Here is a 72,089-nt window from a genome sequence, read left to right as displayed (position 1 = left end):
TCAGATAAATTTGCTGCCAATTTTTGATAAAATTACTTGCTGTGCCAAATATTGTACCATTTCTTTGACATCACTAAACGTTATTGTCTACAGTAGGTATGTTTCTACTTGGTGCACATCTAATTTTGAATGATACTACCATCATCATAATACTTGAGCTGCGTCATGTGAAAACCAGCCTTATGGCGACTGCGATCAGTACGAATCCACATCAGTTTGCACATCCATGCAATCTGATGGATGTGCAGGCGGATCTGGATCCATACTGGTCGCAATATCGCCATATTATAAGTCTGGTTTTCGCATGATTCGGCTCATATTTTTAACAATTCATTACATAGAGGATCTACTACATCAGAATATTGTATCATTATACATGTGTCATTAAACAATGCATATATTATCTTTAATATTTTCTATGTTAGATATTTTCAAATTTGTTTCAAACAAGTTTAAATTAAAAGAGCATGTGTAATAAAAAATCTAGCCTATAACACTTGGCTGTATCTGGCTGATGGTTAATATAAGATATATGACCATAAAAATTCCGGGAGTACAGCCAAAATTCTCCCAGTCAATGTATTTTTGCATTCTTGGAAAAGCCACTCGTCATGATCGATTTGAATTAGAACACTTAAGTAAAATCATGCCACAAAGTCAAAGTTGCGTGAGGACTTACATTGTCTTTGAATCTTGGAATCGTTGTTGGCAAAAAATAAAAATATGAAATATAGCTTTTCTGTCAACTTTTGGATACTTTGATATTATGTAATTATTTGCAAAATTAATTAAATTATGGTCTAGAGATACTGTCTTTTTAGGGATACTTTTTGTAGATTTAATATGCTTTATTGAATATTAAACAATCACCGCCACTTTTTCTTTTGTCCGCTAAAACATTGCGGGTAGAAAAGAATGTCAAAACATCCCAATTCACACTGTTTCAATTCATGTTTTAATCAAAAACATGATTGAGCCACGTCACGTGAAAACCAGCTTGATGGCAATTGTGACCAGAATTAATTCAGATCAGCCTGCTCATTTGTTTAATTTGATCAGGATCCATACTGTTCACTATAAGGCTGGTTTTCGCATGAGGCGGCTTAAGGATACTTTAAGTAACAGTTATTGTACAAATAATCGGACAGGCCTAGTGCAGCGATAGGTCTTGTTGCTTTTATTGTTGAAAAAGTTCGCGAAAATAACATACTAAAATAGTTCCAGCTGAATTAGTAAATATATTTAATAGACATTAAAAGTTTTTAACTAATTTTTCGGATACAAATCTGTCAATATTTCTTACCAATATCTGGTGTGCCCTAAATGTCACACAAATGTTAAAGTTTGCGTACCACCCCAAATATTTTCAAAGTCCATTGAGATATTGCTTTCATATTTTGTACTTGTTTACCATCATGACCCAAGTCTGTGAAAAGGAGGAGGCAATTCTGTCAAGCATTTTGACTGAATTAAGGCCCCTTTTCCACTTAGAATAAATGTTAAAGTTTGCGTACTACCCCAAATATTTTCAAAGTCCATTGAGATATTGATTTCATATTTTGCATACTTGTTTACCATCATGACCCCAGTCTGTGAAAAGGAGGAGGCAGCTCTATGAAGAATTTTGTCTGAAGTATGGCCCCTTTTCGACTTAGAATAAATGTTAAAGTTTGCGTTTCACCACAAATATTTTCAAAATCCATTGAGATATTGCTTTCATATTTTGTGTACTTGTTTACCATCTTGACCCCAGTCTGTAAAAAGGAGGAGGCAACTCTATCAAGCATTTTGACTGAATTTTGGCCCCTTTTCGACTTAGAATATATGAATATGCTTACTGTAATGTTAAAATTTTACTCATTGCTTATTTTATACTATCAAGCACTGAGAATAGACAGCTCTTGTTTGGTTAAAGTTTTTTAAAGTTTTTAATGACAAAGCTGTAATTCAGAGTCAAGCACTGAGAAAAGTCGAGCGCGGTGTCTTACGGACAGCTCTTGTTGGACTTGGAAATCAGTTAAATTTTGTCTAACCTGTTTGTCATATGGCTTTGAAACTTTGACCACTTGTTTACTATCACAGTCTACATTATATAGGAAAGATTTCTTCTTCTTTGAATACTTCATTACCATTATGGTCACACATTGTTATTTAGTGCAAGACTTATCAAATCCACAAATACAGGAACAGTGTTTGTCTTATCTATTTTTTTCTTTTGTCTCAAATCTGTGGTAATATTTTGACCCCATTCTTCCATCAATTAGCGCAGTCATCTGACAGCTGAGACTTGTTTCACTTAGTTATGTGTGTTAGACTAAGTACAGACAGACCATACCAAAGAACAATAATCTTTTCATAAAACATTGTTGTGGATAGAAATACAAGGGCACCATTCTTAAGGTAATCTCAGTATTCTTGTATGCTTTTAAGTTGTGTCTTTTTGCATATATCAACAACAAATGTCCTCAGTGCTTTTACACAATAACTCACTGTTATATTGCTGTTGTTTTGGTTAAGTAGGCTGTACACCAACTTACTTGTTTTGCAATATATTCTGGCACTGCTATGCCTACCTGTATCTTTAGGTTCAGAACCTGATGGCTGTTGAGATTAGATACCGCTTCCCTTATACTCCTTGGGCAGAGTGTTGGAGCTTTCCCTAATAGGGTAGGGAAAGCTGCCGATGATGGTACTGCTACCTCGGCTTTAAGTCTGGGTCCGTCCCCACAGTGGACTACGATTCAGGAGTAGTACCGGGTATCTGTAAAGATCAACATAAATTACAGTAACTCGTGTATACCTGGTAATTTTGTCCCAAGGTTTTCTTTAAGCTTTAGCCTGCTGGTCGTAAGTGATATTGCCTTTGTAACCAATGCAGACCAAGATCAGCCTGCACATCCGTGCAGTCTGATCTTGATCTGCACTGTTTGCTATTCAGTCAGTAAATTCTAATAGGTGAACACACCTTTGATGAACAAGTGGTACTGCCCAGATTGAAAGACGGACAAATTCATTATAAGATTTAGTAGGGTAAGGGTAAATTTCCTGTAAGTATTTATGCTAGACTGACAAAAGTGGGTTTCCTATTTCTTCTTTTTAGTTCAAAAGGCTGGGGCCTTAACATGATTTTCACAAGCATGGTTTACAATATGATGTCAAAAATGGGTTGGACTTGAATTTACATTAAAGTGCTGAAGAATAGTTCTTCAATTTCGATTTACTTCCTGAGAGTAGGGAGGGGACAGGGGAAATATATCACCCCATACCTCATGCATATTTATCCCCCCTCCCCCTTTGAAGAAGGAGGGGTATATTGTTTTGCAGATGTTGGTCTGTCTGTCTGTTGGTCGGTCAGTCGGTCTGTTGGTCAGTATGTAGACCAATCTGTTTCCGATGATATCTTAAGAACGCTTGGGCCTAGGATCATGAAAGTTGGTAGGGAGGTTGGTCATCACCGGCAGATGACCCCTGTAGATTTTGAGGTCTGTATGTCAAAGGTCAATGTCACAGTGATCCTGAACAGTTTAACGGTTTCCAGATGATAACTCAAGAACGCTTGGGCCTAGGATCATGAAAGTTGATAGGGAGGTTTGTCATCAGCAGCAGATTACCCCTATTGTTTTTGAGGTCAGTATGCCAAAGGTCATGGTCACAGTGACAAAGAACAGTTTAACGGTTTCCGGATGATAACTCAAGATTGCTTGGGCTTAGGATCGTGAAAGTTGATAGGGAGGTTGGTCATGCCCAGCAGATGACCCCTATTGATATCGAGATCAGTAGGTCCAAGGTCAAGGTCACAGTGACCAGGAACAGTTAAACGGATTTTGGGCGATAACTCAAGATTGCTTTGGCCTAGGATCAGGAAAATTGATAAGAAGATTGGTAATGCCAGCAGATGATCCTTATTGATTTTGAGGTCATTAGGTTAAAACTCAAAGTCACATTGGCCAGGAACAGTTCAACGGTTTCTGGATGATAACTTCAGAACTCTTTGGCCAAGGGTCATGAAAGATGCTAGAGTGGCGAAGCCTTGAAAATTTCCATTAGATTTCAATTTAACAAGTGAAACATCAAGTTTATTGGAAGGTTTTCTAATTATACAGCGTTTTCTCTCAGTCTGTACCTTTTAGTATTTCTATAATCTATCAAATTTCATACAATAACTTGAAGTCACATGACTTACACATTTTTGTTATAACAGTTTGTTATTAATAGTCTGTATTCTCATTATCATGTTTGTCCTATTTGAATATTCCATTAACATAATAGAAAGTATTTATGAATTCATAGTTTTGATTACCTCCCTTTATGGCTGTGACTGTATAAGGTAATGGATGTTACAACCTCAAATTTCTCATGAATCTTATTTCTAGAGAGCTCAAATACATGATAGTATTCTATATTTAATTTATCTATCCAGTTGGGAACGTTCATTTGCAACAAACCTTTCGTCTGATTCATGTGGGGAAGTTGGCAGTTACTTGCGGAGTACAGGTTTGTACAGGTTTAGAATCCAGGAACACTGGTTAAGTTAACTGCTTGCCATTACATGACTGAAATACTGTCGAAAAATGGCGTTAAACCCAAACGAACAAACAAACAAATCATTTGCAACAAGTGATCAATGGTTGCATATGTGTACAAAAACTTATTATCCCCCGACGAAAGTCGGAGGGATATAGTTTTGGCGTTGTCCGTCCGTCCGTCCTTCCGTCCGTCTTTCCGTCCGTCCGTCCTTCCGTCTTTCCGTCCGTCCGTCCGGAGCCATATCTAGGAAATGGTTGGGAATATTTATTTAAAACTTCATATACATGTTCACCACAATGAGTTCTTGCGGCCCGTCAAGTTTCAGTCAGATTGCCCAGGTAACACCAGAGTTATGGCCCTTAGAAGTTTCTAGTGTTAACTATATAGGGTACTATAAATATGGCAATTTCTGCATCATAACTTTTGATATATTTGACCTAGAACTATGAAACTTAAACAGAATTTAGATCACCATAATGTGGTTGTGTACACACAATTTCATTTGGATTTATTTGTAAATTAAGAGTTATTGCCCTTTAATTGTATAAAAATCCACATATTTGTACATAACAAACTTACCATTTTGTAGAATTTCATTAAATTTCTTTCATTCTTTTCCATGAACATTTATTGTAAACATGTGAAGTTGTGTACCCACACCTGGTCACCCCCTTACCTTGATCACACACCTCCCCCCCCCCCCCCCCCCCCCCCCCCCCCCCCCCCCCCCCCCAAAAAAAAAAATTCATTCCTTATTTTAGATTTTTTTCAAACAAACTTCATATACATGTTCACCACTATGAGGTTATGGGGCCCATCAAGTTTCAGACAGATTGCCCAAGTAACACCAGAGTTATGGCCCTTAGAAGTTTCTAGTGTTAACTATATAGGGTACTATAGATCTATAGATATGCCAATTTCTGCATCATAACTTTTGATATATTTGACCTAGAACTATGAAACTTTAACAGAATTTAGAGCACTATAATGTGGTTGTGCACAGACAATTTTGTACGGATTTCTTTTTGTAACTTCAGAGTTATTGCCCTTTAATTGTCTAAAAATCCACATATTTGTACATAACAAACTTACCATTTGGCAGAATTTCATTAAATTTCTTTCATTCTTTTCTGTGAACATTTATTATAAACATGTGAAGTTGCGCACCCACACCTGGTCACCCACTTGCCTTGGTCACACCCCCTCCCTCTCCCAACCCCACTCCCCCCCCTCCCAATTTTTTTTTTTTTCATTTCTTATTTTAGATTTTTTTCAAACCTTCCAAGTTGTACTATTCCCCCACCTCACTTCTCCACCCAGTCATGCCCACCACTGATCATGCATCCTCTGCCCCCACCCCCACTCCAACTTCACCCTTTTACCTTTTTTTTTTTTTTTCATTTTTAATTTTCAATCAATATTTGTAATCAGCATGTGAAATTTTGTTTCCTCTCCCATTCCCCTGCACCCCCACCCCCTAAAAAAATAAATATATACATATATCTATATATAGATATATATATTTCCATTCCTTTTTTTTTTTTTTTTTTAAATGTTCAAACCTTCAACATGTTAAGTTGTGACTGCACAAACCTTGCCCTCAGCCATGTTCAAGATATCTTATCTGTGTTCTCTTAAGGACATCTGATCTTTTATGTCAAATGTACATGTAAAACAGCAACACCTGGTGCCAAACCACTCAAAGACAATATTTCATTCCAGTTAAACTTCAAGCTCACATTTCAATTAACTGCATTTAATTTTAAAAGCTAAGCTTATTACAGTAAGCATATCCCATTCAAAATAAATTCTTTAGTCCGGATCAAAGTATCATACATTTATTGTGTACTCTTTAATTAAACATTTGTTTTCTGTTAAATTGATTTTGACTAATGAAATTATTTGCTTCTTATTAACATCCTTAACTTTTTGCCGGATATATCTTTTTGCCATTCCTCACCACAAACCCTTTCGGCGGGGGATACCAATTCATCGAATTTGCTTGTTTTTTCTGTATTTGGACGGTTCAAAAAGTCCCATGTTAAACATACAATAAATGAAAATGTTCCAAATATAAATCGGGTGAAGTAGGCACTCAGGGTACAGAGTTTGATTATGTGTCTTGAAATCAGAAAGGCAAAAATACAATATTCAGTGAATCATTTTTAATTTAGACTAAAATAGAATAGGTATAGAATAAAAAGGTTATTTAACATTTAACTGTACAATACGATATTTGGACTCAAGATATTTGTCTATTTGTCTTTTTGAATATCTAGAACCACGCAGGTTCAATTTCTCAGATATATTCTATACAGTAAAGATGACCTGTAGATATATGCTACAAAAATGGAATAATTACTTGCTGCATTTCAAATGGCGTTTGTTTATATATATTTGAAAAATGGCAGTAAAGTGAAAGTAAGTAATTGATGGGTTATGACAATCACGTGTTAGAGGTAGTAAAGAAGGGTAATATCTCTAAACTACGGAATACTGGACTTAACTTCTAGCTTACAATGACATACGACCAAACTACATCAAACACTACTGATAGACAGCTAGAGTATACTAGAATAGACACGGAATAATTGCAGTGTAAGGGGGAATAAGAAAATAAGTGAACACTCGTACTATTTAATATGAAGTACGATTTATTACTTATTTATAATGAATATACACCCTATGACATATTTCCCTCTGTTTGAAAACGGTGTCTCGACATTCTATAAAGTGAAAGTAAATATAGTCTACTGCAAACATACACTCAAATAAGCGCCAATACATTCACAAGTGTGCACGTACATAGATAGGCATGCATACGCATACATGTCCACAACTATGCATAATATTCGTATCTTCGTATTAACTGGTCCAGCTGGAAAATTCATATAAACATATACAATATGTCATGGCACTAAATCAATGAAAACTAATACATGTATAAGGAATGTTACTTCATGTAAAATGATGTACAGGTTATAACAATTGTTACAAGTGGGAGCCTAAGACTTCTCTATGAATCCATTTGTATCAGTGTACAAAATTGTCACAATATGGTCTCTAATGCATAGCAATTGGCTACTGATGTGTTGTAATGTTTAGGTGTTCAATACAAACAAGTCAATATATATACAAGTTTATTTACATAATTTACAAGTAGTCGTTTAGCACAAACTGTACTGAGATATTGCCACAAGAGTGGTCTCTGGGCTACTGCTGATCATCCAAATTGCAGACAGTAATATTCACAGAGACTATAGTCTGTTCTAAGTATCATATTACAACACCTCCCTTGTTTGGTCAAAAAGAGAGCAATACTTTATTTCAAGAAGAACATATTTTTCTGTGACGCTGTCCATAAAAAACAACACATTGATAAGCTCCGTAAATGATTAAAGATATAAATTACTTATGATAAATGGACATAATATAGTGCAATATTTTTTTTTACACCAACGTATTTGTATTGAGGAGAATAAATGAACCTAATATCTAATGAAAATGTCAACTCGTACTGTTATCAAATTGTCCGTGAGTCAATAAATTATCATAATCATTTAACCCATTCACTGCCTGAGGATCATTTCCCATGACGGGTGGGGGTCGGTGGGGGGGGGGGGGGGGGGGGGGGGGGGGGGGGGGGGGAACAGGGGTTTTGCATTGTTTTCGTAATATTCCTGTTGAGTTGCATGTGAGTACAGAGCCTTTTTACTAGTGAGACAGTGCTTGGTTGTATTTTTAGCTTACCTGATCGCTCGATGTCCGTTGTCTGTCTGTCTGTCAACATTTAGCTTGTGTATGCGATAGAGGCTGTATTTTTAAACTGATCTTCATGAAATTTGGTCAGAATGATTGCATTGATAAAATCTAGGTAGAGTTTGAAAATGGGTCATCTAGGGTCAAAAACTAGGTCACTAGGTCAAATCAAGGGAACACCTTGTGTATGCGATAGTGGCTGTATTTTTTCAACTGATTTTTATGAAATTTGGTCAGAATGATTGAATTGATGAAATCTAGCCTGGATTCGAAAATAGGTCATCTGGGTTCAAAACCTGTGTCACTAGGTCAAATCAAAGAAAAACATTGTGTATGTGATAGAGGCTGTATTTTTCAATTAATCTTCATGAATTTTAGTCAGACTGATTACCTTGTTGAAATTTAGGACGAGTTTGAAAATGGGTCACCTGGACTCAAAAACTAGGTCACTAGGTCAGATCAAAGAAAAACTTTGTGTATGCAGTAGAGGCTGTATTTTTCAATTAATCTGCATGAATTTTGGTCAGAATGATTACATTGATGAAATCTAGGCTGAGTTCGAAAATGGGTCATCTTGGGGCAAAAACTAGGTCACTAGGTCAAATCAAAGGAAAACCTTGTTAAGGCTGTATTTTTTAATCGATGTTACTGAAATTAAGTCAGAATGATAACCTAAATGAAATTTAGGCCAAGTTTGAAAATGGGACATATGGGGTCAAAAAGTAGGTCACTAGGTCAGATCAAAGAAAAACCTTGTGTTTGCGATACAGGCTGTATTTTTCAATTGATCTTCATGAAATTTGGTCAGAATGATTGCATTGATGAAATCTAGGTCAAATGCAAATATGGATCATCTGGGGTCAAAAAGTAGTTCCCTAGGTCAAATCAAAGGAAAACCTGTATATGCATTAGTCAGAATGATTGCCTTGATAAAATCTAGATAGAATTTTAATATGTGTCATCTGGTGTCAAAAAGTAGGTCACTAGGTAAAATAAAAAAAAAACCGTGTATGCATTAGAGGCTGTATTTTTCAACTGATCTTCATGGATTTTTTTCAGAATGATAGCCTTGATTAAATCTAGGTCAAAGTTGAATATAGGTCTTCTGGCTTTAAAAACTAGGTCACTAGGTCAAATCAAGGGAAAAAAAACCTTGTGTATGCAATAGGGTCTGCATTTTACACTGGATTTTCATAAAATTTGGTCAGAATGGTTGCCTTGATGAAATATAGGTCAAGTACGAATATGTGTAGTCTGGGGTCAAAAACTATGTCACTAGGTCAAATCAAAGAAAAACACTGTGTATGCGATAGAGGCTGTTTTTAATTGATCTTCATGAAATTTAGTCAGAATGATAGCCTTGATAAAATCTAGGCCAAGTTCGAATATGGGTCATCTGGGGTAAAAAACTAGGTCACTAGGTCAAATAAAAATACTTTTAAGAATTTTGCTCCAAATTTAATGATTATTGGTCAGAATATTTTTTTCCATGAAATTACTAGGTCAAACATGTTTACACTGATATGGTGTGATATGGTTTTTCTGAGGTGATCGACCTAGGGTCATCTTGGCCCTCTTGTTTTCTGTAATGGGAAGAATTGATTTTGTTCTTCTGACCATTTACAGGTGTGAAATTACAGTCTAATGTTTCTGTATTCAAGCAAGAAAATGTATGGGTCTTGACAGCTTTCTCTAGCTTTTGTTTCCGACAATTTAGCAATGGAGACGCCCTTTTCTGCAAGACCATTTGTCCTCGGGTAGTAAGGGGAGAAAGAAACATGCTTAAAGTTCCATTTATGGGCAAAATCTTTGAACTCATGGGATGAAAACTGGGGCCTGTTATCACTAATGCATATATCACAAATGCCGTAACGTGACACACGTGATTTTAACTTTTGAATGGCTTTTGTCGCATGAGTGTCCGGTAACAGAACAGTTTCAAAGAAACGGCGATAGTAGTCTATTGTTGCCATGTAACACTTTCCGTCCAATTGGAAAGTATCAGTGGACAGATTTTCCGGTCTTCATATTGTGTTTTTTTCCCGCATTTTTTGCAAGGTTTGAAGGTACCTTCTCTTTTCTGAAAGCTGTTTTTTGAGGTTTCCTGGTTTTCTTAACCAATTCAATGGTCTTTGGCTGCTCTCTGTATGTCAATGTCATTGATACTAATTAATGTTCTGTGTACTCTTCATTCTGTGCAACTGAAATTGCCTTGTCTAGCGTTAGGTTTTCACCAACAGTTATCAGTTTTTCCCTTATTTTGACGTTATTTGTGCCGAAAACAATCCTGTCTCTAACCATTTCATTCTCTTTGTTCCATATCGGCAGTTTCTAGCACTCAGCCTTGTAACAAATTTATCTATCGTGTCTGACCCGTGTTCCTCATGATGAAACTTATACTTGGCGAATATTGGTTTTAAAGTGAGTTGTACATGCTCGCTGACGTTTTCATGTTTAACGATTTTTTGTTATCTCCTGTCAAGTTCCATGTTTGTTGTAGGGCCGGACCTTTATCTCCAACCAAAATCAATAGGTACGCTATTTTCTCATTCTGCTTTCGTCTTTAGTGGTCCATTGAATATTAAATCAACATGCATCTGGAATTTCTTCCATGTTTCCGGCAGGTTGCTGCTTTCCCAGTCCATGGTGAGCGGAACGATGCCAGACATATCCAGAGCTTATAATTACTCGCACATTTTTACTATTAGAATCGTAGTTGTTTTCACAATAATCCTATTTTATTATTTATCACTTTTTGATAGCTTTACTCAATATTGTTTTTTGACACCACGTTGTGTTGTTATCACGGGGGAGGAAGTGTTACACGAAGGACGGAGTTCTTCTGATAACTTGTCATGTTTTCTTCTGATAACGGTTACGGAACTCTTGGAAAATGTTAAATATTTGATTTTTAAATAACTGATTCGGGAAAGGAGTCTGCTGATAAATACCATGTTCCATGGCGAAATCCCAGTAAAATTATAGTATGTGAGGATTGCATGGCAGGTACTATCGAAGCAAGAAAGCAAAACTATGCAACTTTTGTGCCCTCAAACCAACAGCTAATCAGTCAGTATGGTCAAACAGGAGGCTGTACCTAGGTTTAAAACCCCAATCAGAAAGGCCAAAAGTGTAATGCAAAGTACCATAGCAAAATGGGTTGATTGCATACCTCTATGAGGAAACTGCTTAGCATGTTGTTAAATGTTTTACTTGAAACATTCTACTGTTTGAAACAATTAGGTACTAAGCTAGTCTAATGTTGTCTAGTAATAGGACACTAATGACAGTGCAGGTTGCATTTACATTATATAAATGACAGCTAACTATGTTTCCCTCCTATGCAAATTTAAGATCAGATTAGTGCATTTCGGGACCTCCGTGGCCGAGTGGTTAAGGTCGCTGACTTCGAATCACTTGACCCTCATCGATGTTCGTTCGAGCCTCACTTTGGGCGTTGAATTCTTCTTGTGAGGAAGCCATCCAGCTGGCTTACGGAAGGTCGGTGGTTCTACCCAGGTGCCCGCTCGTGATGAAATAATGCACGGAGGGGCACCTGGGTCTTCCTCCACCATTAAAAAGCTGGAAAGTCGCCATATGACCTATCATGTGACGGTGCGACGTAAAATCCAACAAAAAAAAAAAGAGTTGTGCATTTCATCGACTATAAAATGAGCATAGAAGGCAGATTTGTACAGGGCTACTGGTTTAGGGTGGAGAGGCTAAACGAGATATGCAATCGCAAGCTTTAATGTATATTTGACTTGTGTGAAGTATACCATTGAAAGTGACATTTCTATATTAAGTCTCACTCAACTGATGTCACCTTTCTATGGTATAATTCAGTCAAACCCAAAGTCATCAAAAGAGCAATGGTTTCTCTGTTACTTACTACCTCTGGTGTGTCTACATCCATCTGATGTTCCTTATTTCATCTGCAGTGATCATCTACTGAAAATAATTACTGGATACTATTTCATTACCGTACAGATTTTCCTTAAATGGTGTGACAAACTCATCTTCCAACAGCATTTAAATAAAAAATTTCCCGCAACACCCCCATAATTTCTTTTACAAACAGTAGATATAAAGCTTAGAACTTAAATTATTTAAGAAAGTTCAGTTTATCTGTAACAGTATAAACAGAAGTGTTCAGGTAGGCTTATGTACTTCACATGATATAACATGATATCAATTTCTTTCTCACACTTTTTGAAAAGGTGAAGGGTCACGCACACACAAAAATTAAATAAATAAATAAATAATGTGTTAATTCAACACAATTACATCTTGAGCATTTTTCTTTGGGTATGTATACACCCTCAGTATTTTCAAATTCAGATTCTTTGTATATCTTTTCCACTGTCTTACTCATATTCAGTTGCATTCCTTGAAAGCCTTTCATTTCAACATGAAACTCATCCAAGTTTCCTTTTTTGTGAAATCCCTTCTGTGTCCAAGGCATGAACCAGCAACCGACTGAGCTGAATGGTCTTTTCCCACGCTTGGGTGACGAACGCCACCGCAACACTTTAGTCACACCTGCTTGTAGGTCTTTGTCTCCATGTTGAAATCCACCCAGGCCATTTCCACTCTTCGAGTGGTCTTTTGTGCGAATGAATTGCCACGCCTAAAGCCCCTGCGAGCAGATTGATGACCTTTTCATTTGAGCCTTATTTCTTGTAATGAATTTTCAGCACTTACGTGTGTACGTAGGCCTAGTTCGCACGTGCTAAAATCACATAAAAAGTGTTTTTTTTATCCTATCTTCATGAAACTTGGTCAGAATATTTGTTTTGATGATCTCTAGGTCAAGTTTGAAACTAGGTCATGTGGGATCAAAAATTAGGTCACTATGCCAGATCAACTCAGGAGGGCAATATAGGGCCATCATGGGCCTCTTGTTATGAAATCCTGACGAGGTAGACTGGAAACGTCCAAACTGACATCTGGTCTCCTCTTTTCCTGGTCTCGTTTATCTTTGTTCTTTTCCTCTATTGATTCCTTCACCTATAGTAATAATACAGTTATAAGCAAGAGTCAAGTTTGGCAGTTGACAGACATTTAAATAATCGAAAAAAATACATTAACAGAAAGCGAGTAACCGAACACATAGTTTGACAGTGAGGTCATGATACTGTGAGTCAAACAAAGGTGTCCTGAAAATTCAACTTAGAAATCGCTACATTTGAATTTCAACCATATTCTGGCCCTTGTATAAACCATAATAGATGCCTAAGAGCAACATATCGAGACCGTCAATTGTCAATGTGTATCATAAAAATTATCAAAACAGGCTGCTAAGGAAAAGCTGTGTTATGGAAGTATTTGACCTTTAAATTGCCAATGTGACATTTCACCTTTTTGATGTTGACACAGATTTTGCGAACCACATACCATCTCTTTGATGAGCAAATGTTCCAGGCCATTTGAAAATCCCCAAGTGAATGAAAAAAGTAAACTTTTAAACTCTAAGTGTGACCTTAATCTATGAGATAATGACACATGTTTTGCATGCGACATGCCGCCTTGTGGTAGTGAACAATTGTGAGACATTGTTTTATAATCGAACATTCAATGACAACGTTATAGTCAGGACATGATCCAATATGGCCATATTTGACCTTTAAATTCCAAATGTGACCTTAACGTTTGAGATATTGACACTCAGGTGTTGCTCGCGACAGGCCATCTTATTGTGGTGAACAATTGTGGCAGGTTATTTTGAAATACCACAATCAGTGACAAAGTTAAGTCCGAACAAGCTTTCCAGACGCACTAACTTACTCACACACTAACGAATATCTATGCAGCTCTTGGATTCCAGAAGGTGGGGATGATTTTGATCGCAGATGTCATAGCTTTTGGCCGGACAATACGAAGTATATGGAGAGCTATCCTACTCGACTAGCGTCCACAACTTACGAACTTCATCTTTTTTCTCTTTATCTCTGTAATTACTTGATGGATTTTCTCATCATTACCCACATTATCTTGCACAAGAGCTATAACTCCTGCACCAATATTTTATGAATTATCCTTTTTACTTAGAATTTTAGCTTAACGTTTATGTGCACTTTCACCCTATCTCAGGTTTCACCAAATGGGTTTGATTCAAACTTAAAGTAGTTGTTCCAAATCATCACCCACATTATATGACACAAGGTACTGTGAAATCATTATTATTCGTGGGGGATTAATTTTCGTGGATTTCGTGGTTAAGCTCAACGACGAATTTAAGTCCCAACGAACAAATTATGCCCAGATAATTTTTAATTGTACGCAAAGTCGCCAAAAAAGACACTATAGCCGTTCGATCTGATCCGCAGTTGTATGCATGCGACAGTACTAACCTGCGGCTTTCGTGTAGTTTATGGAGACTCCATCAACGATAAACATAAGTATGCGTGGAAACAAAACCGACTATTTCATTTAGAAATGCATCCGTGGTTTGTTTATGACAAGTTTGTCAAAGTGAAAGTAGATACGAAGTATAGAAGTTTGACATAGCGTCACGTGCCACCTGCACTATAATACGGCTGTTATATGATTTTTTCGGCCCCGCTGTGCAATGTTTATACACTAGCCTTTATTTTTACTGACATGTAGTAAAATACTACGACTTTGGAACTATTGAATATTACAAATTAATTGTAAGATTCGTATCCGATGCATTAATACCTAATTCACATTACACGTTTCTCGGCAGGAAATAACACATGCACAAGTTCAACAGCAGACGCGCATTCATTTTGAACAAATGTCGGACCAGTTTATAATAGTTTATGTAAGAATTATTATGGTTATACAAGCACTATTTAAATGTATAATAGTGTGTTTTAATTTGCAGTACAATAATTAGTTCTTGTTTTTAACACGATCAAATGATCAACTTTTATTTGTTTCGATTATGAATGCTAATTTTGCAAGGTGCTACGGTTTTGACACTTTTAATTGGCGCCGACTTTTCTCATTGAATATTTCACAGTTTTTAAAAAAATTGTAAATTAGGGGTCGTATTATTATAGATAACGCAGTCGTTAATTGACACATGATCACTCGCTAATCTCCCGCGGCGTTGATTGCAAATTCGGTAACCATAGTAGCGCTGTTTGACACGTGTAGGTTTCACATGTAAGGACAAAAGTACTGGTAGATTTATTCCTGTGAAAATAAAGATTTTTTGGATTTTTTTTTTTCAAAAATTGAAAATCCACGAATTTACGTCCCCACGAAACAGCCGTTTTGGTCAAAACCACGAAATTTCGTGCCGACGAAATTAAATGATTTCACAGTATGTATCTCTGGCAGCAATCTTTCTTGAATTATGCCCCCTTTTACAAAGAAGTTTAGGTTAATTTTTATGCATTTTTACTATATCTCTGTTATTACAGAAGGGATTGATTCAAACTTAAAACCATTTTTCAGCCTCTTCAGTCAACACATATGCAAAAGGGTCATAACTCTGGCACCAATATTTCATTAATTATACCCCCTTTTCCCTTAAAATTTCAGGTTGAAAGTTTTCACTCTTAAGTCTGTTATTACCATACAGATTTGATTCAAACTTAATATAGTTGTAGCACATTATCACTCACATCACGACACAAGAGCCATAGCCCTAGCACCAATATTTCGTGTATTATGCGCGCTCTTTAATTAGAATTTCAGGTGAATGTTGGTGCACTTTCACTTTATCTTAGGTACTACTTAATAAATTTGATTGCAAGTTAAGAGAGTTCTTCCACATCATCGTCCTCATCATGACTCAAGATCCCTAATGCTGGTACAAATATTTAGTGACTTACGTCTCCGTTTACTTAAATTTTCAGTTTAGCTACGTTTATGAAACTTAGTTTATGATTATATATAGTAGACAATAATACTGATATATGAACCGCGCCATAAGAAAACCAACATGGTGCATTTGCGACCAGCATGGATCCAGACCAGCCTGCGCATATGCGCAGCCTGGTCAGGATCCATGCTGTTCGCTAACAGATCCTCTAATTCCAACAGGCTTTGAAAGCGAACAGCATGGTTCCTGACCAGACTGCGCGGAAGCACAGGCTGTTCTGGATCCGTGCTGGTCGCAAATGCACTATGTTGCTTTTCTTGTGGCATGGCTCATATATAGATTATGCCTGCTATTCTATATTTTTTTCGACAAGAATTGTGGTTGCTATGGTAACAGAAATAGTGTAAAGGTCTATTCGAAAAAAAAACTGGATCCTGCGAGAACTTGGAAATGTTTTTGAGCTTTATTCATGAAATTTGTTTTTTAGCTCACCTGAGCACTGCTCAGGGTGAGCTGTTGTGATCACACTGTGTCCATCGTGCGTCTGTGCGTGCGTCCGTCGTCAACAATTATGTTTAAAAGACATCTCCTCCATAACCACTGAATGGATTTTGATGAAACTTGGCAGGGATGTTCCTTGGATGGTCCTCTACCAAAGTTGTTCAAACGGTTCCCGCCAGAGCTAAAAATAGAAAAATATTCAAACGACATCTCCTAAACCGATGGTCCGATTTTAAATTAATAATTTCACACAAATGGTCCTTATGTCACCCACTACCAAGATTGTTCAAATCATATTGATTCGTCAAAACACTTGGCCGCCAGAGCTAACAATAGAAAAACCTTCAAACGACATCTCCTAAACCAATGGTCCGATTTTAAAATAATTTTGCACAAATGTATGAAGATTGTTCAGATTATTTTGATTCGTCAAAACACATGGCCGCAAGAGGGTGTGGACACTTTTCCCTTTATGTATATAGTGAAAAATTTAAAAGTCTTCTTGTGTGAAACAACTGGTCCGATTTTAGAATAATTTTACGCAAATGGTCCTTGTGTGAACCTCTACCAAGATTATTGAAATTATTTTGATTTGTCAAAATACACAGGGAGTCAGAGGTCGTGGTCACCTTTCCTTTTATGTATATAGTGGAAACTTTAAAAATCTTCTTGTGTGAAACTGCTAGCCTGGTTTTAGAATAATTTTACACAAATGGGCCTTACCACACCCTCTACCAAGATTGTTCAAATTATTTTAATTCATCAAAAAAAAACATGGCCGCCAGAGGGCGTGGTCACTTTTCCCTATATGTATATAGTGGAAATTTCAAAAATCTTCTTGTATGAAACTGCTAGCCCGATTTTAAAATAATTTTACACAAATGCTTCTTGTGTGACCCTATACCAAAATTATTCAGATTATTCCGATTTGTCCAAAAACATCGCTGCCAAGGGGCGTGGTCACTTTTACCTTTATGTATACCATACATGTCCAGATTATTGCTCTAAGGTCAAAAGATGGCCACACCTCTGTGTACTGTACTTACTATAGGCTTTTATTTTAGAAACTTTGAAAATCTTCTTGTCTGAATCAATAATAGCTAGAGTCTTGACATTTTACATGTGATATCAGATTTGTAATATATACCCTAATTTTTCAACTTATTGCCCTAGGTTCAAAAGTGTGTGTGACATGTATGTTATATAGGTTAACATAGAAGAAACCTAACTCTGTACTCCGACAAGCACACTTGAAACCTTGTTCACAGGTGAGCGCTTTAGGGTCAGTGACCCTCTTGTTATTAGTAGACAATGAGTACATTATGCACACCATTTTTATTTTTGTGTTTCAACTTTCACACTGTTTTGCAATTATTTACAACGTTACCGTGTGTTGTTTTTGAAAATTTGTCTTATTTGTGACATTTCCTGTAAGCTTATACACAGACAAATTTCAAAGTGATATACACTGTAGAAAAACTTCTGCAGAAAATTCAATAAACTTAATATTTTGATAAAAGAAACATAAAAGTACTGGTGAACAATTACAAAGAACAAAATTTACATATCAATTACATTTTTTTTCAAGGGGCGCCGGGGTTAAAAAGATTAATTGGACAGAAATCTAAATCCAACATGGAAAAGTTGTGGTCTAGTCCTGTGAGACTGTTTCAATATTGCTCACTACTTAAAAAAATAACCAAGAACAAGACAAAAAGAATACTTAAAAAAATAACCAAGAACAAGACAAAAAGAAAGCTGCCTATATTTCTTCCATAATATATGTTAACTCAACCAGACATTGCTTTTTAAATGAAAAAAAAATCCCTTATATGAGATGATTTATTCGTCAGTCACAACAACAACTTTAAACAGCTAGAGTAAAAAGGAATATAAAGAAAAAACATTGCTCCCTTTGGAGCTTGAACCTACGCCCTCTGGAAAAATGTAGGCCGAGGTAGGCGTAGCGTAGAAAATGAGTGCTCTTCAAAAGAAGGTGCACTAGCTATGATGAGTCTAATGCCTTGATTATATAATCAAAGAAGAAACCCAGCTCTTTTATATGTTATATGATATATGACTTTAATTAAATGTGCAGATCCAGTGAGAGACCAATAATAATAATAACTTTATTTAACAAGAATGCGCAATTGATCCGATGCCGTATTTGTATTTTGCTATATAATGTCAACATTTAATTTTTTACTGTAATGTTCAAACTGCTCTTTCATGTAAGAATTGAAACATACAGGCCTGCACTGGGCGGAAAGGCAGAATCACTTGCCGCCGTTAATAAATCGAACAATGAATGCAGTACAAAGTGAATACAACATCCTCATTAATTGTACATCTTTGAATTCTATGAACACTTCTTCCAGCAGCTTGTTGCAATGGAAAGTCTATTCTCTGAATAGTTTTTCTATTGTATGAAAATGTTCTGTCAACATCAAATACAGGTGTCCAACTTTCATGTATGTGGCTACAGTAAAATCCTCTGTTTGTGTATTTTTGTCTTTGTTCAGTTCCTACTTTGGGATCATCAAACAGGACCCAACTTATACTCGTCTATCTGTCTCTGCTTGTATGTACTCAACAAACTGAATTCTGCATGGAGCTCCGTTCGTTAGGCCATCTGCTGTGTTCAGATTGACAGTTAAGTCATACACCATATCCACTACAATTGGCAACAGTCGGAAAAGCATACCCGTTTTTATATGGTCATCTGGAAGTGATCTAAGTGTTCTTTCTTGTTTATCTTTTGACAATTTTGGAGACATAACAACATCAAGAGATTTAACCGTGATGTGTTGTGTCTGCTTACATCTAATTATCTCCTGATTATGCAAGTTCATAAAAGTAGTTTCTGCAAATATGTGTGGAGCATGTAAAGGATGCAGTGCAGCTCAGTAAATTGCTTCACTTCACTTTATTTTTTTCTTGTATTTCTGCCCTATCTGCATCTGTCAGGGCATTATGCCGAAGCCTTTTCAATAACTCTGCAAAAGATACATCGTCTTTCTGTCTCATAATTTTAGTCAACTCGTACATTCTGACACGATCCTTCCATATATTTCTGGACATAGCAAAAGCACATGAATCAAGGTCTTTGAATATCCACCCACCTGTGACAGGCTGTAACTGGTACAAATCACTAACTGCAATAAAACTCAGTCCACCAAATGCTGTAAGTGCCAGTTCATTGCTGCAGCCTTTGATTTATAAAGGACAGCTTAACCTTTGAAATTATAGATATTTCATCAATGATAATAACAGATAATTCTCTGTATTTAGATCTAAATGTTTTAAGCCTTTTGCAAGTCAATTACTGATTACTTTGCATGTAACCTTCAAAAAAGGCTTTCGCAATTGTTGAACCATTTATATTGAAAGGTGCCTTCCCTGTGAAAGCACACAACAGAATCCGTGTTTCGTCTGAGTTTTGACCTTCTCTCAGATTGAGAAACCGATATAATGTCTGAAAGATAGTTTTAATGACAACACTTTTACCAACACCAACTCCTGATAAGTAAGCATACAGTGGTTCACTTTTTGTTTTGGTTCAATGAATTACATGATTATAAAAACGTCTTTGTTTTATATTAAGGCATCGTAGAAGTTCTAAATATTCTTCTTTTGGCAGTGAGATTTCATTCGATTCTACCCTAGCATTTGAACATCGCTACTTTATTCTATGCCAATATCGTAATGTCTGTGTTCAACTACTCTATCTGGATTGAAGTACACAAATGCTTCTGACTTTCTACTTCTTCCACAGCAGTATCAGCTTCAGTTTGTTGTGTTCCAGGTGCTGCTTCATCAAACATCTCTGCATCAACTTCTGCCATTTCTCTTGCTATTTCTATCTGTTCAGCATGGTGTTCATATTCCATACATTTGCAATCTATTTTTGTCTTGACTGCCAAGTTATTATTATTATTATTATACCAGATTTGTTGAGCACCCTTTTCATATGAAATATATGTTCTAGGGCGCTTTACAATTAAACATGTGACATATCGCAGATATGTAGGAAAATCACAAAACTTGACATATGCAGTCATAAAACTGAAACTGAAACTGAATAATATGATTAAACGCCTTTTATATATGATATTTTCAATGGTGTTGTACATAATAATAATAATAGTTATTATAACAATATCAGTAATGACAATGATAATAATTACAGCCTAATTGTAACAAACAGTCATGACTACACCCCTCCCCTTGAGGTCATTATACCCTTATTGCCAATACTAGTACTTTAAGCAGCTGGTACGCCCAGACGAGCCCGCCCGCTTAGCTCAGTAGGTAAGAGCGTTGGTCTACGGTCTACGTTGGTCGCGAGTTCGATCTCGGGCGGGGCGCATGTTCTCCGTGACTATTTGATAATCGACATTGTGTCTGAAATCATTAGTCCTCCACCTCTGATTCATGTGGGGAAGTTGGCAGTTACTTGCGGAGAACAGGTTTGTACTGGTACAGAATCCAGGAACAGGTTAGGTTAACTGCCCGCCGTTACATGATTGAAATACTGTTGAAAAACGGCGTTAACTCATTCTGCCCTAAATCTCCACTTCTACTCTGCTGATATTTATCTTTCAGCCACCTAGGAGGCTGATAAGCCAACCTACCCTGAATACCGAGAGATGTTTTGAGAGATAACATTGATTTTGTAGTTTTTTGCTTGGAATATTGTTGTTAATTAGTGACATATGACATCAAATATGTGCTAATAGGTATGGAATTTGCACGCTTTGTAAGTAAATTGAAGTAGCTACGCAACAAAGTTAATTTCATGCAGCTTTGTAGTACAGTCATTTCAACAGACTGTTGAATTAAAGACACAAAACAAATGACCGTATTCTCTCATCAGATCTTGTTTTGGCTAAACAACATTTATAAAATGCTAATTTTTATCATGCACATATTTAAACAACAAATATGAACAATTCTTAAAAATAATTTTAAATACATTATTATTGTCATTTTCTAACACTGAATTTACTCATTTATACGCATCCAGGCGATCAAAACGCATCAAAATAAAGTTATTTCTCATAAAAAAACAGCGTCTGTGTTTAGTATGAATATGTAATAAAATGAATATTTTAGCTATTTTAGACAGAAACTATTGTGCTGAAAATGAGATTATTTTGGGCTAATTTTCAGAAAACATGTACATGTACTTTATGAAAATTTGAATTTTGGAACAATTTTGTGGAGTTTCTAAAGTATCACAAACAAGCTGTCGAAATAATTGCGTTGTTATTAACACTTTATTCTATAGATCAAGAGACAGCCTCGAAGTTTAACAACAAAATAAATAGATGAATGAATAAATAAATAAATAAATAGATAGATACCAATGAAGATGTTTTTACTTTACCATACACACATGAGCATTGTTATATCGCATAGGTAAAACTTAAAGTTCTGGTGTGCATGAGTTGAAGATAGTTTAATCTTACATGTAAAAGAAAATATTTTAGTTCTTTTCTTTTCAATGATATAATCCGCAATTCTACCAGTTTTGTTCAGGCAGTGTTGTGTGCATTAATTGTCACGACGCAAATTTGTGACGATGTTCACACGGTATGAAAGTGTAAAATAATTCTATGAAAGACCCCAGGTGCCCCTCCGTGCATTATTTCATCACGAGCGGGCACCTGGGTAGAACCACCGACCTTCCGTAAGCCAGCTGGATGGCTTCCTCACATGAAGAATTCAACGCCCTGAGGGAGGCTCGAACCCACATCGATTAGGGGCAAGTGATTTGAAGTCAGCGACCTGAACAACTCGGCCACGGAGGCCCCTGGTGTATTCAGTGTACTTATTACACATTTCATATAAACTTGTTCAGAGGGTTGCACCATATCAATCAAAAATATCAATCAAAACTTTAATTAAATTTTCTAAGTTCAACAAGGGCCATAATTTGTAGAAACATTCTGTCAAGTGCTAGCTGACTTGATTGTCTGATACCCCTGAAGACTTTGATGAAGTTTCAAATCAATCCTATCACTTGTTACTGAGATATATGCAGGACAGTAGCTTGCACGCAAAACTTTAAGCAAATTTCCTAAGTCGAAAAAGGACCATAATTTGTGAGTTATCTAACTTGATAGTCTAATACCCCCTGATCACTGTAATGAAGTTTCAAATCAATCCCATGTGTAGTTACTAAGGTATAAGCATAATTGTACTTTGCAAGCAAAACTTTAACCAAATGCAACACCGACGCCAGGGTGACTGTAATAGCTCTCCCTTTCTTCGAATAGTCGAGCCTAAAATATACATATTCTGGTGGTCTAACATGATACAGGACTTTCAAAAATAAATTCAAGTTCTTTTGAGATACTTTTCAAGTACATTTTGCCAATTTTCAAGGACTAAAATTGCACTTATTTCGACGACTCATGTCAGTTTTTTTCCAAACGTACTGGAAATCGGAAATGACTTCCACCGTTTAAATTATACAGCATGACAACTTCAATCAGGTATAAATTCCGTCAATCCCGTACCGGTACTTACCCAGTATTTAACAGTCGAGACTGACTAAGAGGCCTGCTAACATTACTTTCTTTGTTGTTTTTTTGCGATGTTTGATCAGAGATATTAAAGGATATTTTACCAAAATTCATTTGATTTTTCCAGAATTCAAGTTCTTTTCAAGTAGTTTTTGGCTGATTCAGAATTCAAGTACTTTTCAAGGAGTAGGCATCAAATTCAAGTACTTTTCAAGGCCTGTGCGAATCTTTTCTGACATAAAACATAGACAAATCAGAAGTTTGCTCTGTCCTACAGGAAGGTTTTGAATAATGAAAGCACAGTTTCTGGTGAGGATCTGATTACTTAAGCACAAAAAATCTAATATAAATACATGTATTAAATTGTATGTATCTTGTTACTGCTTTTGTTTACTTTGTTCTGTTTCTTGAATTGTGTCCTCAGCTGTGTTGTGGACACTGCTTTCACCTTCGGCATCCATTACTTCAGTTTCTTCTACCTTATCGTCCTCTACGGGCCCTGTAAGTTTTTCCTGACCTACAAGAAGTTTCGGAATAAAAAGTACATGGTCTGGTGGTCTAACATATAACAAAGACAAATCAGTAGATTCCTCTGACCTACAGGAAGGATCGGAAAGCATAGTTTCTGGTGATACAAAGTATCTACACACACCAGGTTTTTGCGAGGACCTGGTTACTTAAGCACAAAAAAATCTAATATAAATACATGTATCGAATTGTATGTATCTTATTACTGCTTTGTTTACTTTGTTCTGTTTCTTGAATAGTGTCCTCAGTTGTGTTGTTGACACTGCTTTCACCATCGGCATCCATTACTTCAGTTTCTTCTATCTTATTGTCCTCTACGGGTCCTGTAAGTTTTTCCTGACCTACAAGAAGGTTCGGAATAAAAAGTACATTTTCTGGTGGTCTGACTAAAGTCTAACCAGAATTTCTGAGTCGAACAAGGACCATAATTTGTATTACATTTAAGTAAGAGTTGTCTAACTTGATTATTTTAATATGTTTGAGCACTGGGAAGGCTTGTGTGACGTTTCAATCCATACTTCTCCTGATATTCAATCTAAACAAAACTTAACCAAGATGTCAGGAGTCTAAGACCAAACAAGTGTCATGGAAATGTCACAAAACCAGGTTTTCAATCTACAGGCACTTGCCTCATGACCTGCAGTCATAGGGTGGAAACAGTTTGTCTATGACATGCAAAAGTTTGGTTTAACTAGCAAATTCGATGAATTGATATCCCCCGCTGACTAAGCTGTGACCTAATAATATTGTAATAATCACTGATTGTGATTAGCAATCGATCACAAACTATTGCCTATTTCTAATTCTAATTAACTTGTTTTCTATAGAATGTGTTTGCCAAGAACAAGATCTACTATTGATTGCTCCTTAGACATATTCCAGATATATATTGAACTTTTTGAGAATAAAAACCCATGATGAAGCTTATTATTAAGCGTAACTAGCATAACCAGTCGGAACAAGTACTGTGACAATAGCAAAGTTACTTTAAAATCCACTGGCAAAAAATTAAAATATTGAAGAAATGAGTACAAATGTCAATTTCGTGACCTTTGACCTTAAGCCGTGACCTTGACATTGACCTTCGAGTGTCTAAATCACTTTAGTACCTCTGAATCCGTATTGTAAGGTTAAACTGTTGTGCCAGGTTATTTTCAAATCCATCGATAAATAATAGAAATAATAGAATTATTTACAGAAATGTGTAAAAATGTCAATTTCGTGATGTTTGACCTTAAGCCACGACCTTGACCTTCGAGTGACAAAACCAGTTTTGTTTCTCTTAATCTGTATTGTAAGGTTGAACAGTTGTGCAAAGTTATTTTCAAATCCATCCATAAATACTACTAGAATTGTGTCCATAGGACACGGATGCCCCCGCTAAGTGACACTTCATTGAATGGTATATTGTGTGAATCAATGGAACTTTGATGAAATCTTTCCATGCATGCCAAAGTTATGGACCTGACACAAACACTTTAATTACACAGTGAAAATAAACAAAGTTCAGAAGTGCACTGAAACCTTGATATTTGAGATAATAGTATTAGCATGATTCTAGGTTCCTGTGCGCGAACATCATCATTTGTGCAAAATAATTTCAAATTCAAACTATGCAGGATGATGTTATAAACCTGACACAAACAACTTCTTCACTATCACTAAATAGTGAAAATCAACAAAGTTCCGAAGTATCCTGTGATCTTGAACTTAAGAGCTAACAGCACGGGTCTTGTGCGCGACATGTTGTCATTTTGTGGTAAACATTTGTGCCATATAATTTCGAAATCCAACTATGCAAGACAAAGTTATGGACCGGACGCAACAAACACTGTCCATATTATTACAACAACAAAGTCCAGAAGTGCCCTTGCTACACACACTCGACCTATATCTATTGCATCATGTAGCTCCGTGGTTTGTAGCACCATTGAGCAGGTGCTATATAAAATGTGTGTGTGTTCCATGCAAGACCGCCATCACTATTGTTACATCGTCAAAATCAACAAAGTTCAGAAGTGCCCTGTGACCTTGACCCTTGAGCTAGCATCATGGGCCTTGTACGCGACACGTCTTCATGTTATGGTGAACATTTATGCCAAATTATTTGGAAATCCAACTATGCAAGACAAAGTTATATACCGGACACGACATACACCATCACTATTATTACATAGTGAAAATCAACAAAGTTCAGAAGTACCCTGTGACCTTGACACTCTTATTTGACAGATTTTGTCATAGAGAAATGAACTTCAATACCATTTTCTATATATTGGTCAGCAGGGAAGGAGGCCTGAGTGGCATCATTTGTGTTAGGTCGTTCTGGTGCTGAACAAACATTTCCCACTGTTGATGATGGTGTTTCTGAATACATACAAGCATTTCTCGAAATATGATTCAGGTCTGTTGATAGACAGGCTTAAGTGTTGGTTGGTTGATATGGGGTTTTAAGCCGCGTTCAACAGTATTTCAGTCATAATGCGGCTAGCAGGAGAATGAATTCGGCTAATCCCATGCGTTACAATGCAACGCATGGGATTGAAACCACCCACTTGTTGGAGTCTAGAGATACATAGATCCCAATCGCTCAAACCAGTTTAGTCACCTCTTACAATACACGCAGGGTTCCACGGAGGCTGCAATTCTTGGCCCTCAACTTCTGAAGGGCACCTCTCAGCCAAAAGGGGCACAGGCTTAAGTGTAGACAGTGCAAAGTCGAACTTTCACTGAAGGTGATGAATACCCCCGTACACCCGCTTGGACATGAATACATGTCAAATGGGTCGGGAAATGACATGATGGGACGGGACAAAGCTCGTGATTCCTATATAGCCCCCACTTCACTTGTGAAGCGAGGGTATAAATATCAAAACTATTCTTGTTTTAATATACAAAAGATTATGTTGTTTAAAGTATTGTATTTTTCAACATAGCTGATAACCATACTCTTGTGACGTCTTAGTGAAACATGAGGGGTATTAAAAATATTCCAATACAAACACAGTACCTTTTTCAACTTTTTCAAGGATTTACTTTAATTTTTTTTTTTAATTTAAACCTACATATTTTAGCTCGATTGTGTTGAAAGCCTATGGCTCATAGAATTACTTTCGAGTCCACTTCCTGGGTAGAACCAGTACTTGATGTCAAGTGATCAAGTAATGAAAACGAGCCCCAGCAAAAAAGGCTCGAACCCACGATCTTTGGAGCACGAGGCGGACACCTAATCCATTACACCACCACGCCTTGAATGGATTGTCTTGACTGCATCTTGTCTTAAAGAAGTAATGCTGTTCACATTGAAACATTTTAAGTCTCACTCGTGATGACTCAGATTTCGATAGACAAATTACCAAGTTGTCTTAAACATTGATATTATGTGTCAGAAGATAGTAAATATATTATAATTTGTTTGTTTGTTTGTTTGTTTGTGGTTTACACCTGTTTTCAGCAGTATTACAACGCTATATACCGGCGGTCAGTTAACATATCCAGTTTTCCTGGGTTTCTTAACCAGTATTAACCTCTCTCTCCGCAAGTAACCGACAACTTCCCCACATGAATCAGAGGTGGGAGACGAATAAACATTAAACACAATGTCCGAAATCAAATCGTCAAAGAGAGTGGCCGTGCTGAAGATCGAACTCACGACCTCCAGATCGTAAAGCCAGTGACTTGTCCACTGCGCTACCGGGCCCGGCATATTATAATTTGTACGCTTAATAACAACATGATGTACACAGGTAGTAACCAGGTATTTGTTCTATTCAATCATGTTCTGCTAGTAATCCAATTTTCTCTTACCTTTGCTCACATCATCGAACTGCACATTGTGTGCATTTCGAAGGTGTCCAGACTCTGTAGCTGCTAGTTAGCAAATTTTGTTAGCTCCACAGTCCTGTTTGAAAGTCGATACCATTTCTTGTGCACGTCAACTGTATGTCCTAAATGGTCTGTTACCCATCGGAGCTCAGCTTGTTTCATATCTAACAACTGCAATGTAGTAGCCAAGTATTTCCTCATTTGTGTAGCAGTCAGTAAAGAGGCTTGTTGCAGATCTGCCATCTCACAAACCTCTCTAACACAGTCTGAACCACGGAGGTACAGCATTGACTCCTTGTGAAGTCTGGCAAATATGTAAGGGTTACTTTTATTGGTAATGAATGATACCCTATGCTGCATTAACACATCGATTGCATTAACTGTCTCTTCAGGGAATATGATGGGGACTTTCTTGTGGCCTTTCCCAACAACGTATCCTAGCCTCAGCCTTTCATCCAGCTTCTTCTCTTCTACAGGCAGTACATCTAGCTCTTCTTTGTGAACAGAGCTTCCTTCTCTTGTACCATGCCAAGCTGTTGTCTTCAGTTTTCTAGGCTCACCACCTCTCCTATCATTAAATGTTATAAGCCTTGAAAGTGTGAGTTTTGCCAACATTTTGTACTTCTCTGCTGTTGGCTCATTCTTTATTTGAGATACAATTTTGTTTATTTCAGTCACACAATACTCTTTCAGTTTTGTTATGTCACTAGTAAGTGGTAACAAATCCATTTTTTATGCCCCCGAAGGGAGGCATATAGTTTTTGAACCGTCTGTCGGTCTGTCAGTCTGTCGGTGTGTCCGCAATTTTCGTGTCCGGTCCATATCTTTGTCATCGATGGATGGATTTTCAAATAACTTGGCATGAATGTGTACCACAGTAAGACGACGTGTCGCGCGAAAGACCCAGGTCCGTAGCTCAAAGGTCAAGGTCACACTTAGACGTTAAAGATCATTTTTCATGATGTGCATTCGTGTCCGGTCCATATCTTCGTCATCCATGGATGGATTTTCAAATAACTTGGCATGAATGTGTACCACAGTAAGACGACGTGTCGCACGCAAGACCCAGGTCCGTAGCTCAAAGGTCAAGGTCACACTTAGACGTTAAAGGTCATATTTCATGATAGTGCATTGATGGGCATGTCCGGTCCATATCTTTGTCATTCATGCATGGATTTTAAAATTATTGGGCATGAATGTGTACCACAGTAAGACGACGTGTCGCGCGCAAGACCCAGGTCCGTAGGTCAAAGGTCCTAAACTCTAACATCGGCCATAACTGTTCATTCAAAGTGCCATCGGGGGCATGTGTCATCCTATGGAGACAGCTCTTGTTTCTTCATTTTTTGTTTTATTACTTTCATGGCAGTGTTTTGATACCTTTCCCCATTCCAAATCATACAGTTTGTACATTTTCTTCACATTTTTCAGCAAAGTGTCATCATTCTTGCATAAGTCTAATCCCTCTGCAGCAGCAATAAGTCCTTTAACACACTGGCCACACTTCAAGGCGATGTTTGGTTTTTCTACGGTGATCCCATTTTCAGTGTATGTAAATTTACTTACTGCCTTCACACCATTTACTATCATATTCCAATGTTCTGTATTAATCAGTTCCATCCAGGTAATGCTTTCCCAATTAGAGAGCTCTCTTATACTGACCAGCAGTTTGCTAAGCAATCTTACAGTCCATGATACGTCACTATGTCCTATATCATTTTTCACAACAATATGAACTTCATCCTTTATTTTCATTTTTTCCGGAAACTTTTCAAACAACTGTTCAGAATTGGTAGCAGGACCTGCAACGGACTGTACAATGCTGCTCACCACTGAAATTGATGATTGTATCAAGTTTTTTTTCTTTCATAAGAAAAACAGAAGCTGCACATTTTTTGCATGTCTCCATAATTGGTTCTTCAAATAGACATTGTCGGCCTAAGCTGATGCGGACAATGAACTGTGAATGTGCTGCAAGTCCTGGGGGTCTTCTCAAGACATACTTGTATTTCGTTCACTGTAGCTGACTTTGGTTATGCCAGAACGTCATTCAAGTATTATATAAACAGAAAGTTAATTTACAAAATACCATAAATTATGTTTCCAGTTTCATTAGATACATCTTGTTTCTGCCTTCGTCATCTGTCCGTCTGTCTGTCCGTCTACTATAGCTTGATCGAGCTTCTCAGAATCCTCTGCTAGGATTTTAATAGAAATGATATGTATGAAGCCTTGTAGTGAGTATCCTCGGATTTTTTTTGTAGGGTTAGGGTCCCTTTAAAGTATTTTTTGAATAAGATTTGTCCGAATTGCTTTATAATTGGTAGGATTTCAATACAATTTCATAGGAATGATCCGCACCAACTCTGTTTTATGTATTATGTAGCATGTATTACGGGGTTCATATTTCAATGATCTTGTACTGATTAATAGCTCTTTGATTATCATACATAGAGTCTATGAAAAGATTATTTTCTGTAATTCATCTCCAATCCTTCTACCCAGATTTCACTGAAGCTTTACGGGAGTGATCGAAATAATATTTTTCCGGAGTTATGTCCATTATTCCGATGATTTTATTAATAGAATTTGTTCGGACTACTTCTCCTAGTATACTGTTTGTGTGATTTTACTGAAACTTCTTAGGAATGATAGTTACAGGCCTAATTATTAATAAATTATGGATTTTACGTTAATTAGGAAAGTTTGCAAATAAACAAAATCTATGTAAAATATGTTTTGTGTGAAATATTAATGGTTGCATTTCAGTAATTGTTCAACAGTATAACTGTTGTTTTAAACAACAATATACATACAAACTTGCAAAACTATTTTAAAACGACAATATTCCTAAAAGGTATGGGAATTTTAAATTTAGAATTGGGAAAAAACATACTTTTTTGCTTTGGGATTATCTCCTTTTACCGGAGATTTATTGGGGGAAAAGCCCTGTTTTAGAGATGTTTGTCAACGCTTCATTTTAAAATTCTAGTCCATAATTTAATGATAGTAGTAGTGCTTGGTATAAAGCCTTGTTGAGCATATCATTGGTACGTCCCGCTCGAAATATTGTTCCGGAGTTATTACCTTTAAAATCTTTTTTGAATAAAATGAGTAGCAAACCTAGGTACGGGTCCTGCCGTTAAACAATTTTTCACTGATATATGATCCTTTGATTTTTACACTAAATTTCACATAACACCGTTCATACGTTTCATAGTATTCAGTATATATTGCTGTAAGTTAACATTAACTTCCCCGATTTATTTCCGAAAAAAAGAAGAAGAAAAAAAAGCTTACTGATCAAAGGAGAAAAATCATTTTCCTATAACAAATATCAAGTGACGTTTAGGATTTTTTGTTGAAATATCTCTCAAAAATAATTACAGAATCGCCCAGGGTGATGACTAGCACTCTCATGTATAAGAGATTGTCGAGAAAATAATGTAAAAAAGACGATAATTTGTTTAGGATTGCGCACTTTAAGCACATAATTTCAGTCACTGAAAATGAAACCCACGGGTTCTTACAGTTTTATCCATTAGGTACGGAATCGTGTTGGGGCCATTTATAATGTCGCCGTCGCGTTTGCGGGGTCGACACACGACAACGCGAAGTGACATAGCAACATTACGAAGTGACACCCGACAATCGCAAACGACGGCGACAATCCCAAACGACAATGTCGCGGTATCCACTTTGAAATGTCGCCTTTCAAAAGCACGATATATCGCGATGTCACTTCGCGTTGTCGAGCGTCGTTTCGCATTGTCGCTATGTCACTTCGTATTGTCGCGATGTCACTTCGCGTTGTCGTGTGTCGACCCTGCAAACGCGACGGCGACATTTTCAAACGACATGCGATAATCACAAACGACGCTCGACAACGCGAAGTGACACCAGATGTCGTATCGTATGTCGCGTGTCGCGGGTTTGGGTGAGGGTCGACGCGCGACAATTCCAAACGATACACGACACGCGAAGTGACACTCGACAATAGGAAGCGACATTTTCATAATGTCGTATCGCATGTCGCCCGTCTACCGGTGAAAGGGTAAGATAAAAAGCTGTATTTCCGTACTTTTCCGTACGGAAAATGCCCGTGTTTTTCATTAACTTCAAATAATTGTAGAATGTTCCAAACACAAGATAATAACTTTTATAAATTAAATTCAAACGTTATCTAAACGGATATGTAACTTGTATAATTTTACCGCCGACGGTTTCGTCGGAGGACCGTCTCAAAATGTATCAGTTTTCGTGAAAATATGCATACTTCTTCATATATTAAATAGAGGGGTGGTCCTTGTCTGAGGAGACATATCTTCATAATCTGATGTCCGATTTTAATAAATGGTACTTTGTTGCAAAGGGCAAGCCAGTACCAAAAGAAAAGAGGCCACGTCAGGTTCGAACCCGGTCGGCTAGGGGTCAAGGCCATAGGTCAAATTCCGGTAATATTCTCAAAATATGAACTTGTCAGAGCAGTCAAGACGGTCCTGAAAATCCAAGCACTACCTTCACTGAGTCCAATGACACCATTGGAGCAATTCTCACGGCTCCCCGGGTCGGGTCAGCTTAGTCTTGGCCAGCACCTTACCGTATATAACAAGTTTAATCATTTTCTGATACCTGTCCAGAGCTCTGATGGCCTCATATGGACTTGTAAGCAGCTTAAATGTAAAGCCAAGTCATCTACGAACATATTCATATATATATATGGTATAGGTAGGTACCTGGGATGTAGAGACTCGAACAAGGGTCAAAATCTAACATAGTGTCATTATCAACTGAAATTCAGTATAAATTACAATAATAATAATTAAAAAAAAGTAGGACAGGTATCAGACAATGATCAAACTTTTGTTATATGTGGTAGGGTGCTGGCCAAGACTAAGCTGACTCGACCCGGGGAGCCATGAAAATTGCTCCAATGGTGTCATTGGACTCAGTGAAGGTAGTGCTTGGGTTTTCAGGACCGTCTTGACTGCTCTGACAAGTTCATATTTTGAGAATATTACCGGATTTTGACCATGACCCCTAGCCGACCGGGTTCGAACCTGACGTGGCCTCTTTTCTCTAGATACTGGCTTGCCCTTTGCAACAAGATATCATTTATTAAAATCGGACATCTGGTATGAAGATATGGCTCCTCAGACAAGGACCACCTCTCTTTTTAATATATGAAGAAGTATGCATATTTTCACGAAAAATGATACATTTTGAGACAGTCCTCCGACGAAACCGTCGGGGAAAAATTATACAAGTTATATATCCGTTTAGACAATGTTTAAATTTAATTTATAAAAGTTATTTCATTAAAATATCTTGTGTTTGGAACATTCTACAATTATTTGAAGTTAATGAAAACATGGACATTTTACGTACGGAATAGTACGGAAATACAGCTGTTTATTTTACCCTTTCACCGGTAGACGGGCGACATGCGATACGACATTATGAAAATATCGCTTCGTATTGTCGAGTGTCACTTCGCCTGTTGTGTATCCTCTGGAATTGTCGCGCGTCGACCCTCACCCAAACCCGCGACACGCGACATACGATACGACATTTGGAAAATGTCACTTCGAGTTGTCGAGCGTCGTTTGTGATTATCGCATGTCGTTTGAAAATGTCGCCGTCGCGTTTGCAGGGTCGACACATGACAACCGAAGTGACATCGCGACAATACGAAGTGACATAGCGACAATGCGATACGACGCTCGACAACGCGAAGTGACATCGCGATATATCGTGCTTTTGAAAGGCGACATTTCAAAGTGGATACCGCGAAATTGTCGTTTGGGATTGTCGCCGTCGTTTGCGATTGTCGGGTGTCACGTCGTAATGTCGCTATGTCACTTTGCGTTGTCGTGTGTCGACCCCGCAAACGCGACGGCGACATTATAAATGGCCCCAACAGGATTCCGTAATTAGGCGTACAAATAGTGATAGTTTAAAAACACACTAATTTGAAGTGAACATCAGATGATCACCAAACTGTAATTACATGATCTCTGCACAGTCTAATTTCAGTATGCACAGTTAATGGGTGTGACTTATCACTGTGTTAAAGCAAGTTAAAAATTATCTATTCGTTAAATTTTAACATTTTCCATGAATAAACAGCAACAGTCATCTCATAATTTTCATAAATGTAACATATGCTCAAAAAGGAAGGAACTACTGACCATTTTCAGTCAGACTTATTTCATCCAAACAGACCATACAACCTGGTTCATGACAATGTTTGCAAAAAGAAACAGATATATAGACAATTGTTTCTTAATCAATATCGGACTTTCTTTTAATTTCAAATGTTACAGTATTAGCAATAAGCAATAAATGAAATTAAATGTTTTGAGACACACAATGTTTAGAATTATAGTATCAGTGACGATTGGATAGGAAGGATTGCGTCTGAAATCATTCGTCCACCACCTTTTGTTCATTTGAGGAGATTGGCAGTTACTTGCTGAGAACAGGTTAACTTGCACCATTACACAATCCAGGAACCCTTTTTAGGCCAACTGTCTGTCGTTACATTACTGAAATACTGTTAAAACGGCGCTTACAGCAACAACAAAAAAAAATGAATAAATGTGTTTTGAAACGCTCCCTAGACAGCTAGACAGTCCGCATTCGATGTTCACAGTCAGACTTCACATAAACCGACAATGTCTAATAGTATCCATAGCAATGTGGACAGGCACTGTACTCCTCTGGTTTTCTGGCGGTGCTTGTTCTTTTGAACGCATGAAGTTCCCCACCAACAGTTTTGGATTTTATGTTGTGCATGAAGGTGCCTTTATTTGTGATAACTCTCCAGAGGCTTCTCCTCTCCTTTAAACCCTTTGGTTTTGACAGTACTTCTTTCACAAGATCGTCTTTATCATGCTTTGCAGTTACATGTGTTGGGATGTTACAAACACGCTCGTTATATATAAAGCATGTGTGTTTCCTCTTCCAGTCTCTCTGTCCTTTTGCTAGTGTATCACTGCGTCTTTCAACTGCAACAGCTGTAAGAAAAAAAACAGAGTCGCATCATCTTCGTGGATATATATAATGATCCGTTTGTGAAGAATCTGTGAAAAGAACCTTCCTAAAAGGCTCCAGTCATTATGAGTCAAATCAATCTGTCATTAGATCACCTCATTTAAGGTGAATTTTCATACACAAGTGTGTTCATGAAATGTATGTGGTTGCTGCTAAAGTAATATTTCCATTCATGTGTGACCAGATGCACCACTTCAAACCAGATAAAGACTGCTCTGCACAAGCCCTCTTCCCCCAGAAATTTCCCCTTCGGCCCAACAGTTATATCACAGCATGTTATCAAATTAATTACCTTGCTTCATGGCTGTCCAGTGGTTGTAAAATAAACAAATGGTCAGACTGCAGCATCAGAGATCAGTAGTTGCCGACTGTGTGATAAGCCCCTTTCGATTTATGAATAATTAGTCCTCTACCAAAATTGTTCAAATTATATCCCTGGGATTAAAAGAAGCCCTGGGATTACTTAGTTATTATGCGAGTTATATAGGAAAAAATACTTAAAAAATCATCTGACCCTATTTCCAAGACTGTTTAATTATAATTACCTGATGACCCCAAGTAATAAAGTAATATGATGTCACTTGACTGTGACCTTGACCTACTGACCTACTTTCCTGTTTTTTAAGATACAGCCTTGAAATTTTGATGACATACACAGTTTTGCACATCAGTCGTAAAACTGAATTTCATTAACCATGAATATGACCTACTGACTTTCTTAATATTTTATCATCAGTTTGACATTTGAAACATGTAGCTCATATAAATCAGGTGAGCGATCCAGGGTCATCATGACCCTCTTGTTTTTCACTTGCACATCAAGTCTACTGTTTTATCTTACTGCTATGTCTCTATCATATTATGCCTCAATATCGAGTCTACTTTTTGTCTTGGTGCTTTGTCTCTATCCTTTTCTGTCTGTCTATAATCAATTTCGAGTCTACATTTTTGTCTTGCTGCTTTGTCTCTATCCTTTTCTGTCTGCCTATAATCAATTTCGAGTCTACATTTTTGTCTTGCTGCTTTGTCTCTATCCTTTTCTGTCTGCCTATAATCAATATCGAGTCTACATTTTTGTCTTCAGCTCAGTAGGTAAGAGCGTTGGTCTAGGGATCGCGGGGTCGTGAGTTCGATCCTCGGGCGGGGCGTATGTTCTCCGTGACTATTTGATAAACGACATTGTGTCTGACATCATTAGTCCTCCACCTCTGATTCATGTGGGGAAGTTGGCAGTTACTTGCGGAGAACAGGTTTGTACTGGTACAGAATCCAGGAAAACTGGTTAGGTTAACTGCCCGCCGTTACATAACTGAAATACTGTTGAAAAATGGCGTTAAACCCAAAACAAACAAACAAACAAACAAATATTTTTGTCTTGCTGTTTTGTCTCTATCCTTTTCTACCTGTCTATAATCAATTTCGAGTCTACGTTTTTGTCTTGCTGCTTTGTCTCTATCCTTTTCTGCCTGCCTATTATCAATATCGAGTCTACGTTTTGTCTTGCTGCTTTGTCTCTATCCTTTTCTGCCTGCCTTTAATTAATATCGAGTCTACTTTTTTGTCTTGCTGCTTTGTCTCTATCCCTCTCTCTGTGCCTTTAATCAATTTCGAGTCTACGTTTTTGTCTTGCTGCTTTGTCTCTATTCTTTCCTCCCTGTCTATAATCAATTTCGAGTCTACGTTTTTGTCTTGCTGCTTTGTCTCTATCCTTTTCTGCCTGCCTATAATCAATTTCGAGTCTGCGTTTTTGTCTTGCTGCTTTGTCTCTATCCTTTTCTGCCTGCCTTTAATTAATATCGAGTCTACTTTTTTGTCTTGCTGCTTTGTCTCTATCCCTCTCTGTCTGCCTTTAATCAATATCGAGTCTACATTTTTATCTTGCTGCTTTGTCTCTGTCTTTTTCTGCCTGCCTATAAACAATATCACCCCTTGTCAATTTCTGGCCACTCTTTCTTTGTTTTTCACTTGCTCATCGAGTGTACTTTTTGTCTTGCTGCTTTGTCTCTATCCTTTTCTGCCTGTCTATTATCAATATCGAGTCTACTTTTTATCCCCCGACGAAAGTCGGAGGGATATAGTTTTGGCGTTGTCCGTCCGTCCGTCCGTCCCTCCGGAGCCATATCTAGGAAGTGGTTGGGAATATTTGAATCAAACTTTATATACATGTTCACCACAGTGAGTTTATGCGACCCGTCAAGGTTCAGTCAGATTGCCCCAGTAACACCAGAGTTATGGCCCTAGAAGTTTGTATAGTGTTAACTACATAGGGTATTATAAATATGGCAGTTTCTGCATCATAACTTTTGATATATTTGACCTTGAACTATGAAACTTAAACAGAATTTAGATCACCATAATGTGGTCCTGTACACACAATTTAGTTCGGATTTATTTTGTTACTTCAGAGTTATTGCCCTTTAATTGTATAAAAATCCACATATTTGTACATAACAAACTTACCATTTGGTAGAATTTCATTAAATATCTTTCATTCTTTTCCATGAGCATTTGATGTAAACTTGTGAAGTTGTGTACCCACTCCTGATCACCCCCTTACTTCGGTTACAGCCTCCCCCCCTCACGACACCCCCCCCCCCACTCCCCCCAAAAATAATTCCTTATTTTTTTTTTTTTTTCAAACAAACTTCATATACATGTCCACCACTATGAAGTTATGGGGCCCTTCAGGTTTCAGTCAGATTGCCCAAGTAACACCAGAGTTATGGCCATTAGAAGTTTCTAGTGTTAACTATATACGAGGAGTGTTCGATATGAATTGCTTATTGTCCTCTAGCTCGATAACCACGTGGGGCACGATAAAAACCAATACCTACTTGTATAGGGTTATTCAATACCTACACAACGGTGTATAAATGTACATGTTAGACTAAGTGTAAGACATAAAATTTGCCATTTGAATACACGCAATCATTGACCACTGTAGTAAAAATGTTTGGTAGAAGCGTCGACAAGAAAGATGAAATACGGGAATACATCAAAGCTCGCTCAAAACTTGATTGTTCTTTGAAGCAGCTGATGACTGGACTTTCTACTGCTTATGGACCTTCTTGTGTGTCTTATGACACAGTTCGGCGGTGGAAAAAGAAATCTGAGTCTGGTGTAGAGTCCATCAAAAATGCACCGAAATCAGGTAGGCCAAAATCTGCATCTCGTAAAGAAATCGTTTCCAGAATAAAGGAAATCATTGAAGGAGATGCCAGATTTACAGTTCGTGATATTGCACGAAAGGTAGGCATATCACTATCAACGGTTCACCTTATTTTGAAGAAGCATTTGAAAGTCAGAAAGATTTCTGCTAGATGGGTGCCACATCTGTTGACTGATGAGCAAAAGAGGCAACGGGTTAAAGTGGCCAAAAAGCTGCTTCAAATGTTTCCAAAATATGACAAAAAGCAGTTTGCCAATGTCGTCACAGGTGATGAAACCTTGGTCCATTATTTTGAGCCCGTCAGAAAGGTTAGCAATAAGATCTGGGCCACTAAACACAGCAAACGCCCAATAATTGCCAAACGTTCTTTGAGTGCAAAGAAGGTTTTGTATGCAATCTTCTTCTCTGGTGAAGGAGTCGCAATAAAAGTGCCGGTGAAAAAGGGCAAAAGCATCACCGGAAAGTACTACAAAGACGTAGTACTGAAGAAACTGAAAAAGTATTATCAGAAACGACGCCCTGCCACTGGTTTTAAACATGTCCGTCTTCTACATGACAATGCCCCCGCTCATGAATACCTCCGCAATAGTTACGGCGTTTTTGAAGAAAGAAAAAGTAACTGTTTTGCCTCACCCCCCGTATTCCCCAGACCTTGCCCCATGTGATTTCTTTTTGTTTCCGAAATTGAAATCATTCCTTGCTGGGCGGAAATACCAGTCCTGACAGGCACTTGGATCTGCCATTCATCAGTACCTTATTACTGTGCCCAAATCAGCGTACCGTGACGCCTTCAGGAAGTGGATACATCGGCTGAAACTTTGCATTTCTAGCCACGGGGAGTACTTCGAGGGCATGAAATGAGCCCTTTTGGGCTAACTTGAAATTTGAAGTCTCCAGATAGAAATAAGCAATTCCTTTCGAACATCCCTCGTATTGTACGATAAATATGGCAATTTCTGCATCATAAATTTTGATATATTTGACCTTGAACTATAAAACTTAAACAGAATTTAGAGCACCATAATGTGGTTGTGCACACACAGTTTCGTTGGGATTTCTTTTGTAACTTCAGAGTTATTGCCCTTTAATTGTATGGAAATCCACATATTAGTACATAACAAACTTACTATTTGGTAGAATTTCATTAAAATTCTTTTTCATGAACATTTATTATAAACATGTGAAGTTGTCCACACCCACCTTGTCACCAACTTGCCTTGGTCACAACCCCTCCCTCTCCCAACTCCCCTCCCCACTCCGCCCGAAAAAAACCCACATTTTTTCATTCCTTATTTTAAGTTTTTCAAACCTTCCATGAATATTTATCAACATGCAAGTTGTACCATTCCCCATTCCCCACCTCGCTCCTCAAGTCATGCCCACCACCAATCATGCATCCTCTGCCCCCACTTTTTTCATTTTTATTTTTCCATCAATATTTAAAATCAACATGTGATGTTTTGTTTCCTCACCTGTTCACCCCACCCCCATCAAAAAATATATAAACATATACTTATATATATATATATATATAAACATTTACTTATATATATATATATATATATATATATATATATATATATATATATATATATATATATATATATATATATCCATTTTTAAAAAAAAATGTTCAAACCATCAACATGTTAAGTTGTAATTGCATCAACCTTGCCCCCAAACCATGTGTTCTCTTAAATGTACATGTTAAACAGCAACACTTGGTGCCAAACCACTCAAAGACAATATTTCATTCCAGTTAAACTTGAAGCTCACAATTCAAAACCAAGCTTATTACAGTAAGAATATTCCATTCATAATAAATACTTTAGTCAGGATCAAAGTATCATACATTTATTATGTACTCTTTATTAAACATTTGTTTTCTGTGAAATTGATTTTGACTTCTGAAATATTTACTTCTTAGTAACATCCTTAACTTTTTGCCGTATACATTTTTTTGCCGTTCCTCACCACAAACCCTTTCGGCGGCGGATACCAATTCATCGAATTTGCTTGTATCTCATCCAGTGACTCTTGAGATGGAAATTCAAAATACTGCGAAAATACTAAAGCACAAAGCGAGTAAATTGTGCATTGGCTTCCTCTGGAATCCCAAGAAAATCTTTCATCTCCCTGATGGAATGATCCATACATCAATGAAACAGCCCGAAAAGGATTAGCGCTGTCATGAATAATATTGCTTACATAATCTGTAAAAGATTCTGGTGATACTGCTTAAACACAAGAGGCACAAGGCAAATCATCAGGTAACTTTTTTTGAAACTCTTCAGCAAAACTTTCATAAACTTTCAGTAAATTTTTAATCCCCCGCCGTGGCGGAGGGATTATAGGAATGGTCTGCGTCCGTCCTTCCGTCCGTCCGTAACAAAATCGTGTCCGGTCCATATCTCCTAAACCCCTTGAAGGATTTTCATGAAACTTGGGTCAAATGATCACCTCAATAAGACGATGTGCAGAACCCATGGGTCAGCCTTGTCGGCTCAAGGTCAAGGTCACAACTCAAGGTCAAAGGTTTGAGCCTTCCATTTTGTGTCCGCTCTATATCTCCTAAACCCCTTGAAGGTATTTTATCAAACTCGGGTCAAATGATCACCTCATCAAGACGATGTGCAGAACCCATTAGTCAGTCATGCCGGCTCAAGGTCAAGGTCACAACTTAGGGTCAAGGGTTTGAGCCTTCCATTTTGTGTCCACTCTATATCTCCTAAACTCCTTGAAGGATTTTCATCAAACTTGGGTCAAACGATCAGCTCATCAAGGCGATGTGCAGAACTTATGAGTCAGCCATGTCGGCTCAAGGTCAATGTCACAACTGAAGGTCAAAGGTTTGAGCCTTCCATTTCGTGTCCGCTCTATATCTCCTAAACCGCTTGAAGGAATTTTATAAAACTTGGGTAAAATAATTACCTCATCAAAACGATGTGCAGAAATCATGAGTCAACCATGCCAGCTCAAGGTCAAGGTCACAACTAAGGGTCGAAAGTTTGAGCCTTCCATTTTGTGTCCACTCTGTATCTCCTAAACCCCTTGAAGGATTTTCATCAAACTTGGGTCAAATGATCACCTCATCAAGAACTAATGAATTAGCCATGATAACTCAAGGTCAAGGTCACAACTGAAGGTCAAAGGTTTCAGCTCTGTATCTCCTAAACCCCTTGAAGGATTTTCATGAAACTTGGGTCAAATGATCACCTCATCAAGACGTTGTGCAGAATTCATGAGTCAGCCATGTCAGTTCAAGGTCACAGCTAAAATCAAAGGTTTACCCTTTCGCTATCCATAGCAGTGGCGGGGAATTTAGCTGTCTTTCAGACTGCCTTGTCAGAATTCTTTCGACAAGCTACAGATATTTCAGAAGAACCTTCAGACTTTTTAGGGAAGTTTAACCCATTTTCAGACTTTTTAGGGAAGTTTAACCCATTTTCAGTCTTTTTAGGGAAGTTTAACTCATTTTCATTAAGAGAAACATTCTTATCAAATTTCATAAATATCCAGTCTAGAATGCAGCCCCTATTGCATAATAACGTTTTTCGCAATATACTTTGATATGACCAGCAAGATCCAGTGAAAACTGCAACCCCCATTGCATACACAAGGTTATTATTGGATTTTACCAAATGACATAGTTTTTGACTCAACTTGACCCTTTTTGAACTGAACTTAAATATCCAGTGTAAAATGCAGCCCCTATTGCGTACACAAGGTTTTTCTTTGATTTGACTGGGTGACCTAGTTTTTGACCCTAGATGACCCATTTTCAAACTCGACCTTGATATCATCCAAAACTAGAATATGTCTGTCGGACACAGGGTGTGCCTCAACTGGTACATTTGTCACAAATAAGAGGCAATAATTCAAATGTTTGTAGTCTTAAGGGAGTATAGCCTCAACAAACATTTTATGAAAATGATTAATTATTCTAGGCTTTTTGAGCTATGAGCTTCACAAACAAAAATTCACTATTTTGGCTATTTCAAGGGCCATAACTCTGTAATTAGCACTAAGATTCTCAAGAAAAAAGGTCCAGGTCACATCATGATAAAGACTCAAGTAAGGTTTCATAAATTTACATCAAATACTGTGAAATTATTACTATTCGTGGGGGACTAATTTTAGTGAATTTCGTGGTTGAGTCAATCCACGAAATTTAATCGCAATGAACAAGTTAAATTCCCATTTATTTTGTTTTCAAAAGTTGAAATCCACGAATTCATATTCCTACGAAATTTCCTTTTTGACCAAAAGCACTAAATTTCATGCCCACAAAATTACAGATTTTACAGTACCTTTTGAACTAGTCACATAATTAGGTTAAAATGGGCATTTTTGACTATTTCAGGGGCCATAACTCTGGAAGTAGGCGGCAGACCCAGATGAAAAATAAGAGGTGCGCAAGTTCATATCATGATAAAGATTTATGCAAGGTTTAATAAATTTATATTAAATACTTTCTGAGTTAGGCGCGTCACAAGGTGAAAATGAAATGTGCATTTTTGACTATTTCAAGAGCCATAACTCTGGAAAAAGAGGACAGACCCAGATGAAAAATAGGAGGTGCGCAAGTTCATATCGTGATTAGGACTTGGACAAGGTTTCATGAATTTGTATCAAATACCTTTTGAGCTATGTGCGTCACAAGGTGAAAATGTGCATTTTTGACTATTTCAGGGGCCTTAACTCTGGAAATACCCGAGATGACCCACTTTCGACCTTGATCTAGATCTTCAAAGCAATCATTCTGACAGAAAACCATGAAGATCAATTGAAAAATACAGCTTCTATCGCATACACAAGGTTTTTTCTTTGATTTGACCTAGAGACCTAGTTTTTGACCCCAGATGACCCATTTTCGACCTTGGCCTAGATTTCATCAAGGCAATCATTCTGACCAAAATTGATGAAAATTCGGTGTAAAAATCAGTCCCTATTGCATACACAAGCTTTTTCTTTGATATGACCTAGTGACCTAGTTTTTGATCAAGGATGACCTATATTCAAACTCTGCCTAGGTTTTATCATGGCAATCATTCTGACCAAAATTCATGAAGATTAATTGAAAAATACAGCTTCTACCGCATGCACAAGGTTTTTCTTTGATTTGACCTTGTGACCTAGTTTTTGACCCCAGATGACCCATTTTCAAACTTGGCCAAGATTTTATCAAGGTTATCATTCTGACAAAATTTCATAAAGATCAGTTGAAAAATAACAGCCTCTATCGCATACACAAGGTTTTTCTTTGATTTGACCTTGTGACCTAGTTTTTGACCCCAGATGATCCATTTTCGTACTTGGCCTAGATTTTATCAAGGTTATTATTCTGACAAAATTTCATGAAGATCAGTTTGAAAATACAGCCTGTATCGCATACACAAGCTAAATGTTGACGGACAGAAACACTGACGACAGATGACGGACGCCGGACGCGATCACAAAAACTTACCTGAGCATTGTTCAGGTGAGCTTAAAACACAAATTACCATCTATAATAGCAATAGTTGCTGAAAATCTCCATCACAAACTTCAAGCTGGATATCGGCACCTATTTTTGGCATCTAGAGTTTCCTCATTACCGCCAAGAAAAACGCCAGATAGCTCCTTTGTATCATCAAATCTTGCAAAAATCTGTGGACTTGTATATATTAAACATTAATGAATTAACAAATACATAAAGTTTTGTATCTCCAGTCCACCTATTAGCAATCTCATTAAAGTACTTGATCTTCTAAACGAAGATCTGAGAACGACCCACTCACAGTCGTCTTCTGTATATTTTGGATTTCCAATATTGCTATTTTTATTTTCGCAAATCTATTTTTATTTGAACCAATCAGACAACTTGTTCGAATGTCAAAGAGTAAGAAATATTTGCAGTCAATCCAGGACTTGAACCCGGGGCCTCTCGCTTACAGAGCAAGTGCCCTACCGACTGAGCTAACCGGCTATCTGACATCTTTCGACATAAAAATTGTAGATATCAAAAACCAAGGCTTTTTAAAGCTTGCAGAATGTTGTAAGTTAGCTTTTGATTGGCTAGCGGAAGGGTCGTCAGAACGAGGCTATCAATAGCTCGTTGTCAGATCCTATGCGTAGCGTAATAGGATATGTACTTTAGTCAGATTGGCCTATTAGGTGCTTTACAACATACATAAAATTCGGAAACTGCATCTATATTTATTTGCAACTGTAGCTAGCATGACAAGTTCGATTTCCTAAAGACTTGCAATTAAACAAGAGGGTGAAGTGGCCCTGAGTCGCTCACCTGAGTTATGAAAGCTAGTAATGTTTTTCCATTATTTGAACCTAGTTATTGAACACAATTGAGCCTCCATGTTTTTATGCTAAAAGATTGTTTCTACAGTTAACAATTCTTTTTGAGCACAAAGATGTTAATATGTGAGCTTGTCGGTCGGTTGGTCCGTCCGTCCGTCTTTGTACCCCCGACAACAAAGTTGTAAGGGGGGTATACTGGTTTCAGGTTGTCTGTCTGTCTGTCCGTCCGTCTGGCCGTCTGTCCGTAGACGCAATCTTGTGCGCACCATCTCTCCTTATCCCCTTGACAGAATTTAATGAAACTTCACACAAGTGATCAGTACCAACAATAGTTTTGCATGGGGCATGTTAGATTCTTTCAGAAAAAAATTTGCAGAGTTATGGGACTTTGTTTTTTTGTTACTATACTATATACATAGACACAATCTTGTGCGCACCATCTCTCCTCATCCCCTTGACACAATTTAATGAAACTTCACATAAGTGATCAGTACTAACAGTAGTTGTGCATGGGGCATTTTAGGTTCTTTTAGAAAAAAAATTGCAGAGTTATGGGACTTTGTTTTTTTTGTTACTATACTATATACATAGACACAATCTTGTGCGCACCGTCTCTCCCCATCCCCTTGACACAATTTAATGAAAATTTACACAAGTGATCAGTAACAACAGTAGTTGTGCATGGGGCATGTTAGGTTCTTTCAGCGACAAAAATTGCAGAGTTATGGGACTTTGTTTCTTGTTAACATACTATGTACATACAGTCTGCATATGCAATCTTGTGCGTGCCTAATCTACCAAACCCTTACACACAGTTTAATGAAACTTCACACAAGTGATCAGTACCAACCCTAGTTGTGCATGGTGCATGTGACATTATTTTAGATAAATATTCTGCATAGTTATGGGACTTTGTTTTTTTTGTTACTATACTGTATACATACAGTCTATATACATACAGTCCACATAATTATGCAATCTTGTGTGCGTCAAATTGCAATGTACTGTGTCAGTGCATGCGGGGGTACATTCATCACCTTTAGTGATAGCTCTAGTTTTGTTTGCATGGTTTTCGGACAATAACTCATAAAGGGCTTGCCATATTTAAATAATTTAGGGTAACATCATAAAATGATAGTTCAAGTTCGACTTTGGATACAAACCAACAATTGTTTTGACATAGTTATGGCCCCTTTCCAACTTAAAGTTTGCAAAACTCAAAGTTTCTGGACAATAACTTATGAAAGGCATAACAAGATTGTATTGACATATTTGAATGATTTTGGTACACAGGTGTAACATCATAATCAAATACAGGTGAAGTTCGACTTTAGCTACAAACCACCATTTTTTGATGTAGCTATGACCCCTCTCCAACATAGAATTTACCATACTTTTGTATCAAGGCCGTATTATGGGGTATTATTCGTCACTCCTGTGTTCTAGTTTGACATAGTGACTTATCTTGGATCACCCAGTTTCAAAATGACTTAGATTTCATCAACACAAACATTTTCTGACCAATGTTTACTATTATCCAATGAAAAACGCATTTTCCATCACGTATACAAGGCTTTTTTGTTAGACTGGACATAGTAACCTCCATTAAACAAACGCATGTGCGACACTAAAATACAGAACTAGTAAAAACATAATTAGATAGTTATTATAGATTGGATAACTGTCTGTTAACATGTTTTTCTTATCAACAATCTAGTTTTAGTACATACTACAATTCAACGGCAATAAGTTAGGTATGACATATCAGTTATTCTTGGTGTTTTTGCAGTATTGTCATGAGAGTACAGACACGCATTGATGCATAAAGTTCGTCAATAGCGACCCTGTCTTTGTTACTGTAGCCATAAAATATGATGTTATCGTCTATTAGCCTGAACACGAAAATATTTATCTCGACGGCCTCAGTGGATACCGTATTTATCATTATCCTGTGACAAAATACGATGGTGTCATCTAGGTTTTAAACAATTAATATTTTTTCCTCGTTAGATATGGCTGCTTTTCGTAGCAACATATCAATCTGTTTATCATTTTCTAAATTCATCAAATGTTCCTTGTGATATAAATTTATCGTATGTTTTTTTTTTCTGAGCTTATTTTAACGAAGCCTATATAAAATACCGGTGTTATCTTTTGGCAGCGAGCTATTTAATCATCTGAGATTATTTGACGCCGCTGATTCTCTCTTAAGATTCAAACGTGTGCACAAATACTTTTAAGTGCAGCATAGTAAATGCATTTTGCGAACTATTTAATCTAATTGTGTTTAAACAAGTTGTGGTTGAGGCTTTTGCATTCATTACGATGGATTTATTTTGGATTTCTTTCGTTTTCATTAGTGTAATACATACTACCACAAGTCATTATTCCTGTGGACCGTATAGAAAATGTCTATGTTACTCTGACAATAAAATGGACTGTTCCAGGACAATGCTTCCTCTGGGTCAGATTTGTAAAGAAATTGGTAACGTTACTCGGCCGAATATTACACGCTTGTATGCTGAATATAATGGTATTAATCAAGTATGTTCAGCTTACTTAGAGGGATGTGAGAGACTTACCAGTATGTATCTGACAGGAAACAATATTAGTGAAATAAGTAATAATGCATTCAACAATTTCAAAATTCTTAAATTCCTTGACATTAGTAATAACAGTTTACGTGTATACCGTGAGAAGGGAGATCACATTCTTGTGTTCCCAACTTCATTAGAAACTCTGATGTTGAATGGAAATTTCAAGCATGAAGTGACAGGAAACGAAACATATCCAGACCTGCAAAACTTGTACCAACTAACAACGCTGCAGATCGATGGTTTGAAAAACACGCCTTTTCCAAAATGTTACCGTTACATCAGAAGCTTGAAATATTTAAAAGTGTCTGGATTAAACGGATACTGCAACTTGCCTCTGGTCACCAATAATACCTTTGAAAGTTTGCTACATTTGCAAGAGTTAAATATATCATCATGTAATATAACAAGTATACATGCAGGAGCTTTTCAGAAGCTTTCAATGCTAGAAGTCTTAGACCTGTCTCAGAACATGCAGTTAGGATTTCAGAATTTGAGAAACGTATCATTTGGTCTTCAATTCACAAATATACAAGTATTGAATTATTCAAAAGTGTACACTACGTTTGGAATTGGTACACGGGTTCAGAAAAGAGATATCTGCTACCTTTGGAATACAACCCTTCGAGAGTTTTCTGCTAACAGTAACCGTTTGATATTGTTCGAAACAAACGCAATAGCGCTTCTCCCCAAAACACTTAACATAGTACGCTTGGAAGATAATAAGTTTACATTTTCTCTGTACCTTTTACAGGTAGTCTGTTTGTCAAACTTAACCGAGTTATACTCCAATATGCAAAATGCAGCTCACAAGCCGTCTTTATATTTTCAGCAGCCAGAAAATCTAGTACCGAAATATGCTTCTGATTTAGATGATTGCCCCTTTATGAAAGAAAGTTTTTTGCGTAATATCAGTAACTCTATTGATGGATGTCCTTATTTTGAGCCAAACAAACGCATAAACTTTAGCGAACATTTACCAAGATTTCCGAAAAAATTGAAAAAATTATATCTGGCTGACAGTACTCTTCAATATAACGTTACATCCATTTTTATTAATCCACCAAATAATGAAATTGAATACATTGATATTTCTGGGAACGTCTTATATTCTTGGGCTGAACCTGTAGGGCCTTTTCCAAAATTAAGATATTTAGACTTGTCACGTAATTATTGTTCATACGTAAGGCCGATTGCGACAAAATATCTTAGTTCGGTTGAAAACTTACAATTTCATCAAAATTTTCTTGGATTAGTTCTGTCTGATGCAAATGAAGGTTCACAAATATTTGATAATTTAACTAATGTTAAAGTTCTAAATCTTTCATCAAATATTATAAAGTACATGGCACCAACTGTCTTTTCTAAGCTTACCAAACTTGAAAAACTAGATCTTAGTGTAAATAATATAGACGCTTGGACAGTTGATGTCAGTAATTTAAACAGTCTGAAGTATTTAAATTTGCGATTCAACGCTCTCCGCAGCCTACCGCGAAGTCTTAGAACAAAATTAGAAGATAATCTGAAACGGCATGGAGGAAGATTTAAAATTGATCTAAGAAACAACACCATAGCTTGTACTTGTGAAGAAAAAGATTTCTTGAAGTGGATGCTTAAATACAAAACTAGTATGGTAGGCTTTAGAGGTTACATTTTTCAAGATAACACAGGAAAAAGAATATCAGCAGATGTTTTCATTGCAATGGTGAAAGGACTTGATAAAGAATGCAAATCATACGTTCTGATAATAGTTCTCAGTTCCATTGGCCTTTCTATATTTCTTGCAATTTTGATTGGAGCATTGATTTACAAGAACCGATGGAAGCTTCGCTATCTAATCAGATTGTCAAAAATACGACATTTTGGGTACAGAGACATGACCAATGAGACCGAAAACACTGAGTACATATATGATGCATTCATTTCTTACGCCGACGAGAATTCGCAATTCGTATCGGACAAACTAGTTCCGTATCTTGAAAATCAGGGCTTAAAATTATGTTTACACGGAAGAGATTTCCAACCCGGCAGAAACATAATCGACAACATCTTACAGGCTATAAGGAACAGTAAGAAAACAGTTACTATATTATCAGACGATTTCGTGAAAAGCACTTGGTGTATGTACGAGTTCAACATGGCAAGAATGGACAATGTCTATTCACGTCAAGGATCAAATTGTTTAGTAGTGGTGATGTTCGAAAATATTCCAGCCGGACATATGTCAAATGAAATGTTAAACTGGATTCAGTTAAACACTTACCTGGAATATACCACGAATAGCGAAGGTGAACAACTTTTCTGGCAAAGCCTGCACGAGGCAATCGAATGTATTAACTAGAAGTTGATTTAGATTGATATGACATGTAGATGGTGATTTATATTAACCACATGTGATACTAAGTACGATAGTGATCAAACATTTATATCTACTAAGAAACTTTTCGTGACAAACTTGTGAAAAAATACAAATATTTGATTTAGTTTTCAATAACCAGTAAACTTAGCATGAACGGAAATAAATTAACATGGAAGGCATTTAATGTAAATATTTACTTTATAATTCTGTTTTCTACTTTTGGTACTACATGCGCTATCATTTAGATAGTACTACATGCGCTATCATTTAGATTTGCTGCTAATGTTTTTTTTAATAATAATTATATGAGAAATGTTGAAAGTGTTCAGTCCTCAGAAAGAATCATGATGAGCGAATACAAGAATATCTAAATGTAGGGATTTAATCTAAACACTGTTTACACAAAGAAAAAATATGAATTTGTTAAAAGATTATGAGCCTTGATGCAGTGTATTGCATAACTATGTATTTTGAATTTATTGACAAATACACATGTGTGTTGGTTTTACAAATTTTGTTAAAGGCAGCATTGTTGATTGGTTATTTCATTATTGACAGGTTTAATTTCCCTAATCACTCTTCAGCGTTTATCAAATTTTCTTAGTACAATGGGTTCATAAGATTGTATCAACAATGATAATAGGCAACCAAAAATAAAATTTGATCGACACATGTAAATTGGTTCTGTTTAAAGGGTCGTTTTGGCTTTTACTGATATCATTTCTGGGTACATTTTTAGCTCGCCTGTCACGTAGTTTGTGATCACCCTTCGTCAGTCGTCCGTCGGGGTCGTCCGTCCACAATTTCTTGTGTACACGATAGAGACCACATTTTGTAATCAATTTTAATCAAACTTGCACACAATTTGTATTGGCATAATTTCTAGGTTCTGTCAAACAGTGGCAAGATCCCATCATGGGTTCCAGAGTTTTGGCTCCTTAAAGGGCCAAAATTTGCTGTTATGGCTTGTGAACACTATAGAGAATACATTTTGAAATTGATATTTATCGAACTTGCACACAACTTTTATTGGCATAATATCTCGGTTCCTTTCGAATACTGGCCAGATCTCATCATGGCTTCCAAGGCGGTGCCCCACTGTGTTCCTTTGTTTGTTCGTTTTGTCCTTGTGTGTTGACTTTGTGTGCGCGCGTGTGTGTATGCTTATTGTTCGTCTTGTCCTTATGTGTTGGCTTTGAGTGTGTGTGTGTGTGTGTTGTTCGTTTTGTCCTGATGTGTAAGCTTTGAGTGTGTGTGTGGTGCACGCGTTTGCGTGCTGAGGGGTTCGTTTTGAGGAGGCTGCGCTTTTGGTGCGTGGCACTCCCTGTTTGATATTTTTCTTTGTTTTCCTGAGATATGGTCCCATATAAGGCGAAACATTGCTATTTTGGCTTTTGCAGCCATATAAATATTTCATTTATGGTTTGATTTGATAGAAACTTGCAAAATATCTTTAAAACAAGATCTTAGATTCCATGATGAATCCGTCAGATCCAATCATAGGTTTTTGAGATATGGCCCCTTACGAAAACCGGCTAGATTCTATATGGGTTACTGTCCCTGAAAGGGTAAAAGAATTTCTATTTTGACATTTTCAGCCATATAGAGGTTTCATTCTTGCCATGATTTGATGCAAACTTGCACAAAATGTTTATCTTGATCTCTAGGCCAAGTTTAAAACTGGATTATGTAGGGTCAGAAACTCGGTCACCAGGTAAAATCGAAGGGAAAGCTTGTTAACATCCTAGGGGCCATATTTATGACCATATCTTCATGCAACTTGGTCATCTTTATGATTCCAATGCCAAGTCAAAATGGGACATAGGGGGTCAAAAACTAAGTCACCCGGCCAAATCAAAGGAAAAGCCTGTTAACACCATTGAGGCCACATTAATGACCTTAGTCAGAATGTTTACCTTTATGATTCCAATGCCAAGTCCAAAACTGGGTCGTGTGGAGTCAAAAATAAAAGCCTACTTAAATCAAATGAAAAGCTTGTAAACACTGTAAAGACCCCCTTTACGGCCCTATCTTCGCGAAACTTGGTTTGTTTTGATGATTCCTAGGCCAAATTCGAAATTGGGTCATGTGAGTTCAAAAGCTGGGTCATCACTCAAATCAAAGGAAAAACTTGTTTTACATAGACGTATTTGTTATCCCCCGACGAAAGTCGGAGGGATATAGTTTTGGCGTTGTCCGTCCGTCCGTCCGTCCGTCTTTCCGTCCTTCCATCCGTCCGTCCGGAGCCATATCTAGGAAATGATTGGGAATATTTATTTAAAACTTCATATACATGTTCACCACTATGAGTTCTTGCGGCCCGTCAAGTTTCAGTCAGATTGGCCAAGTAACACCAGAGTTATGGCCCTTAGAAGTTTCTAGTGTTAACTATATAGGGTACTATAAATATGGCAATTTCTGTATCATAACTTTTGATATATTTCACCTAGAACTATGAAACTTAAACAGAATTTAGATCACCATAATGTGGTTGTGTACACACAATTTCGTTTGGATTTATTTGTAAATTTAGAGTAATTGCCCTTTAATTGTATAAAAATCCACATATTTGTACATAACAAACTTACCATTTGGTAGAATTTCATTAAATTTCTTTCATTCTTTTCCATGAACATTTATTGCAAACATGTGAAGTTGTGTACCCACACCTGGTCACCCCCTTACCTTGATCACACCCCCCCCCCCCCCCCCCCCCCCCCCCCCCCCCCCCCAAAAAAAAAAAAAAAAAAAAAAAATCATTATTTTACATTTTTTTCAGACAAACTTCATAAACATGTTCACCACTATGAGGTTATGGGGCCCATCAAGTTTCAGACAGATTGCCCAAGTAACACCAGAGTTATGGCCCTTAGAAGTTTCTAGTGTTAACTATAATATAGGGTACTATAGATCTATAGATATGGCAATTTCTCCATGATAACTTTTGATATATTTGACCTTGAACTTTGAAACTTTAACAGAATTTAGAGCACTATAATGTGGTTGTGCACACACAATTTTGTACGGATTTCTTTTGTAACTTCAGAGTTATTGCCCTTTAATTGTCTAAAAATCCACATATTTGTACATAACAAACTTACCATTTGGCAGAATTTCATTAAATTTCTTTCATTCTTTTCTGTGAACATTTATTATAAGACGTGAAGTTACGCACCCACACCTCGTCACCTACTTGCCTTGGTCACACTCCCTCCCCATCCCAATGCCCCCCCCCCCCCCCCCCCCCCCCCCCCCCCCCCCCGCAAAAATTTTTTTTTTCATTTATTTTAGATTTTTTTCAAACCTTCCATGATTATTTATCAACATGCAAGTTGTACCATTTCCCCACCTCACTCCTCCATACAGTCATGCCCACCACTGATCATGCATCCTCTGCCCCCCCCCCCCCCCCCCCCCCAAAAAAAAAATCGACTTACTATTCGGCAGAATTTCATTAAATTTCTTTCATTCTTTTCTGTGAACATTTATTAGAAACATGTGAAGTTGCGCACCTACACCTGGTCACCCACTTGCCTTGGTCACACCCCCTCCCCCTCCCAACCCCCCTTCCCCCCAAAAAAACAAATAATAATATTTTTTTTTCATTTCTTATTTTAGATTTTTTTTCAAAACCTTCCATGATTATTTATCAACATGCAAGTTCTCCCACCTCACTCCTCCATACAGTCATGCCCACCACTAATCATGCATCCTCTGCCCCCCCCCCCCCACCCCCTCAACTTCATCCTTTTACCTTTTTTTTTTTTTCATTTTTAATTTTCCATCAATATTTATAATCAACATGAGAAATTTTGTTTCCTCTCCCGTTCCCCCGCACCCCCACCCCCTAAAAAAATAAATATATACATATATAATTATATTTCCATTCCTTTTTTTTTTTTTTTTTAAATGTTCAAACCTTCAACATGTTAAGTTGTGACTGCACAAACCTTGCCCTCAGCCATGTTCAAGATATCTTACCTGTGTTCTCTTAAGGACATCTGTTCTTTTATGTACAAATGTACATGTTAATCAGCAACACCTGGTGCCAAACCACTCAAAGACAATATTTCGTTCCAGTTAAACTTCAAGCTCACATTTCAATTAACTGCATTTAATTTTAAAAGCTAAGCTTATTACAATAAGCATATCCCATTCAAAATAAATTCTTTAGTCAGGATCAAAGTATCATACATTTATTGTGTACTCTTTAATTAAACATTTGTTTTCTGTTAAATTGATTTTGACTAATGAAATTATTTGCTTCTTATTAACATCCTTAACTTTTTGACCGATATATTATTTTGCCATTCCTCACCACAAACCCTTTCGGCGGGGGATACCAATTCATCGAATTTGCTTGTTTTTAAAGTAATGGCATCAAAGAAATTTGGACCACAAGTATAATATTTGATACAAATTTCAATATTCTTAATCGTGAACTACTGGCCTACATTTTTTTGTTTTTGAAGTTACAGCATGTGTTTAATTTCTGATACATATTTCAATACTGTTCTTGAATAATCTTAGTCATGACCTACTGCCCTTCTTTCTTGTTTAAGGTACAGCATAGACATTTGGACCACGTAGTTAACTTTTGATACAGATTTTAATATTCATCTTAAATATTCTTACCTGACCTGCTGACATACTTTCTTGTTTCTTAAGCTACAGCAAACAGATTTGGAACTTCTGTATAATGTTTGATACAGATTTCAATACTCACCTTAAATAGTCTTAATCTTGACCTACTGACGTACACTTCTTGTATTTGAAAGAAAATAGGACCACATGTTTAATGTTTGATACAAATATCAATACCCATCTTAAATATTCTTAATCATGCCTTTTTGTTTCCATTACGTGTGTTGGAGATTCGCCTGTAGGGGATTACTTTTATTTACACTGTCCCGTGTCTTTGGAACATGGTGGGGATTAAGAGTGAGGTTGGGTGCGCACCATAAACCGGTTTAAGCTCCCCAGTGGTGCTTTTGCCACTGACCGTTCCAAGGCGGTGCCCCACTGTGTTCCTTTGTTCGTTTTGTCCTAATGTGTTGGCTTTGTGTGTAACTCAGGTGAGCGATATAGGGTTATCATTGCCCTCTTGTATGTTGTTTGTTTCTCATCATTACTAATTAATTATTAATTACTTTGTTTGGCGTTTTGAAGTGAATGTTGCAGTCAATTTTATATGTATTTACTTGATAATTCCTATCTCATTTTATACTTTTAAATGAATTCTAGGAATCTTTTAGTTATTCATTGTTTTGATTGCAAATAATATGATAGCGGAGTATTACGGTTTACACGAAAGCAATTAGGTATTAGAGATATAAGAGTGAAAACTCTGAAAACAGGACCCTGTCCAGATCAAGTCAGAAGTCCGCTTTTCAGAGGATTCCGGGTTTTAGAGGATTTTGCACAGCTTTATGTCAGATGCTTTGTAATATGTATGTCAATTTTTAGAGATAATAGCTACTATTTCAAATTGTTAAAATCGATTTAAAAAACGCAGGTTGCTGATATATACTGAGTATGATACTTAAGTCTTGTCATTATTAACCATGTTATTTAAGATTTTCAGAAATTCTATGCAGCCGCTCCTGTAGAGATAGCCCTACCTTTCAAACCATTGATAAATATTTAATCCCCAATTATAATTGGATTATTGCGGGAAGAACTTATCTCAATACAAAAAAGTTGACCAATGCTTGCATATAGTTTAAAGTCTAATAAAAAAAATCAGATCCACTTTTTAAACTGAAATTTAGATATCATGCTATATGTACCATAACAAATTATACATAAAACAAGAAAAAATAAACTTTTCAATGTTTACCATGAAAATTGACATTAAAATGAAATCACTAAGTTTTTAACCGTACAGTTACTTCATTGTTCCTTTTAACTTGTATCAGACAGGTGTATAGGTAAATGCAAAGTAGGATTATTATTTATGTCATTGATTGGTCTCTAGTACTTTACCTACAATACGGATTTATTTTATCTGCAGGTATTGTTTCTAAGGTCTTCTAGATTTTTAATCCCCCGCCACAAGTGGTGGGGGGTTATAGGAATGGTCTCCGTCCGTCCTTCCGTCCTTCCTTCCGTCCTTCCGTCCGTCCTTCCGTCCGTCTCTCTGTAACACTTTCGTGTCCGCTCCATGTCTCCTAAAACCCCCTTGAAGGATTTTCATGAAACTTTGGCCAAATGATCACCTCATCAAGACGATGTGCAGAACCCATGAGAGCCATGCCGGCTCAAGGTCAAGGTCACAACTCAAGGTAAAAGGTTTGAGCCTTCCATTTTGTGTCCGCTCTATATCTCCTAAACCCCTTGAAGGAATTTGATAAAACTTGGGTCAAATGATCACCTCATCAAGACGATGTGCAGAACCCATGAGTCAGCCATGCCGGCGCAAGGTCAAGGTCACAACTGAAGGTCAAAGGTTTGAGCCTTCCATTTGTGTCCGCTCTATATCTCCTAAACCCCTTGAAGGATTTTCATCAAACTTGGGTCAAATGATCACCTCATCAAGACGATGTGCAGAACCTATGAGTCAGCCATGCCGGCTCAAGGTCAAGGTCACAACTGAAAGTCAAAGGTTTGAGTCTTCCACTTGTGTCCACTCTATATCTCCTAAACCCCCTTGAAGGAATTTTATAAAACTTGGGTCAAATGATCACCTTATCAAATTGATTTGCAGAACTTACGAGTCAGCCATGCTGGCTCAAGGTCAAGGTCACAGCTTAGGGTCAGAGGTTTGAGCCTTCCATTTTGTGTCCACTCTGTATCTCCTAAACCCCTTGAAGGATTTTCATCAAACTTGGGTCAAATGATCATCTCATCAAGAGCTCATGAATCAACCATGTCAACTCAATGTCAAGGTCACAACTCAAGGTCAAAGGTTTGAGCTCTGTATCTCCTAAACCCCTTGAAGGATTTTCATGATACTTGGGTCAAATGATCACCTCATCGAGACGTTGTGCAGAATTCATGAGTCAGTCATATCAGTTCAAGGTCAAGGTCACAGCTAAAGGTCAAAGATTTACCCTTTTACTATCCATAACAATGGCGGGGGATTTAGCTGTCTTTCAGACTGCCTTGTTTCTTTAAAATCTGCATGGTACCTCTCTGCTATAATACATTGTTCATTTCAAAATCTCTTTTAAAACGTTTAAAAAATGAGTTTTTAGGATGGGGAGAATGTTTCTCTCATCTTGGAAATCGAATAGACTAGCTCATACAAATCGTGGAAAATGCATCAGTTGAAGATCGTGAAGATCGTTCCTTAGCCAAAATAAAAGTCATTTTATGAAATGAACATGTACAACAACAGATCCAAACACGATCGCATAACTTCTTTTAGATATTTCATTTGATAGCTAATATACAAAAGTTAAACAGGCAGATAATTGTTTTTCATGCCTGATTAGGTTAATTTGTAAACAAAAACGTATCACCTGTTTGAGATTATATTTTTAAAATCAGAGTGACAATACCCAAAACGTTTTATTTTCCGGTATTCAGATGATATTTTATGTTTAATATTCTTTTGTGGCGATGAAAAATAAGCCGGTTTTCAAAATATAGAGTTTACAGTGCTTTCTTAAAAATGAATGTATAGCAGAAAAACTTGGGACGACCGATTTTATTATATTTTAATAATGTTCATCACGATATATATTAATAAAAACAACAAACAAACTCACTATGTGTACTTTATATTCAGAGAAAATGCTTGAATACCATGCATAGTCGAAATTGTAAATGAATGCATCCGCATGAATATCAACAGCGCAATGTTTTAAATACATTTTGTAGATGATCTGTCTGTTTGTTTTCTTTTCTATACACCCGTCTCTGGAAGAGCGGGACGTATTATGTGAATACCCGAGGCGGCGGGCGGGCGGTCAGTGTCCAAAAGCTTGTCCGCTCTCTAAGTCAAACAGTTTTCATCTGATCTTCACCAAACTTGGTGACAGTGTTTGTGGTCATAATATCTCGAACAAATTCAATAACCAGCAAAATCCCGTCAGGCACTAATCTGCAAGTTTAACCTTGTCCGCCCTCTATTTATCTTACCCTCATAAAACTTGGTCAGAATGTTAACCTTGATAATCTCTAGGTCAAGCTTAAATCTCGGTCATGAGGAATGTGACCTACTGACATATTTTTTAGTTTTTTTAAGATACAGCCTTGAAATTCGGATGACATTTACAGTTTTGCACACTGATCTTAAAACTGACTTCAGTTACCACGAATGTGACCTACTGACCTACTTTCTCAGTTGAGCGATACAGGACCTTCATGGCCCTAACGCCTATTTGTCAGTTACATAATTCGTAAGAAACTAACTCTCTCTCCGAAAAGACATGGTCGGTAGCGGGACCTGAAAAGACGACCCTCTTTCAATGATAAATCTAGTTTTATTAACCACGGATCAGACGTGAGTTTTCTACTGTGCATTAGTTACTGCTGCTGAATTAAATGGTAAATCGATAGATTTTCCCTGGTTCGGGAAGTAAATCCTGGGTTGAAACGGACAGTATCTGGGTTGAAAAAGGTTTTTTCCACTGTTCCTACGGACCTGCATGAAACGCTTTAAAAGTTTGCGTCGCATGTTTCTGAAATGTTTTTAATCATAATATGAATATCATTCAGCATGTGAAGTACAGCACATTTAGTTTCGTGTTATTTTAAAGTTATGGCCATTGACTTTATTTTTATAAAAATATGTATCAAAGGGCATTAAAGTTTGTGTCGCACGTATCTTAAAACACAATTGACTCAAGGTCTTGAAACGAAAATTACTCAACATGAGAAGTTGTGCACCTGGATTTTGGTTTGGGATTTTAATCGGTCAGAGTTATTACCCTTGATTTAGTAAAAAGTTTGCATAAAAAAGTGAATGGCATGTATCTTAAGAAGTATTTGACCTAGAGTCATAAAGCATTAATAGGATTGTTATGTATAGCATGTGAACTTGAGCAACTGGTGTCCTGTTTGGGGTTTTACCAGAGTTATGGTGCTTTATTTAGAGAAAGATACACATTTAATGCTTAAAGTTTAAGTTTTATATATCTTAAAGATGTTTCACTTAGAGTCATGAAACCATGTACCTTGACACCAGTCTTTTACCTACGCACATTAGTTCATATTTGTAATAATTGTATGTCTAACATATTTCTCCATGTAGTTCCAATGTTGAAAATAATAAATTATACATGTATTCCAAGCACAGCATTCTCTGTGAAAGAAATCATCCTCTCTTTATTTTGAACATTTTTTAGCTCACCTTAGCACGAAGTGCTCAAATGTGAGCTTTTGTGATCGTCCTGTGTCTGTCGTCCGTCCGTCCGTCGTCAACAATTTGGCTGTTAACACTCTAGAGGTCACAGTTTTGGCCCAATCTTAATGACACTTGGTCCGAATGTTACCCTCAGTCAAGTCATTGATAAATTTGATATTGGGTCATCTGCGGTCAAAAACTAGGTCACTAGGTCAAATCAAAGGAAAAGCTTGTTAACACACTAGAGGTCACAATTTTGGTTCAATCTTAATGAAACTTGGTCAGAATGTTACTCTCAATAAAGTCTTGAACAAATTTGAAATTGGGTTATCTGGGGTCAAAAACTAGGTCACCAGGTCAAATCAAAGGAAAAGCTTGTTAACACTCTAGAGGTCACATATTTGGCCCAATCTTAATGAAACTTGGTCAGAATGTTACCGTTAATAAGATCTTGGACGAGTTTGATATTGGGTTATCTGGGTTCAAAAACTAGGTCACCAGGTCAGATCAAAGGAAAAGCATGTTAACAGTCTAGAGGTCACAATTTTGGTCCGATCTTAATGAAACTTGGTTAGAGTTTTATCCTCAATAAAATCTTGGATGAGTTCGATTTTGGGTCATCTGGGGTCAGAAACTGTGTCACCAGGTCAAATCAAAGGAAAAGCTTGTTAACACTGTAGAGGCCACATTTATGACTATATCTTCATGAAACTTGATCAGAATGCTAATCTTGATGATCTTACGATCCAGTTTGAATCCAGGTTATGTAGGTTAAAAAACTAAGTCACCAGGTCAAATCAAAGGAAAAGCTTGTTAACATTGTAGAGGCCACATTTATGACTATATCTTCATGAAACTTGATCAGAATGTTAATCTTGATGATCTCACGATCCAGTTTGAATCCAGGTTATGTAGGTTAAAAAACTAGGTCACCGGGTCAGATCAAAAGAAAAAGCTAGTTTACACTGTAGAGGTCACATGTTTATGACCATATCTTAATAAAACTTAGTCAAAATGTTAATCTTGATGATCTGTAGGTCAAGTTTAAATCTGGGTCAGATGGGGTAAAAAATTAGGTCACTAGGTCAGATCAAAGGAAAAACGTATTAACACTCTAGAGGCTACATTTTTGACTATCTCCATGAAACTTAGTCAGAATGGTAAACCTGATGATCTTTAGGTCAGGTCTGAATCTGGGTCATGTTGGGTTAAAAACTAGGTCACTGGGTCAAATCAAAGGAAAAGCTAGTTAACACTTTAGAGGCCACATTTATGACCATACCTTAATGAAACTTGGTCAGAATGTTAATCTTGATGATCTATAGGTCAAGTTCGTATCTGGGTCAGATGCGGTCAAAAACTAGGTCACTAGATCAAATCAAAGGAAAAGTTTGTTAACACTTTAGAGGCAACATTTATGACTGTATCTTCGTGAAACTTAATCAGAATGTTAAACTTGATGATCAATAGGCCAAGTTCGAATCTGGGTCATGTCGGGTCAAAAACTAGGTCACGGGGTCAAATCTAAGGAAAAGCTAGTTAACACTTTAGAGGCCACATTTATGCCATATCTTGATGAAACTTGGTCAAAATGTTAATCTTGATGATCTTTAGGTCAATAGGTCAGGTGAGCGGTTTTCATGGCCCTGTTGTTTTCTAAAGATCAGTAGTCTGTGAAGTTTAATATTCTAAAATGAAAATACACTTGAGAGGTAGTAACGAAAGAAATTACTTGCATTTTAACATTTTTTATCTATATAGGCTTTGCCCCAGTTTGAGTGTATGTTTATACATACGAGCCATTCCTAGTTTTGTGCGCCTTTCTATAAAGCCAATGCCAATATCATTCCTAATAAGAATTCCATAAAGTCATTTAATACTTTTCAGTAAGAAGCTTCCGAATAACAATGAAAATTTCTGGAGTTCTTTTACTTTTAGCTGTTATACGGAACTTTAAAGCAAATTGTTCTGAAGACAAACGCTACTTCATGATTCAGAATCTATAGCAACATTTATTCTTAAACTTGAAACTAGGATTGATGAATTTAATTCTACTCTCTCCAAGGATGTTGCTGAACTGAAGGCTGCACACGCAAAGGACGTTGCTGAACTGAAGGCTGCACATGCAAAGGAAGTTGCAGGTATTAATAGTTTTAACATTTGATAGGTCACCTAAATAATTTTCTTTATGTGGAATCTTTTGTACCCAGATCTCAAAGTATCTTTCTTAAAAGATAAAGGTTAAAACCAACAATGCCTACAAACAAGTTCTTCACAGTGTTATTCATAAGCTATACGAAATTAAACATGCCAGTTATCCTGTGCAAAGTCATGATTTTACGATGATGGTTCAATGTTTGGTCCTATAGCCACCAGTATCAACACATACGCTACAGATTGGGCATTGTGCTAACTGCTACAAGTAGACACCGTCGTTTATATGACTGAAAAATTATTGAAAAAGACGTTAAACCCGAACACACACACACGCACGCACGCACGCACGCGCGCGCGTGAAAGAAGTTTTAAAACAATGTTTGGTAGACCATGTCTCCTATACTGTTGCCTGCTATATACCCATAAGCTTATCGTCCTTGTGTTGTAAAATTTTACTGGGAGACCAGTCTCAGCTCAGGATACAGCGTTTCCATTGGTCAATTTTACTTGTCCGATGTAAGAGATTTTAGACTGATTTCAGATCTCAATTTTGTTTTCACCGAGTTATGCCTTTTGAAAAATATGTAGAAGATTTCTGCCTTTTTTACATTCAGACATGAAGTATTGTAACTGGCTTATGAGTCGCCGAGCCGGCTGTCGACCCTCGCACGAAGCAATAATCATTTTACATAGTTATGAATCAAATCGCTTTGAAATCGAGTGATCGTTCTTCTCCCATTATTTCTGTGTTTCAAACGAAATTATTTTGCCTTACCTTTTTCGCATTGTACCAATGATGCATGTCCATATATTGATGCTTATTTGCAAAGGCATATAACCTTTACCCTGCTGAATTTCTAAAATGGACTTGTCCATCATTCAATTTGAGCAGTGCAACTAACTACTCAAAGGGATGTTTACTGAAAACGTACTGACTTAATAGCGAACAGTGCAGACCATGATCAGCCAGCACGGATCTTTTCTGCACTGGTCGCAAAGGAAGAATCACTTGACGCCAGCAAGCTAAAGGTTTAACATTTAAAAAAAAAATCGATATAGACACGCCGAAATAAGATGACGTAATTATTTTCCAAACTCAATCTTGGGAGAAATAAAAAAAAGTGTTTTAAACAATGTTTTCATAGATTTCAATACAGAGCGATTTCTCTAGCAATAATTCTAGTAAATTAGGACCAGATGTGTCTTACTGCCACTTTAATGTAAGTATCTCCATTGCCATCACCGGCAACCGATAAAGGAGACACGTTGTCTAACAGTCCTATGAACCGAAAATCCCGAAATCCATTTAATTCCTGAAAAAATCAAAACGGTGATTTAGGGAATTTCCATGCATAGAATAGTTTGAAAAAGTCATACATACAGGGGCATATGAAATCGTGAGTGCGTGATGGTTATGTACTAACATTACATTTTTGTGATGAACCAACATTTAATTAGCATTAAGAAAACATGTGTTTTTTCAACAGACAAATTCGGATGTTCCAACCTGAAGTGAGTAAGGGACAGCACATGCATTTAAAGCCATGTAAAATGTAAAATTTAGTGTGCGTGATACTAAAATTACAACAGACTAAAAATACTGAATATTTTAGTACAATACTATAGATAGATGCTCTCCTTTTACTTTTCTTTTTCCTTTTTTAGCTCACTTGAGCAATGTCTTCTGTCGCTCGATGTCCGGCGTCCGTCATCTGTCGTCAGCCTGTCTGTCGTCTGTCTGTCAACATTTAGCTTGTGTATGCGATAGAGGCTGTAGTTTTCAAATGATCTTCATGAAATTTAGTCAGAATGATAACCTTGATGAAATCTAGGCCGAGTTTGAAAATAAGATATCTGGGGTCAAAACTAGGTCACTAAGTCAAATCAAAGAAAAACCTTGTCTATGCGATAGAGGCTGTATTTTTTAACTGATTTTCGTGAAATTTTGTTGGAATGATAACCTTGATAAAATCTAGGCAGAGTTTGAAAATGGGTCATCTGGGGTCAAAAACTAGGTCACTAGGTCAAATCAAAGAAACACCATGTGTATGCGATAGAGGCTGTATTTTTCGATTAATCTTCATGAATTTTAGTCAGAATGATTATCTTAATGAAATCTAGGAAGAGTTTGAAAATGGGTCATCTGGGGTCAAAAACTAGGTCACTAGGTCAAATCAAAGAAAATCCATGTGTATGCAATAGAGGCTATATTTTCCAATTAATCTTCATGAATTTTGGTCAGAATGATGACCTTGATGAAATCGAGGCCGATTTTGAAAATGGGTCACCTGGGATCAAAAACTAGGTCATTAGGTCAAATCAAAGAAAAACCTTGTGCATACAATACTGGCTGTATTTTTCATTTGATCATCCTGGAATTAAGTCAGAATAATTGCCATGATTAAATCTAGATAGGATTTGAATATGGATCATCAAAAAGTAGGGTCACTAGGTAAAATCAAAGAAAAACCTCGTGTATGCGATAGATGCTGCATTTTTCAACTGATCTTCATGAAATTTTGTCAGAATGATAGCCTTGATTATATCTAGGTCAAGTTAGAATATGGTTCATCTGGGATCAAAAACTAGGTCACTAGGTCAAATCAAAGAAAAACATTGTGTATGCGATAGAGGCTGTATCTTCAATAAATCTTCATGAAATGTGGTCAAAATGATAGCCTTGATGAAATCTAGGTCATGTTCAGATTTGGGTCATCTGAGGTCAAAAACTAGGTCAAATAAAAAATTATTGTTTATATTTAAGATTTTTGCTCCAGTTTTAATGATAATTGGTCAGAATATTTTTTTCTGTGAAATCACTAGGTCAAAAATGTTTACACTATTATGGTGTGTTATGGTGTGTTTCTCAGATGAGCGACCTAGGGCCATCTTGGCCTTCTTGTTTTTTAATGCTCAGGTGAGTTTTTGTGATCACTCGATGTCCGGCGTCTGTCGTCTGTCTGTCTGTCATCTGTCTGTCAACAATTGTGTATGAGATAGAGGCTGTATTTTTCAACTGATCTTCATGAAATTTTGTCGGAATGATACCCTTGATGAAATCTAGACCAAGTTCGAAAATGGGTCATCTGGGGTTTAAAACTGGGTCACTAGGTCAAATCAAAGAAAACCATTGTGTATGCGATAGAGGCTGTATTTTTCAATTGATCTTCAAAATTATTACCTTGATGAAACCTAGGCCAGGTTCGAAAATGGGTCATCAGGAGTCAAAAACTAGGTCACTAGGTCAAATCAAAGAAACACATTGTGTATGCGATAGAGGCTGCAATTTTCGACTGATTTTCATGAAATTTTTTCTGAATGATTGCCTTAATAGAATATAGATCAAGTTTGAAAATGGGTCATCTGGGGTTTAAAACTAGGTCACTAGGTCAAATCAAAGAAAACCCTTGTGTATGCGATAGAGGCTGTATTTTTCAATCGATCTTCAAAATTATTACCTTGATGAAACCTAGGCCAGGTACAAAAATGGGTCATCAGGAGTCAAAAACTAGGTCACTAGGTCAAATCAAAGAAACACCTTGTGTATGCGATAGAGGCTGCAATTTTCGACTGATTTTCATGAATTTTTTTCTGAATGATTGCCTTAATAGAATATAGATCAAGTTTGAAAATGGGTCATTTTGGTTTAAAAACTAGGTCACTATGTCAAATCAAATAAAAACCTTGTGTATGCGATAGAAGCTGTATTTTCCAATTGATCTTCATGAATTTTAGTCAGAATGATTGCCTTGATGAAGTCTCGGTCAGGTTTGAATATGGGTCATTATGGGTCAAAAATTAGGTCACTAGGTCATATCAAAGAAAAAGCTTGTGTATGCATTTTACACCGAATCCTCATGAAATTTTACCAGAATGTTTGTCTGGATAAAATCTAGGTCAAGTTTGAATGTAGACCATCTTTTGTCAAAAACTATGTCACCCAGTCAAATTAAAGAAAAACCTTGTGTACGCAATAGGGGCTGCATTTTACACTGGATATTCATAAAATCTGGTCAGAATGATAACCTTAATGAAATCTAGGTCAAGGTCGAATACGGGTCATTTTTGGGTCAGAAACCAGGTCACTTGTTTTAAACAAAATAAAACCTTGTGTATGCGATAGAGGCTGTATTTTTCAATTGATCATCATGGAAATTTGCCAGAATAATAGCCTTGATGAAATTTAGGTCAAGATTGAAAATTGGTTATCTGGGGTCAAACACTAGGTCACTAGGTCAAATCAAGGAAAAACCTTGTTTATGCAATAGGGGCTGCATTTTACACTGGATTTTCATAAAATTTATTCAGAATGGTTGCCTTGATAAAATCTAGGTCAAATTCGAAAATTGGTCATCTGGAAGCTGGAATATGGGTAATCTGGGGTCAAAACCTAGGTCATTAGGTCAGATCAAAGGAAAACCTTGTGTATGCGATAGAGGCTATATTTTTCAATTGATCTTCGTGAAATTATGTCAGAATGATAGCCTTGATGAAATCCAGGTCAAGTTCGAAAATTGGTCATCTGAGATCAGAAACTAGGTCACTAGGTCAAATCAAAGAAAAGACTTGCTTACATTCTTTTTGCTCCAATTTTAATGAAAATTGGTCAGAATTTTTGTTTCCATGATATCACTAGGTCAAACATGTTTACACTGCTATGGTGTGTTTCTCAGGTGAGCGTCCTAGGTCCATCTTGGCCCTCTTGTTTTTTTTTTTTTCAGAAAAAAAAAAAAGATTTAACAATTGTGACCTAAACAAACTACCAACATAACAGACAACAGACGTTTGAAACGTCCTTTGATACCATTTATTGAACATTTCCTTCTTCAGCGACATGTTTTAAAACAAACGGAGTATTACACAACTTTCAGTGTGTTAATGTCGAACTTGCCGTTCTCTGCAAGGTAGAAAAGTCTTCCTGCAAACAGAATTAGACAACATATATATGGCACTTGGACACAGTAAATAATATTGAACATCAAGTTTACTTAGTGTAATTTATATACATATCATAAAAACTTTTATCTTAATTTCTTAAAGCTGTCGGCATTAAATCTCCCGCATCGAGTGTACGCGCACATTGAATTCACACTATTAAACTTATGCTAAGTAAATGCCACAGTAGGCGAGATTTAGATAGGGCAAAAATTTTCTTACAGGCAGAATATCTTTAAACTTTGTGTTCTGACTGAGAATCAAGTTTAAAACGGAAATATGTAATAAATTCATAGGTACCTAGGCTTGATCTTGAATTATCTATCCATCAGAAAATACTGAAAAATTCAGTTTTTAAGGGCAAATAATTCAAGATCAGGGTAAAAGAACTGTGCATTTTAATTTTTATTTCTGTTGCAGACATCATTTGCAGTGAGTATTCAAAGTTTAAAGACATTCGGTCCATGGAAAAGCCAAGGACTTTGCAGTATCATTTAGTCGTGTTCATAGTAAGGACATTTGCAACAATAGGGCAAAAAAATTCTTACAGAAACTGTTTTTTAAACCTTTTTAGCACAAAGTGCTCAAGGTGAGTTTTTGTGATCGCCCTGTGTCCGTCGTCCGTCGTCGTCCGTCGTCCGTCGTCAACAATTTGACTGTTAACACTCTAGAGGTTACAATTTTGGCCTTATCTTAATGAAACTTGGTCATAATGTTACCGTCATAAAAATCATGGACGAGTTCGATATTGGGTCATCTGGGGTCAAAAACTAGGTCACGGGGTCAAATTAAAGGAAAAGCTTGTTAACACTCCAGAGGTCACAATTTTGGCCCAATCTTAATGAAACTTGGTCAGAATGTTACCCTCAATAAAATCTTGGACGAGTTTGATATGGGTCATCTGGGATCAAAAACTAGGTTACAGGGTCAAATCAAAGGAAAAGCTTGTTAACACTCTAGAGGTCACAATTTTGACCCAGTCTTAATGAAACTTGGTCAGAATGTTACCCTTAATAACATTTTGAACGAGTTCGATATTGGGTCATCTGGGGTCAAAAACTAGGTCACCAGGTCAGATCAAAGGAAAAGCATGTTAACAGTCTAGAGGTCACAATTTTGGTCCAATCTAAATGAAACTTGGTAAGAGTGTTATCCTCAATAAAATCTTGGATGAATTCGATTTTGTTTTATCTGGGGTCAAAAACTGTGTCACCAGGTCAAATCAAAGGAAAAGCTTGTTAACACTGTAGAGGCCACATTTATGACTGTATCTTCATGAAACCTAATCAGAATGTTAATCTTGACGATCTTACGATCCAGTTTGAATCCAGGTTATGTAGGTTAAAAAACTAGGTCACCGAGTCAGATCAAAAGAAAAAGCTAGTTTACACTGTAGAGGTCACATATTTATGACCATATCTTAATGAAACTTAGTCAAAATGTTAATCTTGATGATCTGTAGGTCAAGTTTAAATCTGGGTCAGATGGGATAAAAAACTAGGTCACTAGGTCAAATCAAAGGAAAAACTTATTAACACTCTAGAGGCTACGTTGACTGTATCTTCATGAAACTTAGTCAGAATGGTAAACCTGATGATCTTTAGGTCAGTTCTGAATCTGGGTCATGTTGGGTTAAAAACTAGGTCACCGGGTCGAATCAAAGGAAAATCTAGTTAACACTTTAGAGGCCACATTTATGACCATACCTTAATGAAACTTGGTCAGAATATTAATCTTGATGATCTATAGGTCAAGTTCGTATCTGGGTCATACGGGATCAAAAACTAGGTCACCATGTCAAATCAAAGGAAAAGCTTGTTAACACTAGTGAGGCCACATTTATTTCTGTATCTTCATGAAACTTAGTCAGAATGTTATTCTTGATAATCTTTAGGTCAAGTTCGAATCGGGTCCTATGGGGTCAAAAACTGGGTCACCAGGTCAAATCAAAGGAAAAGTTAGTTAACACTTTAGAGGCCACATTTATGACCATATCTTTATGAAATTATCTTGATGATCTTTAGGTCAATAGGTCAGGTGAGCGATACAGGGCCTTCATGACCCTCTTGTTTACTGACAGAGAATCAAATCAGAAACAAAAATACGAAATAAAACAAACCTTAAGAACCCGGGCTTGATCATGAATTATCTGCCCTTGAAAGTCGAAAATACTGGAAAAAATCTACTTTCAAGGGCAAATAGTTCATTATGAAGCCTTGGTACCTGTAATTTATGTATATTTGTCCGTTTTAAACTTGATTCTCAGTCCGTACACAAAGTTTTAAAACATTCTGCCCGTTGGAAAATTTGTGCTCTGTATAATTAAAAGGCTACTGTGGCACCTTACCCTAAGCTTTAGTCAGTATATAGTACACTCAATATGTGCATACATCCAATAGGGGCGAGTTAATGTTGGCGTCATAATGAGACAACACTTTTAATTAATCGCAATGAGCCCATATTAACGCATGCATTTCTTTATGTGTCATCATCTGAAGAATCCTGAGGAGTTGGGTTCGTATCCAGAGATGCTATATAACAAGCATGTATGCAATTTTAGCATAACACATGTAAAAAGCTAAGGACATACATATAATTTTTATTAAGGTCATAAAACTGTTCAGTTAATGTGTTCCCCGTGCACACAGCTTGTTTTTAAGTTTTGAAAAATAATAAAATACGTGAAGTAAAAATACCTTGACATATAAATTATTCCAAATATTTACTCCTTTTAAAACAATGCTTTGAATTGTACATATTGCAGAGATGTTTTGCAAAATTGTAATCAGTCAATAGATCTAATTTGATATAAATAGCAATTTTCACATATTTTCAGTTCAATTCATAAAGGATATAAGGATATTACTTGAGTGTATTTTCATATTAAATTTATTAAACGAGTTGAAAGAAGTAATAAAATACGAGGCTCTGCCGTAATATAATTTGAATGGAGAAATATACTATAAGGAAAAATGTGCGACTATTATTTTCATCCTGGTTTAAGCAAAGAATTTGAAATTTATACACAATGTACAAGTAGATCGGCAAAGCTATATTGTTTACAGTGAGTGATGTGCAGTGAGTGATATGGATTATATCTCACTGATAAAGTAAACATAAAATAAAAACGTTTATTGCATAAAGCATGTAAATACATTTCCTATAGCAATTACAAACATGAAATAATATGGAGCACAGAGAGTGCTGAATATTTTCAGAGGAGACAATATACTTGTTAAAAGGTTGTTAGAAATCAGCAAAGACATTATTTTAGTTCCAGTGATAAGATCTTTTATAGATTTAAGTATTTACAAAACATGTGTACCAGTTTCATTCTAAGAATAAATATCTGTGAACAATGTATCTGTACAGAAAGGTTTCAGAAGCAGAGAAACAAAAGGCGACATCAAACGTTTGAGATGCACCATGAGAAAACCAACATAGTGCCTTTGCGACCAGCATGGATCCAGACCAGCCTGTGCTTCCGCGCAGTCTGGTCATGATCCATGCTGTTCGCTAATGGTTTCTGTAATTATACCCCACCAAACATGTTTGGTGGGGGGGGGGGGGGGGCTATATAGGAGTCAGTTTTGTCGCGTCGTGTTGCGTCCCGTTGTGTCGCGTCGCAGCGTGTCCCATCGCGAAATCTATTTTCTCAGTTATTATGTCTCCCCCCTTCAAACTTCATAGGGTTGTAGGGCTGCTGGAGTAGACGACACCTATTGTTTTTGGGATCACTCCATCAAAGGTCAAGGTCACAGGGGCCTGAACATTGAAAACCATTTCTGATCAATAACTAGAGAACCACTTGACCCAGAATGTTGAAACTTCATAGGATGATTGGTCATGTAGAGTAGACTCAGTTAAAGGTCAAGGTCACAAGGGCCTGAACATTGAAAACCATTTCCGATCAATAACTTGAGTACCACTTGACCCAGAACGTTGAAACTTCATAGGATGATTGTACATGCAAAGTAGATAACCTCTGTTGATTTTGGAATCACTCTGTTAAAGGTCAAGGTCACAGGGGCCTGAACATGGAAAACCGTTTCCGGTCAGTAACTTGAGAACCACTTGACCCGTAATGTTGAAACTTCATAGGATGATTGAACATGCAGAGTAGATGACACCTATCGATTTTGGGGTCACTCTGCTAAAGGTCAAGGTCACAGGAGCCTGAACATAGAAAACAATTTCCGATCAATAACTTGAGAACCACTTGACCCAGAATGTTGAAACTTCATAGGATGATTGAACCTGCGGAGTGGATGACCCCTATTGATTTTTGGGTCAGTCTATTAAAGGTCAAGGTCACAGGGGCCTGGTCATGTAAAATCATTTCCAGAAAATAGCTTGAGAACCACTTGACCTAGATAATTGAAACTTAATAGGATGATTGGACATACAGAGTGGATGACCCCTATTTATTTTGGGATCACTTAATCAAAGGTCAAGGTCACAGGAGCCTGAACAGTGACTTGAGAACCACTAGGCCAAGAGTGTTGAAACTTAGCGGGAAGATTGGACATGCCAAGTAGATGATCCCTATTGCAGCCAACCATCAGTGTCTCTTTGACTTTCGCTCCTGACCCCTATTGACTTCTTGCCTATATGACTTTGCATTGGGGGAGACATGCTCTTTTTTATAAATTAAAGCATCTTCTAGTTACTAAATGGATTTGATTAAAACTTGAAATAGATGTTCCACCTCATCACCCACATCATGTGACACAAGATGCATAACTCTGACATGAAGTTTTCATGAATTTTGTCCCCTTTTCTTAGAATTTAAGGTTAGTTTTGTTGTATTTTCACTATATCTCAGTTATTACTAAATGGATTTGATTCAAACTTAAAGTAGATATTCCACCTCATCACCCACATCATGTGACACAAGGTGCATAACTCTGGCACCAATTTTGCATGTATTATGCCCCTTTTTACTTAGAATTTAAGGTTTATTTTGATGCACTTTCACTATATATCATTCTGATTGGCTTAGAGCCAAAGGGAAGTAACCTTTTTTAACTTTTGTACTGAGTTTCTTCCCCCTTAAATTCCAGGAATTAGTCTATTTTTATAAATTCTATTTTTAGATTTTCAATATTTTAGGTATTTTTCTAACTTTTTTATTATTAGTCCTATGTAAAAAGTAAATACATTTTTCTGTGTTCACTTTTCGTGTATCTCTAATATTAGAGATTTTTTATATTTACCTCATCCCTCACCCAGGGTACATAATTATACTAGTATTACTTATTTGTGGAAGCCCAGGATGAAGTACTCCAAAGACGAGTAAAAGTATTTTTAAGAATTAAGTTTTTTTGGACATTTTTTATATTATTCTAAGTATTTTTAAGCTTTCTTATGGTTGCCATTCTTTTGTGACAAGACCGTATGGTGGGGGTATGAGTCACTCCTGTAACATTTCTAGTTGCAGTAGGCTTTGAAAGCTAACAGCATGGATCCTGATATGCACAGGCTGATCTGGATCCATGCTGGTCGCAAACGCACTATGTTGGTTTTCTCATTGCGCGGCTCATTTTATGCATTTCTCATTTCCCTTCCAAGGTACCGTAGATGATTTTTTCTAGCTCATTCAAGAGTTTAATAGAAGTGAAGGAAACAAAAATGCATTCTACTGCATACTCCATGCATTGTTAGCTCACCTGAGCACAAAGTGCTCAAAGGTGAGCTTTTGTGATAGCCCTGTGTCCGTCGTCGGCGTCGTCAACAATTTGACTGTTAACACTCTAGAGGTCACAATTTTGGTCCAATCTTAATGAAACTTAGTAAGAATGTTACCCTGAATAAAATCTTGAACGATTTTGATATTGGGTCATCTAAGGTCAAAAACTAGGTCACCAGGTCAAGTCAAAGGAAAAGCTTGTTAACACTCTAGAGGTCACAATTTAAGCCCAATCTTAATGAAACTTGGTCAGAATATTACCCTTAGTAAAATCTTAGATGAGTTTGATATTGGGTCATCTGGGGTCAAAAACTAGGTCACCAGGTCAAACCAAAGGAAAAGCTTGTTAACACTGTAGAGGCCACATTTATGAATTTATCTTCACGAAACTTAGTCAAAATGTTAATCTTGATGACCTCAATGTCCAGTTTGAATCTGGGTCATGTAGAATCAAAAACTAGGTCACTAGGTCAAATCAAAGGAAAAGCTAGTTAACACTGTAGAGGCCACATTTACGACTATATCTTAATGAAACTTGGTCAGAATGTTAATCTTGATGATCTATAGGTAAAGTTTAAATCTGGGTCAGGTAGGTCAAAAACTAGATCACCAGGTCAAATTAAAGGAAAAGCTTGTTAACACTCCAGAGGCCACATTTATGACGATATCTTCATGAAACTTAGTCAGAATATTAATCTTGATGATCTTTAGGTCAAGTTCGAATCTGGGTCATGTGAAAACCTAGGTCACCGGGTTAAATCAAAGGAAAAGCTAGTTAACACTTTAGAGACCACTTTTATGACAATATCTAAATGAAACTTGGTCAAACTGTTAATCTTGATGATCTTTAGATCAATAGGTCAGGTGAGCGATACAGGGCCTTCATGGCCTTCTTGTTTATCATCTCAGAACACCAAATTTGTTCATAAGTATAAAAATGTGTTCGTATGTACTTTGAAATCCTGATTAATCTACACTTGAGAGAATCGAATCCAGAGAATATAAAAACTGTTTAAGTTGATGTGCCCAGCTATTGTTATTGTAATGATCATCTAAATAATGAAATTGAAACT

The 72,089-nt window shown here is 36.9% G+C and overlaps 4 protein-coding genes across 4 annotated transcripts in view; 1 reads left to right on the top strand and 3 right to left on the bottom strand.

Moving 5' to 3' along the window:
- Window positions 1–27,513: 27,513 nt before the first annotated feature.
- LOC123548959 (uncharacterized) lies at window positions 27,514–28,201 on the bottom strand. The gene has a single exon (XM_053524105.1). It carries the CDS (start codon window positions 28,195–28,197, stop codon window positions 27,514–27,516), a length of 684 nt encoding a protein of 227 aa, XP_053380080.1. The 5' UTR covers window positions 28,198–28,201.
- A 7,166-nt stretch (window positions 28,202–35,367) lies between these two features.
- Window positions 35,368–39,626, bottom strand: LOC128548722 (U1 small nuclear ribonucleoprotein 70 kDa-like). Its single transcript, XM_053524104.1, has 3 exons — window positions 39,614–39,626; window positions 36,017–36,434; window positions 35,368–35,572 (listed from the first exon to the last, which is right to left on the bottom strand). Exons 1-3 carry the CDS (start codon window positions 39,624–39,626, stop codon window positions 35,368–35,370), a joined length of 636 nt encoding a protein of 211 aa, XP_053380079.1.
- A 6,290-nt stretch (window positions 39,627–45,916) lies between these two features.
- LOC123560506 (toll-like receptor 4) lies at window positions 45,917–52,103 on the top strand. Its single transcript, XM_045352692.2, has one exon. It carries the CDS (start codon window positions 46,316–46,318, stop codon window positions 48,923–48,925), a length of 2,610 nt encoding a protein of 869 aa, XP_045208627.2. The 5' UTR covers window positions 45,917–46,315; the 3' UTR covers window positions 48,926–52,103.
- Window positions 52,104–65,185: 13,082 nt separating this feature from the next.
- LOC123548740 (uncharacterized) overlaps window positions 65,186–72,089 on the bottom strand; it is a 24,949-nt gene continuing 18,045 nt past the window's right edge. Inside the window, exon 10 of the mRNA XM_045336253.2 lies at window positions 65,186–65,310. Within this exon, the coding sequence (XP_045192188.2) occupies window positions 65,249–65,310 (62 nt within the window). The 3' untranslated portion in view covers window positions 65,186–65,248. The remainder of the gene's footprint in view (window positions 65,311–72,089) is intronic.

The sequence above is a fragment of the Mercenaria mercenaria genome, chromosome 15 (genome assembly GCF_021730395.1).
Source record: "Mercenaria mercenaria strain notata chromosome 15, MADL_Memer_1, whole genome shotgun sequence".
Classification (NCBI taxonomy): domain Eukaryota; kingdom Metazoa; phylum Mollusca; class Bivalvia; order Venerida; family Veneridae; genus Mercenaria; species Mercenaria mercenaria.
Note: the sequence above shows the minus strand (reverse complement) of the source record. Positions and strands in the feature narration are given on the sequence as shown.

What these genes read in the sequence shown, in the direction of transcription:
- LOC123548959 (XM_053524105.1), bottom strand. Translation starts at nt 28,197, where the DNA reads ATGGATTTGTTACCACTTACTAGTGACATAACAAAACTGAAAGAGTAT.
- LOC128548722 (XM_053524104.1), bottom strand. An exon ending in ACAAAGCAGCAAGACAAAAC is followed by an intron (nt 35,573 to 36,016) that starts GTAGACTCGATA and finishes TATTGATTATAG; the next exon opens with GCAGACAGAAAAGGATAGAG.
- LOC123560506 (XM_045352692.2), top strand. Translation starts at nt 46,316, where the DNA reads ATGGATTTATTTTGGATTTCTTTCGTTTTCATTAGTGTAATACATACT.